This window comes from Miscanthus floridulus, chromosome 5 (genome assembly GCF_019320115.1).
Source record: "Miscanthus floridulus cultivar M001 chromosome 5, ASM1932011v1, whole genome shotgun sequence".
Classification (NCBI taxonomy): domain Eukaryota; kingdom Viridiplantae; phylum Streptophyta; class Magnoliopsida; order Poales; family Poaceae; genus Miscanthus; species Miscanthus floridulus.
The window spans coordinates 24,311,367-24,383,455 of NC_089584.1; the positions used below are offsets into that span (position 1 = coordinate 24,311,367).

Consider the following 72,089-nt stretch of genomic DNA (forward strand, 5'->3'; position numbering starts at 1 on the left):
ATGATAGTAAACAAAAAAGAGAAGGTAGTAGTGCACCCTCGTGGAGCACCCGAGCGACCCGGGCTAAAAAGTGTTTGGGTTGGGATGCTCCTATAGGAGCAAACGCTAAGTAAACAATGGTAAGACTAAATTTTAGGGGAAGAAAAATGACATAGTTGTTCCAAGCATTTGGTGAGAATGTCATTGTTGTCGTCCTTCAGTCAGTAGACGTCCGGTCAGATCATTTCAACCTTCAGTCGTCCGAATCCTTGTCCACTACACCCCCTTTCTTGGCCGCTGCTTCTTTGCCTTCTTCTTCCTTTGGCCCACCGGCCTATCGTAGAAGGCGCTTGAGGAGCTCACAGTCCTTATAGAGGTGTTTGATGGGATAGACGTGGTTGGTGCATGGGCTCTCCATGAGCTCATGGAAGTGTCCCGGAAGGTCCTGTTGGGGCTGCTTGCCTATGTGATTAGCCATGGCGACCAATGCGGAGTTGGCCAGTTAGCGGCGATCTTTTTTGTTCTTTTTCCCCCTCTATGTGGAGGGGCCCTCGTCCTGATCCTGGCGCTTGGCCTTGCCTTTGCCTCGGCCTCCATTGGAGCGCTATGGGAGTGGTGCTCGCTGGATGCATTGGTCAAAGGCCTGTGGTCCTGGGCCAACCAGGCTAGAACTTCGGTCGCTGCTGCAAGCATCTCGGTTCGGCATGAGCCGCTTGTGTACACGCGGTCGATGCGGAGCGGTCATCAAGTCAAGATGAGGCGTCGATGTGGCCTCTTGTGCCGTGCTTGGTGGTTGTAGTGGTCAGCGGGTGGAGCGACTCGTCTGCTGCATCCCTATTCCCCTGGTGGGGAGTGAGGCCACGAGTCGATGTCATGATACAGAGCTCTCCGCTTGCTGAACGATGGCGGTCTCCACTAGCGCCCGGAGGTTCTGGTGGATCACTTGTTCTTGAGGGTTGTTTGGCTTGGGAAAGTCACGCAGAAGCATTGCCGCAGCGGCGATGTTCTGATTGGCCCAAGCAAACTGTGGGGGATTGTTCCCCCTATCCATGGTGCTACGCTAGACCCGACGGGCGTGACCCCGGGCGTCGCTCGCTGGTTAATGCGCACAGGGCGTAGTGTGGTGCGCCGAGCGTGCTAGCGCAATAGATGACTGGTACAACCACTGTTGTCGTAGTTCCTTGCCATGATCCTGTGAGAGCACAAGGGTCTCCATGCGAGGTTCCAGAGGGGTGTGAGTCTACAAGGACTCCGCTACCACCGGTGGCTGTCCTGGAGCGTCCACCATGGCGCACTCCTGGGACGAACGGTGGCTAGGCACCACATCACCGATGCTAGAGCCGTCACTCTCAACATCATCATCCATGAGGTCAAGGAAATAGGTGGGAGCATGGCTCGTCATCCCCATGAATTTGGATGTGAGAAGGGATGACGCCGACATCCTTCGGAGCCCCTAGGCGTACGCGTCCATGGGAGATGCGATGCCATAGGGGAACCGGTTGTGTGGCGGTCGTGGCGGGGACAACGGGGACCCTCCAGATAATCGACGGAAGATAGAGAATAGTAAGTAAATAACAGCATGTGCATTACTTACAGCGATGTTTGAGCAGAGAGTTTGCTTAGAATGAAGAGCAGGTGCCTCATCGTTGAAGTCGTCGTGCGTCCCAGAGCCGATGGACGGAGCCCCCCGGTGGGCACCGGAATGAGTGCCTCCTCGCGGAGGTGTAGTACGCCGAGCCGGTCAGTGATGAAGTCCAGGCTCCAAAGATGAAGGCCTGAGATGGCTTGGAGATGGGTGGGACCCACATCCTAATAGGTGGGAGTGTGGGAAACTCCAGTGAGCTGAAGCGAGTCATATCGCCTGAGTCCGCCATGGCGAAGGTGGTGGAAAAGTGGGCCATCCGATGACCTAAAAGTGTTGAACGTACAGCGTCTTCCCCACAGACGGTGTCAACTGTCGGTGCAGAAAGTGACCAACAAGTAAATATATGTAGTTTTGCCGTATGTTGTGATCGGAGGAGGCCTAGCACTCAATGACACAGGGTTTATACTGTTTAGACAACATGCCCTACGTCCAGTTTAAGTCGATCGGTGACTTTATTCCTGAGCCTAGGTGCTCGAAGTTTGCAGTGACAAATGAGAAGGAGAAAGATGGGGGTACAAGAGGTCCGATCGGACTCCGATTAGAAGGGCCAAGAGTGACAGGAGCCCTGCTATAGACTAAGTGTTCAAGCGTGTGCTTGAGGTTTGAACCTAGCGGTTCTGTGGTTGTGAACTAGTGAACTTGATCGATCTAATGAATCTAGAATCATGTGAATGTTGGGTGAGAGCGCATCCCCTTTTATAGATGAAGGGGATGGCCTTACAAGTGAGAGGGAGAGAGTACGTATGCTTCTAAGCCTTGTTGCCCACGCCGACGGGTACAGGATGATGGTAGGCGCCCACAACACTATTGGATGTCGGATGCATATGGGAGGTTGCATTGTTTTACAAGTCATTTACTTTTTCGGCTCCGGCCACCCCTTAGGAGTAAGAGTAGAGTAAATCTCGGTGAGTTCTTTAGCAAGTACGGCTACATCGATCCGGTCAACCTCCACTGCTTGTTGTAAGTACCATCATGGCTTATACCTCTGTTTGTACGACTACATCGATCCGGTCGACCTCCACTGCGACTCTGATATAAGTTAGTTACCGATTATTGCCTAGTTCAAGTATGGCTGCATCGATCTGGTTGACCCCCACTACATGAACTAGATCAAGGACAAGTTATCGGCTCTACCTTAGAATGGCAGTCTTTGATAGATTCATTAAGTTACTGATATTGCTTATTGCTTTCATTATTTATCTAAATTACAGCAATATCACTCTGCCCGATTGGGATTGATCTAGATCGGTCTTATATCCTATTTAGCCCACTGTTTGTTAATCTAAAACTGATCTAATTTGTACATTAAATGATGAGTTGCATTTTATCGGTTGTTTTACATCAATCTTGATCGTGCGTAGCGTGCGGTTAAAGCATGTTGCGTCTTGAGTAGATTTATTGGCTAGCGAAAACTATTCCATGACCCATTATCACGGCCTATGTGATTCTGCCTCACACCCCACTATTAGCACCGTGGAGTGGGGGTCGTTATTCGGTAGGTCTAATCCTAATAAGGCATGACTTTAACTGTGCGCTATGCCTGAATCGGCTATTTTAGCCGATATCGAGTGCTTTCACGAACAGTTCGCATCACGAGACCATTGAAGTAAAGATAGGTTGAAAGATGTGTTAGCCCCATGATCTTATTATTGTATTACGGCCTACTTGATTCTGCCTCATGCCCCACTGATATTAGTAATGAGTTAGGGTCTTCGAGTCTATTATTATTTTTATGGCCTGCATGATTCTGCCTCATGCCCCACTGGTCATAGCGATAGATGAGATCTAACATGTTCATTAGATTTATCTTTATTAAATGGTTAAATAGTATTGAATTGTTTCTTTATATAAAAAGGGGTTCAGTTGCTTGTAATCATTGGCTCAGCATAAACCAATCATTGTTGACATCTTATTGCCATTGATTAATATTTGCTCAAATAACGGCATTTATCTTGAATGATAATAGATTCTTCTTATACAACCCAATGAGCTTTAACCGATTTATTCTCATGAATATGCTGGAATCGACTGTTTAGTCGATCTCCTTTCATATCGGCTCTCAGAGCCACACATTTAGAATTGTCTGGCAACACCGGCAACTTTCGCCCTTAATTACAGATAAGCTTTCTCTCCTTATCAATTACAGGGTCAAATTGACTAGCACGTCTCGAGAGAAGTGCGTAGGATCAACCATCCCTGTGCTGAAGCTAGGTGGATCTACAGCTCCATCGAGCGGACCCTTCCAACTTGATGCGTGTGTCCTCGGCATGGGACAAAAATTCTATGTCGACACATGTTTCTGGCACGCCCGGTGGGACCCCACAATCGTCATGGCAGTTCACAACAACAACGACATGCTTATGCTGCATAATGAAGATCTATCTGATGGGGATAAGGGTATCATCAGCAAAGGTGCAGAAGAGTTTTAGAACAAATATTTGTTGTCCTACACCAAAACACGTGACAACACAATTGTTTAGAAATTTTTGCTACCAAGAGTTCTACTACATGGGTAGACAGATACGACTGAAGATGAAGACAGGCGTTTTTAAGAAAGTTATAGACAAATCTGTTCGTGATGCCATATCAAGCCATAACGAAGCTTTCGTGGACATATTCCACAACGCCATAAGAGAGGCGATTCATGGATTTCCAGTTGGTCAAGGTGGACCAGCTTATTACAATATTCTAGATCCATCGACCCAAGGGACTAATCAAGTCGGTACCAGCCATCAAGAAGTAGCTCCAGCTAGTAATGGTGATGTCCAGATAGTTTAGGGTTCATCTGAATAGGCTGAAGGAACTACTACGAATTAGATACAGTACAATTCTGGACCGTCAGTACTGCATGTGCAACAGCTGGTGGGGCAAAGTCAGAACCAAATGATCAATTTTGGCACATCAGGCCACATATCGTCGTCGACTTAAAAAATAGCACCATCAATTCAAAAGATCCATAGGGATATAAATCCTTATGTCTACAATCAGAGACTTCAAGCAGCAAGCCAGCAAAGGACCCAGCTGATCGAGATTCCATAAGGGTATCACTATGGCACAGATGATAACACCCTTCACATGATGCCAAATCTAGTATACCAAGGCACACAGGATTTCAATCCACAGATGGGTCAGTAGGTGCAAAGACATCCAAATCCATAAGCTGATGAATTACTGCTGAGGGTGAGCGAGATGATGAAGAATAAGTTCGATCTAAAGCCAAAAAGGTTAACCTTTTCGTACAAACGCCCATATCTAGAATGGTATGATTCGGTCGCTCTTCCAACAAATATAGGCTCCTAGAATTCTCTAAGTTCACTGGCCAAGACAGTACAAGCACGATAGAACATATCAGTTGGTATCTTATACAATTGGGCGAAGCATCAGTTGAGGATGCCCATCGAGTTTGTTTCTTCTCTCTGTCCTTATCAGGGATAGCCTTCACTTAGTTTTCATCATTGCCAGTCAATTCTATTGCCAATTGGGCTGATCTGGAGAAGAAATTTCATACATATTTTTATGCTGGGACTAGAGAAAAGATCACTGATCTGACAACTATAAGACAAAAGACTAATGAATCGAGCACTGAATTTCTTCAGAGGTTTTGAGAAACTAGGAACTTGTGCTTCTCCTTAAACTTGGCCGATGATCAACTAGCTACTTTAGTTGTTCAAGGAATGTTGCTGATGTGAAAAGAAAAGCTACTGGGACAAAAATTTGACAACTTGGGTCAATTGGCTCAATGAGTAGCAACGCTCAATAGCCAATTCTAGAGTATGCGCAAATATACTCGGTTTTAGAAGAGTATCGTGGTAGCCGAAGCTTATGATCCATACTTAGTCGATGATGGCTATGAAGATGAAGAAGAAGAGGTTATTGTAGCTGAATGGAATTAGGGTAAGAAGACTGTAATGGTGCTAAATCCTTGGGGAAGAGGAGTTGAGGAGAGATATGACTTTAATGTCACCAAATTAGACAAGCTCTTCGATTTCTTGAGAAAGGGCAGACTAAGTTGCCCGATGATCATGTCACATTGCCCCCTGATCAATTAAAGAATAAGAAGTTCCACAAATTCCATAATGCTACTTCTCATTCCACCAACGAATGCAGAATTTTCCAGCGGCATATACAGAGGGCTATTCAGCAGGGGAGGCTCAAATTTGATACGCCTTAGAAAATGAAAGTTGATGATAATCCTTTCCCAGGAGATCAAAACATGGTTGATGTTGGGCTATTCAAAGGAAAAACTAAGGTCCTAACATCAACCAAATCAAAAGAAGCTAGAACAGTCGATCCCAAGATGCAAATATCGACTGACAAGTACAGAGAGATTAGAAGACATCGTGCCTAGCAAAAGAGCCGATACGAGCAGTGGAAGACGTCAAAAGCAGAGACAACAAAGCCACGGGTTACATATTGGATTCTATTGAATAAGTGGCAGTGGCAGAAAGAAAAGGATTATTAACGTTGTTTAAAGGATCAAGCGTACCAGCATTAACTGAAAGAAGAGAGGTATGAAAGGAAACAAGTCGAATTACATTGGAATTTTCCATTCTTCAGACATTGCTGGAATAAGGTTTGAAGTTGCCTACCAGACATGACTGTCTAGAATGTAGCAATCAGTATCGAGAGTATAGGCAATCTCAAACCAGTCACCGGTCTATCCATGCTTAAGATGCATATCATCATAATAACATGGATCGGCATTTAAAAAATAAAAGCGTTCATGATCGGCTTGAAAAAAGAGTTGTTGACCAGGACTGGGTTGATCATGAAGAGAAAAACAATGAAAGAAAATATGTTTAGCAGGAGGGCCAATGGTGTCCAGGAGGTTTAACAAGAAGCCAAAAGAGAAGGGTGCAATGCCTAAGGAATAAATAGATGGAATAGGCCCAGGCATCCGATAAACCTCAAGTATGGCATACCAAGCAGACAGCCGATAGAAAGCAACCATTGGCTAATATCCAAATAGCTTTTCTGTTGCTATCAGAATTCAGAGCTCCGTCAGATCAAGAAGTTTATTCTAATTTCGATGAATCGGAGTATGAGGAGATAATTGCCAAGTTAACGGTTATACAACAAGCAGTATTTGACAAATCGGTCAAACATCGGCACTTAAAAGCTTTATATATGAAAGGTCTTGTTGATGGGAAGCCGATGAACAAGATGGTGGATGGAGGTGCTTCTATCAATCTTATGCCTTACACTACTTTTCGTAAACTTGGCAAAGGACCAGAAGATTTGATGGAGACTAACATGATGCTTAAAGACTTCGGAGGTAATATGTCTAAGACCCGGGGGGCAATAAATGTCGAACTAACAATTGGAAGTAAGAATCTGCTCACAACATTCTTCGTCATCGATGGAAAAGGGTCATACAGTTTGCTCCTTGGTTGTGATTGGATTCATGCGAACTGTTGTATTCCATCGACCATGCATCAGTGTTTGATTCAATGGCATGGAGATGATATCGAACTGGTTCGTGCTGATGAGTCTGTGAGCATCACAATAGCCGATCCAGTCTTTTGGGAAATAGGAGACGTCGAATGTTTTTTTGGTAAGTCATGGGAAGGAGGCTTCATTAAGATCAGCAATGAAAGCCAACAGCCGATGCAAGCGATCGGCTCATAGAGTTTGTTTTAGTAGAAAAGTCATGGCTTCACGTCGGCCGTTGGATTAAAGGAAAAATAAACATTGAGTCTTGGAGATGGATTTAGGCCGACGTATATGAATGTTAAGTCAAAGTGCAAGCATGATTCAGAGTTAATGGATTTCTTAAATAAGTTCTATTTCGTTTAATAGGATGCTTGACTTGGGTTGATTAATCGTTTGACCTTTGATATGAAAAGTTCTGTGGCGTGTTATCCTAACATTTGATCGACACTTGATAGCCGATTCGTTCTTGGCTCTAATACTGATACCAGGAGGGTATCGCCTCTAGTTCAAAAAATGAAAATCTTCAAAGACAATGAAAGCCGATACGATATGAATCACCTATAGAGCAAAAACAAAAAGCAAAAAATAGTCATACACAAGGGCATTGCACTGAGGCGCATTCATGAAAGAACAGGAGTCTTTGTTCATCAGATTACCCTAAGTACAGACTAATCAAAGACCTTGTTCACCACATCCTGAGCGGATGTCATGTCTACTATGGCCTTCGCTGCCATGATGAATTCTTCGAGCAGGTCCTCATGCTCCTTAGGGCCATCGCCCATTAGGAAACTAGTCTCCATGGCATGGAGGTCATACCTAGTTTGGACTTGTGCCATGGTCAACGCCACCACCGCACCATGACGAACGCCGTGGAGGGCAATCTCTCGAACATGAACCGGGACATCTTGGACATGAGCATCGATAGGCTAACCCCGTGCATTGATGGTGTCTGTGGCCACGTTCACCGCCAGTTGGAGAGACTTTAACTGCACCGTCAGGGCTAATAGTCACGGGAACAAAAGATTATCAAGATAAAGATAATGCAAGTCGAAGTGAGGCATTCTTGGAATTTATCTTACCCGCCACCATGGCATTAGACTCAGACAGCCACGCTCGAATGGCATTGGCCTCCTCCTTAGCCGTGTGAAGGGTGACCTGAGAGACCCCGAGGCGAATCTCTAGTTGGTCATTCTCCCAAGTCACCTTGGAATAACAATTTTGAGTCATCCTCCACTCATGAAGGTAGCGCCAGGCGTCGTCGCCATTGTAGGAGTTAGAAGAATCCAACGATGAGGCCAGCACTGAAGATGCGGCGTCAGAAGGCCCGCTAGCCCTGGGAAGAGGATGGAGACTATCATTCATAACAAACTTGTAGGCGAGTCAGAACTGTTCATCATCATAAACAAAAAATGTCAATCTCACCTCATGCGTCGAAGACGCTGGTTCATCGGCATGTTCTCCTCTAGGATTTCCTCCACCACGTGCTTGCCTCGGTTGTCTTTGTCGACCATGAGGGATGATTGGATCTATGAAAGGGAGAAGGAAAACCGCTATAGGGTTTCGGCAGGCGAAGAAGAGCAAAGGAACAGTTGCGAGAGGAGATGTGTTCGAGGCCGAAGCCACCGGCTAGTAATTGAAGACCTGAAGCGAAGAGGCGGCCGCCCTAGGACACGCAAAAGGCAACCACAATTAATGGAAGGCAAAGCGCCACTTCACTAATGCCGATGGGAATATGACGTTGAGCAACTGAAGGTAGAAAATCAAAGGGTTCTCTTAATAAAAGCCATGTTTTCAGACTTGATTGGATTAGAAGTCTAGGATCGGCTGTATCAAATTGGCTCTTTAGCCGAAAAAAGAAGTGTAATTAAATAACAGAGAGTATGATCGATTCTACACAAGATACACGTTGACATGTAGATTTCAAGTCTAGAACGTCATGGGTCGCTCTCAAAATTTCTAAGCCGAATAGCATTAGCTCCCACGATCTATTTGACTTCTTCGGCTGATCTAGGGATGCTCTCGAAGATGTACTTATGACGGTCAATGGCAATGAGACTCCAAAGAAAGCTAGGGATGGATTACCCTTGACAGCCAAAAGTGAAATAGCCGGTATGGTTGCCTAATCAGGAGAAACCTTATTGGATCAAACGTTGTGCGCCTGGTAATATTTACATTTTTGGAAACACTGAGAGGAGAAGAGGAATTCGGCAAAGCAATTGAATGGGGAATATTTAAAGGAATATTACCCTAACGTTTGGAGTAATACTTGATAGCCAATTTGCTTAGCTGTTAGTTCTAATAACCGATACCAGAAAGGTATTGCTTCTAGTGCGAAGATAAACCCAGAAGGGTAAAAGTCAATACGATACGTGTCGCTCGTAGGAGCGAGGCAAACACGGACAAAGTGGTGCATGAAGTAAAAGGAAAATCATTGGAGACAATGGAATTGTTTGCTTGATGTCACTTATTACAAGCTATAGACCAAAAAACGCTTTGTTCACTATATCATCGGCCTGGGAGGTCCAGACTAAAGAGTTGGTGGTGTCGAAGAAATCCTTGACCAAGCGCTCATAATCTTTAGGGTATCCAATGGCTGGAGCTCCATGGGGAAGAAGCCAAAGATCATAGCCGGAGTGAACTTGTGCAGTAGCTAGCACCATGGCAGCGCCATGACGAACGCCATGAGGAGCAGCTTCTCAGACGTGGTTTGGGATGTCGTACAAGCGAACTACTAGAACGGCGCCCCTGGCATTGACGAATCCAGCCGCATGGTCCGTAGCTAAACGAAGGCTTTCTAGCTGAGCCGATAGATCTAAAGGATTTAAGGAAGAGGTGATTAGGGTATTGGAGGCAAAAGTTAAGAAGAAATAGAAAATTATGGTAAATGTCTTACCAGCGATTCTAGCTTCAGCCTTGGCTAGCCTCTCCCACATCGGGTTAGCCTCAGGGGGTGATCGGCCCTAAACTATGGCCAGAGCTAACTCTACAATAGCAAGGCAGTCGGCAAGTTTCTCACCGATCCGGTCAATGGAAGCGATTAAGTCATTGTTATCTCTAGACCTCCTTAAATAACGGGGAAGCTGGTGATAAATTGGTGCTAAGGATGACCCCAAAGGCTAAGCAGAGTCAGCCCTCTACTCTGAAACGATAGGAGCATCACGAGGTGCACCCTCTTGGCGATGGATGCACTGGCGCGATGATGCAGATCCATCAAGAGCCTCCTCAGCAGATCTATTGTTGTTCTTCATGATCTCAAGCCTATGGAAAAAGCAGAAACTATACTAAGGATGCAGGAGGTTTTTCGATCCAGAGCCATGACCCATATATATAGCCCAGGAAGGCAAGAAGATAGACTTCGTCGGGGGTGTAAAACTAAAATCAGGAACGGAAATGAATCGACACTCCAAAAATTCAGGGGATAGATAACGAAGAAATAACAAATTCGAACTTATTACTTCCTCGAATTACAAAATATCGTGGGTGGATACAAAGAATTTACATTGACTAGAGACCGACCCACCAAGACTTCTTTGGATTGAAGAGAGTCCAGATCCCCATAAGGCCGAAGGTCATCGTGAACCGAGTCATGTCGGCCCGTTGATAGAATTATGCTAAGAAAAGGGAAAAGGCCACCCAACAAATGCCCAGCTGATTCTCGGTGGCTGAGAAACTGTGGGAAAGAAGCCTATGGCTTTCCTAGTGGGCATTTGGTGGAACGAACAAGGGGAAGGTGTCCACTCATTTTAGCCCTTCCAAACACTAGAACAGCTCTGCGAGCATGGTGATAAGATAGGTGATATCACAAGGCTTCTTCTAGCCGCAGTAGCTGATCCGCTTGCTCGACAAGGCGCTAGAATGAGCGACACAATCACCCTATGCACAAGGATTCTTCTAACCACTCAAGATCTTCGTAGTAAAAGAATGGACCATGGAGGGTCCGATGATGCTATAAGCACTCGAGGGAGCAGATGGAAGAAAAACATGGCTAGATTGTTGAGTTGCTCTCACTAGGGTTGGATAAACATTTTATAGCCGGCCCGGAAAGATGAATCCAAGTGCCTATGAAGCAGTGACGCTCTTGTAAAAGTTTTGAGGCATAGGCTCATGAGCTGTGGACGGCGACAAATAGTAGACCCCAGATTAAGATTCTCTGTCCGTAACTGCGGACGAATCAGGGATACAAACATGATAATTTTGGAATAAAATTACTATTATCCCAAAATTAGGGGGCATGTGTTTACACCAAAATTTGGAAGGAGTCTCACGGAGACTTAAAAGCTCCTAAGATCATGTCATCAAGGAAGCAATTGCGTGCAGATCAGAATTAGCTGATTCAAATGCAGCACCGGAATCGGCTTTCTTCAGGCAGCGCTGGCAGATAATGACAAAGGCTATGATCGGCGCCAAGATGAAACATGATGGACTCTACAAAAGGGGAAAGATTAGAGTCCAAGTTATCTTAAATTAGGAATGTTTTCCTTTATACGGAAGATTGTAATAAATCATGATCAAGTAGGATTCATGTTTAGACTCTGTATATAAATATCAAACTCAAGCTATTGTAAAGACAATAATCAATCCAATATACAAGTCATTTACTTTTTTAGCTCCGGCCACCCTTTAGAAGTAGGAGTAGAGTAAATCTCGGCGAGTTCTTCAGCAAGTGTGGCTGCATCGATCCGATCGACCTCCACAGCTTGTTGTAAGTACCATCATGGCTTATACCTCTGTTTGTATGACTACATCGATCCGGTCGACCTCCACTGCGACTCTGGTATAAGTTAGTTACCGATTATTGCCTAGTTCAAGTATGGCTGCATCGATCTGGTTGACCCCCACTACATGAACTAGATCAAGGACAAGTTATCGGCTCTACCTTAGAATGGCAGTCTTTGATAGATTCATTAAGTTACTGATATTGCTTATTGCTTTCATTATTTATCTAAATTACAGCAATATCACTCTGCCCGATTGGGATTGATCTAGATCGGTCTTATATCCTATTTAGCCCACTGTTTGTTAATCTAAAACTGATCTAATTTGTACATTAAATGATGAGTTGCATTTTATCGGTTGTTTTACATCAATCTTAATTGTGCGTAGCGTGCGGTTAAAGCATGTTGCGTCTTGAGTAGATTTATTGGCTAGCGAAAACTATTCCATGACCCATTATCACGGCCTATGTGATTCTGCCTCACACCCCACTATTAGCACCGTGGAGTGGGGATCGTTATTCGGTAGGTCTATTCCTAATAAGGCATGACTTTAACTGTGCGCTATGCCTGAATCGGCTATTTTAGCCGATATCGAGTGCTTTCACGAACAGTTCGCATCACGAGACCATTGAAGTAAAGATAGGTTGAAAGATGTGTTAGCCCCATGATCTTATTATTGTATTACGGCCTACTTGATTCTGCCTCATGCCCCACTGATATTAGTAATGAGTTAGGGTCTTCGAGTCTATTATTATTTTTATGGCCTGCATGATTCTGCCTCATGCCCCACTGGTCATAGCAATAGATGAGATCTAACATGTTCATTAGATTTATCTTTATTAAATGGTTAAATAGTATTGAATTGTTTCTTTATATAAAAAGGGGTTCAGTTGCTTGTAATCATTGGCTCAGCATAAACCAATCATTGTTGACATCTTATTGCCATTGATTAATATTTGCTCAAATAACGACATTTATCTTGAATGATAATAGATTCTTCTTATACAACCCAATGAGCTTTAACCGATTTATTCTCATGAATATGCTGGAATTGACTGTTTAGTCGATCTCCTTTCATATCGGCTCTCAGAGCCACACATTTAGAAGTGTCTGGCAACACCGGCAACTTTCGCCCTTAATTACAGATAAGCTTTCTCTCCTTATCAATTACAGGGTCAAATTGACTAGCACGTCTCGAGAGAAGTGCGTAGGATCAACCATCCCTGTGCTAAAGCTAGGCGGATCTACAGCTCCATCGAGCGGGCCCTTCCAACTTGATGCGTGTGTCCTCGGCATGGGACGGAAATTCTGTGTCGACAAACTGTGAACTTAAAACTGGTAAAACCTGAATTAAACCCCAATAGGGGGCGAGTAGGGGTAATTTATGGAGGTAAATTACCTTGGCAGGATCGCTTGGTGAGGTTTCTTTTGGGCGATACTCGCCTCGGTCATATAAGGACCGGTTCGTAGTCCCTCTCGTCTAGTGAGATATTACGTACAACCACATGTCTATATGGGTAGACTTGATCTCACACCCTATTAGATAGAAGTATAATTTCTACTAGGAGGCTGGTGTTGGTAGTAGAATATCATGAGCAGGCACAGATGCAATGTGATCTTCTATGGCCCGATTGGCGTGGTTGCTATGTGATCCTCCACGTTAGGCCCTTTGATTTTTGGCCGCGTTCGAGCCCATGTTATTGTATGTTTGGCCTTGTTCAAACCCATATTATTGATGATTTGGTATCATCGGCACTATTGTGTTGGGATGATTTGGTATCGTCCGAGATTATATGATGGGATGATGTGCTATCATCTAAGATTATGAGATGGGACGATTTGGTATATCCTCCCGAGTTTAGTGTGTTTTCCAACCCCTGAGAAGCCACGGTAGAGTTGTATGGACATCTAAGGTCGTGTACATTCGGGTACAGGATCTTGTTAGACCTGTCTAAGCCATAACGATGCGTCGAAATATGTCTATCTTATGGGAAAATTTGTACACCTCTGTAGAGTTTATTCAATCTATTTGAATAGCCACGTCCTTGGAATGGGCATATGCTGGGATGAGATACTATGATTAGACTTCTACAACTGTGATAATCTGGTAAGACATATTTTACTACTTTGATAAACTATAAGTAACCCGAAAACTAGTGAGAATGGTAATACTCTATTAGGGTCCAACCTATAATTATAACTACTTTACCCTACCACTTTGACCTCAACCACCTTATACCTTCCCCTTTCACCTCCCCTCCACCCAAAGTTTAGGGCTTGCTGAGTATTTTATGTACTTAACCCCATTCATTCTATGTTTTTAAGAGTAAGGCTATAGGAGCACATACCTGGATGGAACTATTGGAGTTACGCGATGATAGGACAATAGGAGAACGTACGAGTATGGAGCTATCGAGGACTACGCAAGGATTGGACAACCAGAGGATACTTGAAGATGGAACCGTGTGACTACACGAAGAAGCTACGCTAGGACTACGACGATGGGATATAGGAATACGCTTAAGGAATAGTCTAGGGTTACGTCCGCACTCTAAGTTGCCTGTAGGAATGGAGCCACGATGATATAGGACCGCTGTCTTAGAACTCTGATATATGATATAAGGCCTATGGCCCAAGCTATGTAAACCCGAACTATGTAATGTGTTTCCCCGTTAGCAATAAAAGTATGGTTTCTTATATCAATCTTGTTCGAATTATGCGTATCAGCTACTAATCCAGGGACTGATACATAATGCACAGAGGACCCTAAATTAGGGGCCCGACACATAGGTAGAGGATGGGGGCGGCAGAGGAGGAGGCCTAGCGCCGGCAAAAGGATCGATGGGAATCGGCGGAGGAGGACGCCCGATGCCAATGGAGGAGGGCTGGCGCCCCGACACAAGGATGGGGAGAGGCGGCATGGGCAAGAGAGGGAGATACGAGCGGTGGTGAGAGAGAGGAGTAAAAGGATGTAAAAATATTTTAAAAAATAGATTAATGACAAAGTGGGTTTATGTGCCAAGTAGATCCATATGAGTCAAAATGAGGAGTTATTTTATGAAACATTGCAGAGCTAAATAAAACCGTTCCACCAAAAAAACTGAAGCATGGACTATTTTTGCTAAAGCCGAAACACTCTACCAGAAAAAAAAAACTCGAGCAAGAACTATTTTAGCTAGAGCCAAAAACTCTACCAAACATGCCTTAGCTCGCGTGTATATGTGCTCCAGCCAGCTGCCTGATTGCTGCTCCCTGTCCTCCTACCATGGCTCACCAAGAAAAATGATAAAGGAAACTTATATTAAATTCTCAAAGCATTATATCAAAGGTTATACAAGGCCTTAAAACATATTTTTGATCTCTGCTTAGAAAACACACACAGTCACAAGATTAAAAGTATTAAAAAGGATTTAGTGACAACCAAATCCATAGACTAGATGGATATTAGAAAATTTTCATACCAATAAAAGTTCACATGGTCCGCCGGCAGCGCTTAATAAATGAAGCAGGGGCACGACAGAGGACAAAGAGAGTAAGGCCCTGTGTTGCTTCCTGCGGTGCCTTCTAAAATTTCTGTCACATCAAATATTTAGATATATTCATAGAGTATTAAATATAGACTAATTACAAAACTAATTGCATAACTTACGACTAATTTATGAGACGGATCTTTTAAGCCTAATTAGTCCATGATTTGACAACGTGGTTCTACAGTAAATATGTGCTAATGACATATTAATTAGGCTTAAAAAATGTCTTGCAAATTAGCCTCCATCTATGTAATTGGTTTTGTAATTAATCTATATTTAATGCTCCTTATTAGTATCTAAACATTCGATGTGACATAAATTTTAGGAGCGACTAAAGAAACAAACACCCCCTAACTATTTTCAAGCCAAAACGCTATAATAAACGACTTACCCAGGCCACGGGCCCTAGGAGCGAAGCTATGTCGCGGACAGTGGGTGCAAATGCACCCCCAAAATGTGTAAAAACTATTGATTTGTTTAAAATTTCACCATATATGTACCTATAGGACAAATGTCTATGCACCCACAAGGCAAGTGCATCTTTCCTCGAATTTACTCTAGCTTCGCCACTAACGGGCCCTGTTGTAGGAAAAGCTCTGCCACCTGTGGATCTCTACTCCTTTGCCACCTAGCTCCTCTAATTTCGTGTTGTGCTACTCTCTCCCTCAAAAAATATGAGACCATGTTCATCTTAGGTAGGGAGTCTGCAAAGCAGTTTGTAGATAGGAAATTATAGAAAGCTAGATTATTGTCGAAGCTAAGGGGTCAAAGGCTATAATGGCACCCTCAATAGTAAGAGTCAGGTAACAACTCTTAGATACTATCTTATCATATATGCCCACATGTAAGGTGTTCTTTATCATGTATTCTCTATCTTATCAAGAGAAAGATACTCTCATGCAATATGCATAAGTACGTGCAAGCGCAAAGAGCTTAGCTCTTGTTTTCGTGCTAGCTCAAAGGATTTTGTCCTCTCTCGTTCACATGGCATAAATACGTATAAAAACTATGTATCTAAAAAAACAAAAACACCTTATAATTTAGAACGGAGGAAGTATTAGCTAAGAGAAACTTTTAATTAGATGTAGTTTTTTATCGCTTGAAACAATGTTTTACTAGCAGTCTACTATAGTATAATGTACTCCGTATATGAGTTATATGTACTCTTTTGATTCCCAAAAAAATATCACTATGAGGTCCGTGCTAATCATTTTTTATTTGATTAAGTCTTTAGAAAATATTACTAACATTTATATCTTTAATAAGTTTATTATAAAAATATATGAAGCGGTTAGTCTAATAATACTAATTACACACCATAAAATATTTAATTTTTATATATAATTAGTTAAAGTTAAACATGTTTGACTTCTTAAATTAGAATGTCACTTCTCTAAGATATATGAAGTAGCTTTTTTAAGAAAAAATAAACTAGTTACGTATAGCCTTGATCTATACTCCCTCGTCAAATTGGTGTTGTTTTCACTTCTCGAGTCAAACACTTTTCACTCTGACCAAATAGGCCTCGCTCGTTTCGCTGAAAGAACAAGTCGAAACACTATTCCGGCTGATTTGTTGTGAGAGAAAAACACTGTTCCGTCTGAAAAAAATAAGCTGAAAAAGACGGATTATAAGAGAATCGAACATGGCCAAAAAAATATTAATCACTCGCTTGATCGTTTCTGTGGCTTATAAGCCGGTTGATGCTACTTTGTTGTGAGAGAAAAATAATATATCATGACTGATACGATCAAACGAACATGGTAAATATTTGTAATACATAATTAGTATCATTAGATATATTATTAAATATATTTTCATAATAAACTTATTAAAAAATATAAATATTGTTGATATTTTCTATAACCTAATTAAACTTAAAAAAAGTTTGACCCCGTACCAATACTTATTTTTGGGACGGAGTGTCGCGAGTAGATCTTTGCATTGAGAGCAGGGAGGCGTTTATGGCATTGACAGGCGGCTGGTATGGACCACCAATCGAGTGCGTGTGGCGTCGTCGGTGGAAACGTACTACGCGTCGCCCGTCCGCACGTTTATAACACGCCCGTACGAGGCGCCCTGCGCTTGCAGCTGCCTTATCTACAGTATGCCCCCACACCCCCTAGCCTCTGACGCAAGCCGGCGTGACGTACGGTCCGCCTCGTCTGCCCTGCGTCTGCGTGCGCGGCAGAACCACAAAAGGCTTTGGCTCGGCTGCCCTCTCGCGCGCCCGTCGGCCTCGCTGCATGCATGCCAGCTTAGCTGGCGCTCATCAGCAGGACAGCAGCTATCTTCTCGAAACGATCGGATAAAAAGCGTGGGATGCACTGTTTAAACCATATACTCCCACCGTCCTAAAAACAAGTGCTCATCTCTCACTTCAAAAGTCAACCGATCTTATAATTAATTAAATTTATAGAAAATAGTATTAACATTTGCATATCTAAATAGAAATGAGACGGACAAGAGAAACGAGATAAATGTTATTTTATTTCTTATGTATAGACCTTAAGCTTAAGGTAGATTTTTTTGTAGATTCTTATGGGGTGTGTGCACAGTGCTTACATTCGATCACCGTAGCAACATTGAATGCTCAATGCCATCTTTTTGATACTTTGTGGATGCCCTGGAAGACTATAAGTAGACTTTATGCTGAGATGGAGCCGAGAAACGAGAGAGAAGCAGGTTGTAAAAATTTAGAGCTAGCTAATGCACAAGTTTAAAAAAAAAACATCATGGAGAAAAAATGTGACATATATTAATGATAAAGTATGTCTGAGTAGCCAACTGCTACAGTGCACAAGACTAAGGACAGTTCTATCTGTGTTCAAGTAGATAGCTCATAGAATATTTTATTTAATAAAAAGAAGAGAGTGACAAGGGCACCTGCAGCGGTGAACCGACTCATCCAGGAGAGAGACAGCCACATCGGGTCCCAGATAAAGTCGATTTCTGCTCTCATCTGAGCTGTGTGGGTCCCATTATAAATAAACAAGTCTATGGTCCGTTTCTTTGGAGGAATTTTAGAGAAATATGAAGGAATCCGGATGAATCTGAAGGAATTTGTGAGAGAAAATACTGTTTCGGATGAAAAAAGAAGCGGATTAAGCCAAGTTTAAGAGCATACAATCCGTTCGTGTGCTCTTAAACTTGGCTTAATCCGCTTCTTTTTTCATCCGAAAAGTGTTTTCTCTCACAAATTTCTCCAGATTCCTCCATATTTCTCTAAAATAGGGTGTTTAGTTCTTTAGCCGCTCCTAAAATTTATGTCACCTCGAATGTTTAGATACTAATAAGGAGCATTAAATATAAATTAATTATAAAACCAATTACATGGATGGAGGCTAATTTACGAGACGTTTTTTAAGGCTAATTAATCTATCATTAGCACATGTTTACGGTAACACCACGTTATTAAATCATAGACTAATTAGGGTTAAAAGATTCGTCTCGTAAATTAGTCGCAAGTTATATAATTAATTTTATAATTAATCTATATTTAATCCTCTCTAAATATTGAATGCGACATAAATTTTAGCAGCCACGGTAGGAACAGGGCCTATGGCTGGGTGTCCGCAGCTGGCCCGTACCATTGCCAAATAAAAAAATCATTCATTTGCTGTTAGTCATCTCACAAGCAGAGGCAAGTGGTCCTGCCTTCATTTTTTTAATCAGCATGAGTCGACTCTGGCAGGCGAGTCGATTTATTCTCTCTCCTCAGATGAGTCGCCTGCGCTTTTTATAAAAAGCTAAGCTCACATTTTTTTTTACACATATGTTCACATATTTTTTTTTCTATACTAGCATGTTAATTTTAGGTTGCTTTATTTTTATTTTTCAAAATTTGTGTAAGCTACTCCCCCGTCCCAATTTAAATGCACGTTTAGGATTCAAATGGGCAAAATACTGTAGCTGGCAAATTATAATTCTACCCCTAAAAAGTGCAGTTGTTGTCACTGGAACAATGTTGATTGACGCAGCAAGAGAATAAAGCCAACAACAGTATACAGTAGAAATGTGTGGCCACAATTTCACTGGGACATCAACAGACAAAAAAGCAACAGTGGATGGACTGAGGCCTCATTCGGATGATGCTAAAAAAAGCATGGTTCACGGATGGTTTCTACTGTTCATGGATGGTTCTCTCTTATAAATTCCTTCAGATTTCTCCAGATTCCTCCAAGCGAACAGGGCCTGAATGTGTGGAGGAGACTATGCTGCACTTCCTGCATTTCTTTTTTTTTAATCGGACTTTTATTTCCTCAGACGAAGTGCAGGTTACATATACCAGTACACTGCTTACGCTTCAGATGCATTGTGTCCATTTATTTTGGGAAATTTTTTTGAACTGTAAACGTGCGGTTATTACGGGACGGAGGGAAGCAGTAAGATTTAACTGATGGTGTACCGAAGGAGACAACTGCATTGGAATGGACCTACCATTTTCTTCGGCTCGAGTGGACCCTCGCCATTTGGCTTTATTTCTCCGTCGTCAATCTATTCTTTCCCTTGACAATATGGTTTCCATCTCTATCAATCCAGGTCCTTGTTTAGTTCCATCAACTTTGCACCTTTAAATTATGCACAGTGCAAGATTTTCCATCACATCACATCACATTAAATCTTTGAACATATGCATGGAGTATTCAATATAGGTAAAAAAATAACTAATTACATGATTTGGTTGTATTTTAGGAGACGAACATTTTGAGCCTAATTAGTCAACGGTTGAACAATTATTATCAAATACAAACGAAATACTACAGTACTACTACAGTATTGTGTACTTTTTGGATGTCCAAAGTTTGGGCAACTAAACACACCCCAGCTTTCTTCCCCGACAGAAAAGACTGTTGGGCTTCAAAATAAAATTGTACTACACTCGATCGCTAGATAGCTTTCTTGTTCTTGAGCGTTTTTGTCGCTTCCACTGCTGCTCGTCTACCCTGATTTGGAGGCCTTTACTCTCTGACCGGTCTTTTGGTATACTCCTACTCCAGTATGTAGTACTGCCTACTGCTCTCTTCCTGATGGATCAGGTTTTAAGTGTAAACATGTGGCAGCCACCAATGATACAGCAGCATGCACAGCACAGGCAGAGACAGACAGGTCTGAAAATTCATGTGAACCGTCACGCACCTTTGTTAATTACAGTACGTTCGTCATCTTTCATATGTAGAATGCTGCGACCAGCCGAGGACTTTAGTACATCAACGTGGCTCTCCTCCGTGAAGCTTCTTCAGTCTTCACGCTTTCCATGTCTATGTCCAAGTCCAATGCCTGCAAACAGTTGGAATAATTAGAGAAGCAAGCATCATCTCCCTCATCAGTGTGATGACCGATGTTGACGGACTTACCTCCGTCCACTAACGAATGCAATTCATGTTCTAACCTTAGTCAAATTAGCTAAACTTTAACTAAATTTATAGGAAAAAAGTAACAGTATTTATGACACCAGATAAATGTATTATAAGAATAATATTTCATAATGAATACAATGGCATCTTTTTAGTATCATAGGCATTGATATTTTTTTATAAGTTGGATCAAGTTTAAATAATTTGACTCGGTAATCTTAGAATTATATTTTCACGGAGGTAGCATGTCTTTTCAGCATGACAAGTAAACACGAAACACTTGGCTTTCTGTTCTAACCTTACTATTCGTCAAATGACTTCACATTCTGTGCTCAACAGACACTTGGCTTCCCGTTCGTTCTAACCTTACAATTCGTCAAATGACTTCATATTATGTGCTCAACAGTCATTATACTGTGCGCTTATGTCTCGGAAAGTCGGAAGGGAACGCGCCACAAAGTGACACACACCGTTCGTGCCAAAAAATGTGAAAGAAACTGGGACAGACATGACTCACCAGCCGTATAACATACGCAGACAAGAGAGACTGAACAGCACCGCACGCACCAAAAGATTCTGAACAGTGCACATACCTATTTGATTTTTTTTTTTTGGAACTCACATACCTATTTGATTTGTACGTACATATGTAAGGCCGGTCCATTCTGGCGTAATCAGTGTCATGTCAGGAACCAATTCGCAGACCTGGACCGCTCGTCCGCTCCCATATTCGGTAAAGGACCCATCCTCACAAATTTACAGATCCTTATTACTCGGGCGTGAACCGGGACCTCACCTCCACGCTGCCAATTTTACAGAGCATCTTCACAAAGATACGCTAATCCCTCCAGCCGCAGCCCGCCGGTGGAGCACCAGCCAGGCAGGCACCACCCACCAGGCCACCGCGGTGCACTCCTCTTGACAGATCAATCAAATTCTAAAGAGCGTCGTCAGGGGCCGTCCAGTTCTTTTTCGCCCAATTACATTTGAACTATATAATTTTTATTCTCGTGTGCCCTGGAAGCCAAACGCACAGCTGCACTCGTAATGGTAGAACTCTAGCTCTTCTGCGGGGGCAGGAATATATTAACATGTGTAATTGGTATTATGGTTAGTTTACAACAAAATCGTTTAGAATTTTTACAATGAATAAAACACCACTTATGCACCACGCCAATCAACCAAAATGCTACATACATTAGAAGAAGCATAGAAACAAGTATTATCTAGCTGAAACTACTTGAAGAAAAGACCCTTCTTTCTTCCTCTTCTCCTCTCAAGAGCCTGCGAAAGATAGACATCTAATGTCAGTGTTGAAACAGTAGGAAGATATAAATGCACACATGATGCACCAGTTTAATATCAGCATCAGCTCGCCATGTTTTTTCCACATCTCTTTAAAGAGTGGATGACACAAGGGGGTGACACTGAGAGAACAAATTCTCTGAAAACAAGTACGTTCAGGAACAACATGCAGTGGCATTTTGATCAGATGATGGAGCTTTCTAGACACCATCTGTGATGATTAAAAGAACAATTTATTTGATAAATAACAGATGAGGCACTCTTTTGGGTGTCTTTCTCCAAAAAAAAGGTTCATCTATTTAAATAGTATACTTGCCGGTATTAACCAAGATACAACATAACCTCTTATGTTATGGCATTCAAAATGACATAAGAGGCAACACAACAATGGATTTTGGTGACCAAACTTAAAAGGTATTCAGAACTTCAGAAATGGTAACATCATACAAGTCAACCAGCACAGCCAATCATACAGAACACACTAACAGCAACTTAGTAAGTCAATAGTTTTATAGTTGACTGCTAGTAGTGTTTTAGAGAAGAGGTGAATGTTGTGCGTTGCCATCAAACATGCTAATAATTTTAGGACAAGTACCACTACTGTTCAACCTGAGCTCTGGCACCAGTTAGTTTTTCAACTGTGAACTCTAGAACTAGAACTGTCCCATTTGCAATCTTGAACTATAAAGTCCGTCCACCTCACACACACAACTGTGAACTCTAGAACTAGAAACTGTCCCATTTGCAATCTTGAACTATCAAGTCCGTCCACCTCACACACAGACAGACAGGCACACAGAAGGTAGTTGTTTTCTGACTAAGTGCCCACGAGCACCAAAATGGGTGATTGCTGGCGTGCTGGCTAACTCGGACACCATGTGAATGAGTTTAGAAGATAGCTGTGTGTTACCCGAGTTGAGGCATTTGTAAGCACTCATGCCATAATGGTCTAGACCGAACTGAGTTTCTTCTTAATGCGAATACATGCAGTTCTCCTTCATGTTCTTTAAAAAAAATGAGATTTTTTAGGTTGTAAAGTGTAAAGTTTTATAGTTCAGTGTTCAAATCAAATGGAGGCCAAAGTTCAAGGATAATAATGAACTTTTTTCATCATGAAATATTACTCAAGAAGTCACAAGCTCTTGATACCCACTTATTGTTGTTGATGAGGATTAGCAATAAAGGGGGTCACTAATATGCTATGTCTTGTACAAGAAAATCATCGTACCATATTTTTGAACAACCTTAATACTAGAACAATGGTATCCCGCAACCTGCAAAGTTAGAACATGAAACAAGATAAGTTGTAAATGATTTATGTTCAGCATAGTATCAAAATTCCTCTAATATAAAGATCATAGCAATACAGTCACTTAAAGCATAAAGGGATTATCGAGTAGAGTACTCTGAGGGCCCAGGGCACAGTACTTGGTTCTGAATGAAATTTGGGATATCTTGATTAAAAAAAACCATTATTTTAATGGTATAACAAAATAGAATAAGAATAAATGTTTTCCTAATCTGGGGGTATAGGGTCCCAGACCGCCATACTTTCAATAGTACAAAATACATAACATAGAAAGGCGAATTTCAACAGTGCCAATTTAAAGAAGTGATGGCGCATGTTGTTATTTTTAAGACAATAGCAGAGATCGCTGCTGCTAATATATTTAACGAAGTAGGAATGTACAAAAACTGTGCTGCTAATAAAAGAAGCAAACAGAGGCCTCATTTGGTACTCACAGTGTATTTTCTACTGGCTTCAGATTATAACTGGCACCATCAGCAGATGTAATCGAGAACTCTGTTGGACGCCCATATGGAATATGAATCTGGATAGGGTATTACAAGATTTGTTATAAGGTGCGCGCTTCATAAACATACAATATGCATGAACATGTTAGATCAATTATGTGAAATGGAAGCAGTTTCAAAGACATAGTTGAAAGGCAAACAAGGTGTCAGACTAGAAACTTCAAGGGCAAAATATGACAAATTTCAGGTGCATATGCACTAGATGGCAAATGTCACCTAGTGCACATGCACCCGAAGTTTGTCATTTTTGTATGAATTTTTCAATAAAACAATTTTGCATCTCTTTGCGACATATATCGTCTATGGCTTTTCCAAGTTTCATTTTTTTCCAAGCGACCAAAATATGTTTTTTAATGAGTTTTCAAGTTTGCAACACTTGTCCAGTTTTCATGGGATACGCAGCCTTATGAAGATAGTGCCAACGTGGATGCCTCTCTGTACAACACTGGTTAAAAACTAAACTAAATTATTATTGCAAAGTTAAAAAACAAGAATATACAGCATTCCAGTTTCTGAAATAAAGTATGCTGAAAAGTAGTGACGTACAGCAGTTCCTTGCTGAAACTTCTCTGTGATAACAACACCACGCTGCCCATTACATTTAATGCTGTAACCTTCCCTCTTTATTGCCAACACAGCTGGTTCCCATATGTCTAAAAATCTGACCTGCTGTTGGAGAATTCAATAGTTCAGATAGTTGTGTGACATCAGAAGAAAGCAATAAGAATTGATGAGTAAATGTGTAATGCAAAATGACAGAGCATACAGGCAGTTGGACTTGGACTTCGTAGGTCACATGCCCAATTTCAAGGGTTCTCTTAATAAGCTCCTTTGTTTCAGGATCTGCATCAAAGATGGTTACTCAAATTCTTATGCAATGCAGCTACTATATAACTTATTATCTAGCATATAGGTATTAGGTACTCCCTCGATCCAAAATTATAAGGCATGCATACGTTTCAAAATTCAAACTTAGTAACTTCTGATCAACAATTATTCTAACTATACAAAAGTTTGCTGACAAAAGTGGTACCACTTGATTCATATTTGAATGTGCATTCCTATGTTTAAGATTTTGTAACTAGCAGTGATACTACTAGAGAAAAGTATGGTCAAAATCCAGCTTAGAAGCAATGCCAAGTTAAGTCGCACCTTATAAAAAAGGACAGAAGGAGCATTACATAGTTGCACATATGGTTTACTAAAACAAAAAAACAAAAAAAACAGAAATACCACTGTTCTTGGGAATTAAGGAAATACAAGGAGATCAAATTGTCCCTTTAGCCACTCTTCAAACATAATAATGGTGAGGTCTTCAAGTTTTTGCCCAATGGCCACTACACCACTAGTTCTCATAGTTTAAGACAGATCAACTGGATCAGCACATTGGATTAATATACATGAACTCAGCCAGTGTTAGATAGCACACCAAAATGTCTTCTAATAGAGCTGGTCCTAAAAAAAGTTCTAAGGAAACACCACATTATCTCAGGTGTTTAAGTTCCTCAATTTGCACTTTCTATGAGAAAAACTAAAATGGAAATGGAAATAACATAATCACAGTTCACTGTTACCAAAAACTCACCACATGAAATTTTTCTCTGGTCGTTGGCATAAACCTTGATAAAGTCTCCCTGCAACAGAAGGTTTCTAGAAGTATTAACAGCAGAATTTATAGTAGGGAATCAGTTTTCTAAAAGCATTTTAACTTGCAGCATATATTAACTCATTTGACATAGTATATTGGTGATGGTAAAGAAAGAAATTGTAACAGAACAATCACTTCTGCAGAAATTCACTGTGGCTTTTTTTTTTGAGAGGAAACTCCGCCTATGGTGGGGCGCCTTTGGTGTCCCAGCATAGCAGGTCCCAAGCCCTGGTAAAAGAGGAGGGTTGTGTTAGGCGCGGCGAGCCAATGTAAAAACTTAGCCACTTTTTGTGGAGATGAAACCCAAAAGAATCCCGTTGGGGCATAACCCTCTTAGCGACGCGCCATGTCGAAACCCGGGTATGATGTTAAATGAGCAAGGGCCGGGTCGTCACCCCCGTAACGCGCCGTGTCGCGATCTGGGCACGGTGTCAAGTGAACAAGGATCGGGTCGTCGCATCCTTAGTGACGCGCCACATCGGCGCCCGGATGTGGTGCAAAATAAGCAAGGGTCTTTACACCTACCTCGGCAGATGCGAAGGGTAAGGAAGCTAGTTGAGCCAACTAGGATCCGTTTAGGTAGCTGGAATGTAGGGTCCCTTATGGGTAAGTTAAGAGAGTTAGTGGACACAGCGGTTAGGAGGTGTAAATATCTTATGCGTCCAAGAGACTAAATGGAAGGGGCAGAAGGCGAAGGAGGTGGACAATACCGGCTTCAAGCTCTGGTACACAGGGACAATTTCAAATAAAAATGGAGTAGGAGTTTTGATTGATAAGAGCCTCAAGGATGGTGTGGTGGATGTGAGAAGGCAAGAGGGTAGGATCATATTAGTTAAACTTGTCATTAGTGATATGGTCTTAAACTTAATTAGTGCATATGCCCCCAAAGTAGGCCTCGATGAGAGTGCTAAGCGGCTTTTTTGGGAAGACTTAGATCGCTTGGTTAGAGCTGTCCCTAGTAGCGAGAAGCTCTTTATAGGAGGTGATCTTAATGGCCATGTAGGTACATCAAGTGCAGGTTTCGAGATGGTTCATGGGGGGCTTCGGATATGGTAGTAAGAACCAGGAGGGAGAGGAAGTCTTAAACTTTACTATAGCTTTTGATCTGATGATAGCTAACACTTTCTTTCGTAAGAGACAGTCCCATTTAGTGACCTTTAGTAGCGGCGAATACTTTGGTCAAATCGACTTTGTCCTTACAAGAAGGGATAAACGAACATGCGTGGACTGTAAGGTGATACCTGGAGAATGTGTGGTCGCTCAACACAAGCTGGTGGTGGCTGACTTCCGCTTTCTAGTGCAAGCTCGTGGGAACAAACAAGCTAGGGTTGCTAGAACGAAATGGTGGAAATTAGAAGGGGAGGCATCAAAGGTCTTTAAGAAAAATGTCATTGAAGATGGCCCTTGGAAGGATGAAGACGATGCAAACAGCATGTGAGAGAAGATGACAACATGCATTCGAAAGGTTGCTTCAGAGGTGCTTGGAGTGACCAAAGAGAGCGGATGCGACTCGAAAGACACTTGGTGGTGGAATGAAGATGTGCAAAAGGCTATTAAGGAAAAGGAGTGCTATAAGCGCTTATATCATGACAGGTGTGTGGACAACATAGAGAAGTACAAGGTGACAAAGAAGATTGCAAAACGAACGGTAAGTGAGGCAAAGGGGCGGGCCTATGAGGACCTTTACCAACGTTTGAGTACGAAGAAAGGAGAGAAGGACATTTATAAGATGGCTAGAGCTCGCGATAGGAAGACAAGGGACTTCAATCACGTCAAGTGCATAAATGATGAGAGGGAGCAGCTCTTGCTGAAGGAGGATGAGATCAGACATAGATGGCAAGAGTATTTTAATAAATTGTTCAATGGTGCGAACAAGAACACCACCGTTCGGTTGGACTGATGGATAAGTCTGGCTGGTCTGGTCTTTGTGGGGCTGCTGGCTGTTGCTGCCACAAGGACAGCATCTTAGCATCTATGACAGCATCTTAGAGGACAGCATATTAGCATCTTAGAATAGCATCTTAGCATCTTAGACTAGCATCTTGGCATATGCTTGTCTGGCTAGCAGCCTATAAATATGTATCTCCAACCCCTCAAGTTGGTATGGCATTTTATGAGAAATAAACCATAAAATTACCCCAACTCCTAGTGTCATCCTCTCTCGATGAGAGTAAGAATTCTGCTACTACCATGAGTAAGAATTCAGCGACTAACATTGACGACTAACATGGACGACTCGTTTGATGACACTAGTAGACGCTTTGTGCGGAGGATTCAAGAATCGAAGGTCAGAGAAGCCTTGAAAAGGATGAAAGGGGGCAAAGCGATGGGCCCTGATGGTATCCCAATTAAGGTGTGGAGATGTCTCGGGGATATAACTATAGTGTAGCTAACCAAGATGTTCAACAATATCTTTCGATCGAACAAGATGTCTGAGGAGTGGAGAACAAGCATATTGATACCAATCTACAAGAATAAGGGAGATATCCAAAGTTGTACTAATTATCGGAGAATTAAGTTGATGAGCCACACTATGAAGCTATGGGAGAGAGTCATCGAGCAGCGCCTGTGAGGAACGACGCAGATATCAACAAACCAATTTGGTTTCATGCCCAGAAGGTCAACCACAGAAGCAACCTTCTTAATAAGACAAGTTATGGAGCGGTTTAGAGAGCAGAAGAAGGACCTCCACATGGTTTTCATTGACTTGGAGAAGGCTTATGACAAGATACCAAGAAATATTATGTGGTGGGCTTTAGACAAACATAAAGTCCCATCAAAGTACTTGACTCTCATCAAGGACATGTACAACAATGTTGTGACTAGTGTTCGAACAAACGATGGTAACACAGATTACTTCCCGATTAAAATTAGACTTCATCAAGGGTCAGCCTTAAGCCCGTATCTCTTTGCCTTGGTAATTGATGAGATTACCAGAAATATACAAGAGGATATCTCTTGGTGTATGTTGTTCACCGATGATGTAGTGCTAGTGGACGAATGCCAGGTGGGAGTAAATAAGAAACTAGAGTTATGGCGGCAGACCCTTGAGTCTAAAGATTTTAGATTGAGCAGAACTAAAACCGAATACATGAGATGCGACTTTGGCGGAGCTGCACAGGAGAAGGGAGATGTGAGGTTGGAAGATCAAGTAGTGCGTAAGAAGGATACCTTTCGGTATCTGGCATCGATGTTAGTCGCTGAATTCTCACTCTTGGTAGTAGGAGAATTCTTACTCTCATCGAGAGAGGATGACACTAGAAGTTGGGGCAATTTTCTTGTCTATTTCTCACACAAGCTCACACAAATGCCATACCAACCTGAGGGGTTGGAGTTACATATTTATAGGCTGCTAGCCAGCCAAGCATATGCCAAGATGCTAGTCTAAGATGCTAGTCTAAGATGCTAATATGCTGTCCTAGCTAAGATGCTGTCCTCTAGTCTAAGATGCTGTCCTCTAAGATGTTGTCCTCTAGTCTAAGATGTTGTCCTAAAAACAGAAAAAACAGCCACAAGGACCATGACCATGTGAGCATCATAGCCCCACAAAGACCAGCCACACATGAAACTTATCCATCATTCTCCCCCTAAGTCTTGTGCGTCGTCTTGTGGGAGAGTTGAACCATCCTAGTCCTGGAGCAGAGCTCAAGGAACTTGATCCTCCCAAAGGGCTTGGTAAGCAGGTCCGCAAGCTGGTCCTTGGTGTTGATGTAGCTCGCCTTGATGCTCCCTTCCTCCAAACAGCCTCGGATGAAGTGGTACCTCACCCGGATGTGCTTGCTGCGTTCGTGGAACACGGGGTTCTTTGCCAGGGCCAGAGCGGACTTGCTGTCCACCCTGAGCTCCACCGCTCTAGTGTCTCTGCCGAGGAGATCACCAAGCAGTCGAGCGAGCCAGAGCGCCTGAGTTGAAGCGATGGAGGCCGCTATGTACTCGGCCTCGCAGCTGGACAGGGCCACCACCTGCTGCTTGACCGACTGCCAGCTAACGAGGCACTTGCCGAGGAAGAAGAGGATCCCGCTCGTGCTCTTGCTGGTGTCGATGTCGCCGGCGTGGTCGCTGTCGCTGTACCCAACGAAGTGTGCCGCCCCAGGGCACCTCGGGTAGTAGAGGCCGTGGTCGAGAGTCCCCGCAACGTAGCGGATGATCCTCTTCACAGCCTGTTGGTGCTCCGTCGTCGGTCGCTGCATGAACCGACTAACGTAGCCGACGGAGAATGCCAAGTCCGACCGTGTGTGGGCGAGGTAGCGAAGGCTCCCCACAAGACGCCGGTACTGTGTAGCGTCCACCTCCTCCGTCGTGCTGTCGCGGCTCAGCTTCAGCCTCTCCTCCATCGGAGTAAGAGCTGGGTTGCAGTCGGTGAGCCCAGCTAGCTCAACGACGCGCTTGGCGTAGGCGGTCTGTCGAAGCGTGATCCCAGAGTCATCCTGGTGTACCTCGATTCCCAGGTAGAAGGAGAGAGGCCCCAGGTCACTCATCTGGAAGGTGGCCTTCATCTCTTCCTTGAATGCCGCCACCTCCGCATCCTTGGTGCCGGTGATCACCAAGTCGTCGACGTAGACACCCACCAGCAGGGCATTACCTCCATTGCCCCGTCGGTAGATGGCCGCCTCGTGCGGGCTTTGCTCGAAGCCCATCCCCTTTAGCGTGGAATCCAGCTTGGCATTCCACGCCCTCGGTGCCTGCCGCAAGCCATAGAGGGCCTTGCGCAGGCGGAGCACCTTGCCCTCCTTGCCAGGGATCGCAAATCCCGGCGGCTGGTGCACGTAGACCTCCTCCTTCAAGTCGCCGTTAAGGAACGCCGACTTGACGTCCATGTGATGAACACGCCAGCCCTCCTGGGCAGCTAGCGCAAGGAGGAGTCGCACGGACTCCATCCGTGCCACGGGAGCAAAGGCGTCGTCGAAGTCGACCCCCTCCTACTGCACGAAACCTCGTGCCACCAAGCGAGCCTTGTACTTGACAATGGCGCCGGCTTCATCCCTCTTCAACTTGTACACCCACTTAAGGGTGATCGCGCGGTGACCACGAGGAAGGTCAGCAAGCTCCCAGGTGCGGTTCTTCTCAACCGCATCCATCTCCAACTGCATCGCGGCGCGCCATGCCGCGTCTCTCGGCCTCTGCAAACGACCGAGGCTCGCCGTCGTCACACGCAAGGTGCAACTGCGCCTCCAGGTCGTGAGGCACCGGTCCCGGCACCGGCTGGTCGCCGAGAAGGTTCTCCACTGTACGGTACCGCAACGGCTCGCCGTCGTGGTACGCATCGACGCGCTCCTCGTCGTGAGAGAGCGGAGTAGCGAGCTCAACCGGGCCGTGCTCGACACGAGCTAGTGGTGGAGTAGACGTGCCCGGAGTGGTGCCTGTCGGTGCTGGAGTGCGTGGCGTTGCCGGCTGTGGTGGAGCCGGCGAAGAGCTCATCGCAGCCGAGGTCCTGGCTAGAGAGCGTGGTGCTGTCGGAGTAGCAGGTGCCGGGGTCGGTGGAGGCTCGGAGACTGGGGTAGACGCGCTCGCCGAAGAAGAACTGTCTACTCCCCCAGCTCCCTCGAAGTGGACGTACTCGACAGTGAAGTCGTCGTACGTCGGAGCCGAGCCGTCGTCCACTGCCTTGTCCCACGCCCATCCTCGCCCTTCGTCGAACACAACGTCTCGCGCCGTGCGCACACGCTGTGTCTTCGGGTCGAGGATGCGGTAGGCCTTTGAGCCCTCCGCGTAGCCAATGAACACTCCCGGAGTGCTCCTGTCGTCAAGCTTGCTGATGTGGCCAAGCTCCTTGGCGAACGCGAGGCAGCCGAAGACCCGCAAGTGGGAGAACACCGGCTTGCGCCCATGCCAAGTCTCGTACGGCGTCCTGCCGTCGAGCGCCTTGGTAGGCGAGCGGTTGAGGATGTAGACGGCCGTCACCACCGCCTCTCCCCAGAAGACAGCCGGCATCCCCCGCTGCTTGAGGAGGGCCCGAGCCATCCCCACAACCGTCTGGTTGCGCCGCTCGACGACGCCGTTCTGCTGCGGGCTGTACGGCGCGGAGTAGTGGCGCTGAATGCCCTCGTCAGCGCAGTACGACGCGAATTCAGCCGCCATGAATTCGCCGCCATTGTCGGTGCGCAGCACGCGCAGCTTGCGGCCGCACTCCGCCTCCGCAGTAGCCTGCGCGCGTCTGATGGCGTCCGCAGCCTCTCCCTTGCTGCCGAGGACCATCACCCACATGTAGCGGGAGAGGTCGTCGACGAGCAGCAGGAAGTAGCGTCGTCCTCCCGGTGTGGCCGGTGTCACCGGGCCACACAAGTCCCCGTGCACGAGCTCGAGCCTCTCCTTGGCTCGAAAGCTCGCCCGATGGGGAAAAGGGAGTCGCCTCTGCTTCGTCAACACGCAGACGTCGCAGAGCTGCTCCACATGGTCGAGGCACGGCAGGCCTCGCACCATCTCCGTGGCACTGAGCCGCTTCAGGGCCTCAAAGTGAAGGTGCCCGAAACGCTCGTGCCATTGCCATGCCTCGTCGTCCCGACGAGCAGCGAGACAGAGGGGTTGTGCCACCTGCACGTTAAGGACGTAGAGTCGATTTGCGCTTCTGGATACCTTGGCAAGAAGGCAACGACGACGATCCCAAATCCTCATGACTCCGTCCTCAACCACCACGCGCGAACCGTTCTCATCCAGCTGTCCCAAGCTGATGATGGAGTTCCTCAACGCGGAGATGTAGTAGACTCCGGTGAGCAGCCTGTGCTCACCAGACACGGCGGTGAAGATGATGGAGCCGACGCCCTTGATCTCCACGCCGGAGGCATCCCCAAACGTGACGGAGCCTCGGACGCTAGAGTCAAGCTCGGTGAAGAACTCCCGTCGACCGGTCATGTGATGGGTGGCGCCGGTGTCGAGGCACCACCCGTTAGTCTTGTCGTTGCCGGAGCTGTCGCCGAGGAGGGCGTGTGCTTTTGGCTCGTCAAGGTGGAGAGCCGCTGCGGCCGGTGCCGCTGGAGGTAGCTCGATGCTGGCATGTGCCATGAACAGAGCCGGCTCCTCCTCCGCCTGTGCGACGTGGGCCTGGCCGCGTCGTGGCTGTCGACAGTCCTTGGCCCAATGGCCAAGCTGGCCGCAGTTGCGGCAGGCGTCGTCTCGTGCCGGCTTGTGCCTGCCGGCGGCGCCGCCCTGGGCGCCTCCGCGAGCATCACCCTCGGCACGTCCTCGCGCCCCGGCCTGGGCGTCTCTGCGCGCCTTGCGTGGCTTGCCACGCTTGCGGCCGCCTGTCGCGGAAGAAGGCTCCCCCTTCCTCCGGTCACCTTGGCTGGCAAGCCACTGCTCCCGAGTGAGAAGGAGCTTCCCGCCAGTGGTGATGGGCCCCGAGAGGGACTGTGGCTCATCGCTGTCGACGACCTTGAGGCGACCTATCGCCTCCTCGATCGACATCGTGGAGAGATCCAGCAGAGACTCGATCGAACGAGCCATCTGCTTGTACTTCTCGGGGACGCAGCGGAAGAGCTTTTCGACAGCTCTCTCCTCGCTGTAAGTGTCGTCACCGAACTGCACCATCTTCTGCAACAGAGTGTTGAGACGAAGAGCAAAGTCATCAACGTCCTCACCTGGCTTGAAGGCCAGGTTCTCCCACTCCTTGCGAAGTGCCTGCAGTGTGGACTTGCGGGCGCGGTCGCTGCCGATGCGTGCCGCAGCGATGGCGTCCCAAGCCTCCTTGGTAGTTCGCTTGCTGATAAGCGAGAACTGCATCTCGGGCGGGACTGCAGCGATGAGAGCATCCAGCGCCCGTCGATCTAGGTCGTAGTCGACGTCGCCGTACCGGACTGCCTCCCACATGTGCCGCACCTGGAGTTTTACCCTCATCACCGCAGCCCACTCGACGTAGTTGGTCTTGGTGAGGGTAGGCCACCCACCGCCGGGACCGACGTCCCTGACAACAGCCTGGAGCCCGTGGTAACCACGGTACCGATCCGGGGAGAGAGAGTCATGCTGCCTGTGAAGGCCGCGCTCTCCATCGACCCGTCGGTACCGATCCGGGGAGAGAGAGCCACGCTGCCTGTGAAGGCCGCGCTCTCCATCGACCCGTCCGCCACCGTTGCCGTGCGCGCCTCCTCCAGGAGCGCCACCGGCGCGTCCGCGCCTGTCTGGGCTGCCGCCGCGCTCGTGGGCGTGCGCGGCTGCCCCAGGAGCGCCACCGCCGTGCGCGCCTCCTCCAGGAGCGCCGCCAGCGCGTCCACGCCTGTCTGGGCTGCCGCCACGCTCGTGGACGTGCGCGGCTGTCCACTGCGCCTCCCGCGCTCGCGCTGCCTCCCTCTCTAGCAGCTCGAGGTCCGCGTCGGCAGTGTCGTCAGCGGAAATGGAGCTGCCGATGCTGCCGCGCAGAGCCTCGACCTCCGCCGCCGCCGCACGCGCTGCATTCGCCGCCGCCGCTGCTTCCGCCTCCGCTCTGGCTGCTGCCAGCTCCGCCGCTGCTAGCCTCGACGCCCTTGCCGCCGCCGCAGCGGTCTCTGCCGCCGCTCGCTCGCGTTCCTCTGCCGCGGCAAGTTCGGCCTCCTGCCGACGCCGCGTGCTCGAGGCGACCGAGCGCTGAGACTGCGCTGCGGACATGACGCGCTACCGGGGGGCTGCTGCGTGGGGAGAGGGCTGCTTCAGACGAGCTGAGAGAGGAGTGAACAGGAGCGGCCGGAGGAGCTGCTGCTGCCAACAGCTGGGGCTGTTGTGGGGCTGGGAGAGAAGATGAGCAAGAGATGCTCAGGCTACAGGATAATACGGCTCTGATACCAGTTGTTAGTCGCTGAATTCTCACTCTTGATAGTAGGAGAATTCTTACTCTCATCGAGAGAGTATGACACTAGGAGTTGGGGCAATTTTCTTGTCTATTTCTCACACAAGCTCACACAAATGCCATACCAACCTGAGGGGTTGGGGTTACATATTTATAGGCTGCTAGCCAGCCAAGCATATGCCAAGATGCTAGTCTAAGATGCTAATATGCTGTCCTAGCTAAGATGCTGTCCTCTAGTCTAAGATGCTGTCCTCTAAGATGCTGTCCTCTAGTCTAAGATGCTGTCCTAAAAACAGAAAAAAAACAGCCACAAGGACCATGACCATGTGAGCATCATAGCCCCACAAAGACCAGCCACACATGAGACTTATCCATCAATCGATGCTACAGAGGGATGGAGATATTGATGCGGACGTTAGCCATAGAGTAGGGTGGATCAAGTGGCGACAAACTTCTAGCATTCTCTGTGACAAGAGGATACCACAAAAGTTAAAATACAAGTTTTATAGAACGGCGATTAGACCGACTATGTTGTATGGAGCAGAATGTTGGCCTACAAAGATTCAACATGTTCAACAACTGAGTGTTGCAGAAATGTGTATGTTGCGATGGATTTGTGGTCACACAAGAATGGGCCGAGTTCGGAACGATGATATACGTGATCGCCTAGAGGTAGCACCAATTGAAGAAAAGCTTGTCCAACATCGGTTGAGGTGGTTTGGCCATGTCCAAAGAAGACCTTCAGATGCACCAGTGCATTGTGGAGTCCTAAGCCAAGCTAATAATATGAGAAAAGGTAGAGGAAGACCGAAATTGATATGGGAGAGGCAATAAAAAGAGATTTGAAAGCGTGAGATATACCTAGAGATTTATGTTTGAATAGGAGTGCTTGGAAAGCAGCTATTGAAGTGCCTGAACCGTGACTTGGGGCTCTTGGTGGATTTCAACTCTAGCCTACCCCAACTTGCTTAGGACTGAAAGGCTATGTTGTTGTTGTTGTTGTTTTGGAGAGGAAGAAAAGAGGCAAATGGGGGACAATGTTTGATTACATGGCGTAAAGTTTGTCATCTCAAAGAGCTTGGAGGACATGGTATTCATTATCTTAAATCCTTTGCATGGGCCTTGAGGATGCAATGGCTTTGGTTAGCCAAAACCCAACCTGACATGTCATGGCCCTCCTTCCCTATACAAGTTCACGCTTCAGTCAGGGACTTCTTCCCAATCACCATGGTTTCTGTTGTTGGTGATCGCAACTCCATTTTAATTGGCTGGAAGGGACGACCATTGCTGGTTTGGCTCCTTGTGTCTTTTTCTCCATTCCAAAAGAAGAGAGAATAGACGTACTGTGAGAGAGGCCTTGACAGATAACAGGTCAGGACATTAGCGGTGGTCTCACTGTTGCAGTCCTCTCTAAATTTCTTGATATTTGGGACCTCCTAACCGAAGTGCAGTTACATCTGGATAGACAGGATGAGCAATTGGGCACCATTGGAGGTTCACGGAGAATGGACAGTATTCCACTAAGTCGATATGTAAGGACCTCTTTAATGGTGCTATACAATCTGCGCCATGCAACTTATTTGGAAATCTTGGGCACCTAAGAAGTGCCAATTTTTTCTTTGGTTGGCAGCACATAATAGATGTTGGACGGCTGACAGACACAGACTTGCCCACAGGGGGGCTTGCCTCATCTGGCTCACTGTAGATTGTACACTGTGTGATCAAGAGCAAGAAACGATATAAAATCTTCTGACAAACTGTATATTCTCCAGGCAGGTTTTGTACTATCTTTTTCGTCATTTTGGACTGCCAGACCTCTCCACAGGTTGAGGATGAGAATTTCTGTGATTGGTGGCTGAGGATCAATGCTTTGGTCCAGGTTTTTGGAAGCGAGGATTGAAATCACTGAGCACTTTGGGTGCTTGGATGATTTGGAAGCATAGAAATGATTGTGTTCAATGGTTCTGCACCCAGTGTCCAGGCAGTTTTGAGGAATGTTTTTGAAGAGGGACACCTTTAGTGTTTGGCTGTGTCAAGAGGGTTGGTGCAGCTTCACCTAGAGGTCGCTACTGGTAGTTTTGGTCAGGTTGGTTGATGTAATGGACGTGTTGGTTATCTAAGCGTTTAGTGTGATATGTGTGTGTTCTTGTAAATATTTCTCTATCCTTCTTAATGCAATGATATGCAGACACGCAGTTCTCCTGCAGATTTGAGAAAAAAAATCCAATAACCCAGATATCAAATGTCAGGATGATTCTGTAACATTGACTGCAACTTTCACTACACCCCTAGAGTTATGACGAACATAAAATTCATATGCTAACAAACTCAATTTAGTTTCTAAGTAATATTTTTTTCCAGAAAGAGTCCCAGATGAAAACAAAATTACTCCCATGAAAATCTTTTTCACACCACCAAATGTGAAAAGCATGTCTCTTGGCAAGACATGTGGACCATTGACTATGCTAAATAAGTAAATAACCTAAAATAAAGGATAATCAAATGATTCCACACTTTCGAAGTAAAAAACACAGGTCCATTCCAGCAGAAAGAAATTGCAGACACGATTTTGGCCCAAATCATATTTGCATTCTGCTCTGAAGTGAATGGGAAAACGAAAACAATGGTATTTGTTGTAAATAATTCTGTCAGCAAGACCTCTGAGCAAGAAACGGGTGTTCGTAAAAATTCACAGTGCCGTGAGCGCACATGGCCAGGGCACCCCAAGTTTATCATTTGCTTTGAGTTAGTTTGGGTTGGTTTGATTTGTGGATGTTAGCTATGTGGATCGGTTTACAATTGTTGAGTGATTAGCTTGGTTTGCTAGAGCCACCTCTATGTTAAGAGCACAGCAGAATAGTAGACGATAAAAAAAGGAATTGTATCTGGTTGTTCAGAAGCACTAAAGAAGGCGAACACACCATCTCGTCCCTGACTATTTTTTTTCTTGAATATGCAGGAGATATCATTGCATTAAGAATTTATAGAAATACAACGCACCCAAGACATATGGCTAGTTTGGTGGGTTGCAAAGGCAAGGACGCTGTATTGACTTACAATGGCAAAAGTGATCAGGGTAATTATTTTTTTATATTTTCTCATTTATGCCTTTTACTCATATTGATGGGATTAAGAGCTGAAATTGCAGTAAGGTCCCTTTTTCTGAGACCTACTTCCTATGTTAGAGCATTTCTCGTGATACTATTGCATTCTATTGCAACAATTATGTTTGGAAAGAAGTACAGCATCGTAGAACAAAGATTGATCATATGACAAGATAAGTACCTTTCTTTTCCTATCATCTAGGGGCTGGACTTCAATGGCTAGTAAAGTGTCCACATCATCGGCAGTAACGACATAGCTAGGCTGCTTTGCTCCTACATCAACAAAAATATAATTACAAACTTTATGAGGCATCATGACATCCTAGTTTTAGGTAACTCGGTCACAGAACATAAGCTCTGGGTTAATGTATCAGCACACAAAAAAGAAGAGAAAGGGTACCTTCTATGAAATTTACGGAGCCATCTTCTAAATGGCGCACCCACTGCAGGCACAAATCATTTGCAAGAAGTGAAACCATATTGAAAGTTTGGAACTCACAATTTTAAGTGATGAGTTTGAAAAATCATTTCACTACTCGGAGTGTGGATTGACAAGAAGTCAAGAAGTCAAGCACACCTCAAAATTACAAGTTGTGGTACCATTGGTGGGGTATCCACTTGCTTGAAGTTCTCGTCCAGGAAAAGGTTCACCTGTGATTCGAAGCCCTTCTATGCCTGGCAATGGATCATCCTCTGCAGCTGTATGTTCATAATAGGCATCTATTAATATTATCAGATGAATGTAGTGTTAAACAATACAAACTTAATTCAATAGTAATTACCTTCAGAGAAAGAAGAACCAGGCTCCTCAAGAACTGTAGGAAGATAAGGATATGAAGGGTTTGCATCCTCAAGGCCAGATACCAAATTAGATGAGTCCCCTGGACCCCATCGAGCCGAAGGTTCTTGTGTGTTTTGGGCTTCAGCACTCTCTGAACCATCCAGTACATCATTTCTGCTAAGACCCTTGAATGGTGGGTTTTGACTCTGAGTCTCAAAGTCAAAATGAACAGCATGGGAATCACCTTGAGATACTTGAGTAGGAACATCAGTCCTATATTGGTTTCTGAAAATCATAAAAAAAATCATATTGTATTAGCATTTTAGTCATGACTCAAAATTAACTACGCAAAATGGTTTCCTAAATCTTTCATAAGAAAAGTTAATGTTATCGAAAATAGTGAAACAACAATATGAAGGGGGAAAGGGAAATTTGCTAAAAATAATGTCAGCTACTCAAGAAGTATTCATAGCTGTAGGTCTGTAGCATGCTCAAGAAACTACAACACTGATCCAGAAGTTAGTAAGGTACATTATTGTAGACTCCTACAAGAGATGCTACCTGCTTGAAAGAGAGGTCCCTCCCATGTCATCATGTCCAGCATTTCTTGTAGGAACCTCATTTGAAATATCTTGATGGTTTTTGTTACCGAATGCACCCCAATCACCTCTAGCTTGAACAGGGGAAGACATTGGGGATTGTACGTGAGGATACACTGTCTGGGGGACAACACCAAAGCTGCTTTTGCTCTGAGAAAGCAAAGAAGTTGTAGGAAGCACATGACCATGTGTTAAAACTTGACAGAGTAATGGAAGAATGTGTATATATACTGAAGAGTCATATCATACTGTAGCCACCAATGCTTTTCCAGCAGGAGGATCAGTAGATACAGGATTGCTGGTATTATTCGACAATTCAGTATGCCATGGAGTAATCTGGTATCGAGACTCCCTTAATCTGTCCTGCACCATCCAAGTTTGCATACAAGGCAACTTCAAAAACATGACAAGCTCACTACTGGTACGGTATGCTATTTTGTATAAATGCATATTTTTGGTAGTTTAGTGTGGCTCACCTCGGTAACAATAAGTCGCTCCTGCAAATGCTTAAACAAAACCTACAGGGAAAGGTAAAAACGTCAGAAAATGGATGCTCAGATACTGGTTTCAATTGAATTATATTAGATACAATGTAGAAAAAATTTGGTCGCAGGTAATAAAATTTTAATTGATCTCAGATTGCTTTGTATATGATTAACGCATGGCATGCTATGTTTGTTGAATACTTCGTACAGGGAATAGAAAATGTATAGCACTTAAAATCATTTCGTCTTTTAACCTTATTCTCCCTTGAAATCCAATAATAAAGTAGTAACAATTCTGATGCATGCTAAATGACAGTACTCTTGCCACAGCACATACAAGAAAACAGAGCATACCTTTAAATTACTAACAATTGACTGAGCATCGAGAACTGAAGGCTGGAGGTCATCATATTCAGACAGAAGAGGAAGCAAAGAAGATATGAAAATTGATCTTTCTTGATGGGCTGCCTGGACAGTAACATAAGTAACACTTAGGATTGTTTCCATTTTTTTATTAGTAAATCCATACAATGAACATACCATGAGATAAACTGATATTATTACTGTCCAGGAAAGACAAACTTACATCAGCATTAAGGCTGTGTTTAGTTGGGCGAAATTTGGAAAATAGGCTACTGTAGCACTTTCATTTTTATTTGGCAATTAGTGTTCAATAATGGACTAATTAGGCTCAAAACGTTCGTCTCGCGATTTCCAACCAAACTGTGCAATTAGTTTTTTTTTCGTCTACATTTAATGCTCCATACACGTATCGCAAGATTCGATGTGATGGATACTGTAGCACTTTTTTGGGAATTTGGCTGGGAACTAAACGTGGCCTAATAACAAACAACCCAAGCATGTGTATGGAAAGCACCTTATCTTACACTTTCATCCTAGTTTCATGTAAAAGTGTTCACTAGGGGGTGCTATGTTTGGAATGTGAGGGCTTATAAGGTGGTCACTAACATTTCTTAACTTTTCATACCAAACTAAACCCGTCACACTAAGGCCTAGGAATACATGGGCCAACATTAATATTCACGGGCTGGGGTATTGGAAAATAGTTTCCATAAGAAACGACTGAACCACACAGCATAAGTGTACAAGCCAAATCTAGCTCTAGAACCTAGTACATGATATGGTGATATCTCAATGTATAATGTATACATAATTCAGGCACAACCATGGCAATGAATTATCCTACCTGGTGGTTACGATGAAATAGTAAAATACGGTTGTTCGATAGAAATCATTTGGAATTCAGTCTACCTTCAGTACTAAGGAAAGACAACACAAAGAATCCCTATGCCAAACACTTGTGTCAAGGAGCTACAAGCAATCACGTGTTCATAACTATCTTCAGCTACTGCAATAAAGATTTGGCTATACAAATAAAGAATGCGTTGCATTCCGACTTGAGCTTGTACCATAGAATCGGCTCAAATTTTAAGTAAGCACTGAAATTGAACATTCAGACTTTTGGCAACAGAACAATTTTTTCATGCTACAACAGAAGTCATGCTATGTGATGGATAAGTCTCTGTGTTGTGTTGGCTGGTCCAGTCTTTGTGGGGCTGGTCTTGCTGCCCAGCATCTTGACTGGACAGCAGCATGGGACTAGACAGCAGCACTGCCCAACATCTTGACTGGACAGCAGCACTGCCCAGTATCTTGACTGGACAGCAGCTTAGACAGCATCTTAGGACAGCATCTTAGAGGCATCTTAGGACAGCATATTAGCATCTTAGACTAGCATCTTGGCATATGCTTGGCTGGCTAGCGGCCTATAAATATGTATCCCCAATCCCTCAGGTTGGTATGGCATTTGTGTGAGCTTGTGTGAGAAATAGACAAGAAAATTGCCCCAACTCCTAGTGTCATCCTCTCTTGATGAGAGTAAGAATTCTCCTACTACCAAGAGTGAGAATTCAGCGACTAACAACTGGTATCAGAGCCGTATTATCCTGTAGCCTGAGCATCTCCTGCCCATCTCCCCTCCCAGCCACACAACAGCCCCAGCTGCGAGCAGTAGCTCCGGCCGCTCCTGCTCACTCCTCCCCCGCGCAGACGAGCAGCAGCCCTCTCCCCACGCAGCAGCCCCCCGGTAGCGCGTCATGTCCGCAGGGCAGTCTCAGCGCTCGGTCGCCTCGAGCACGCGGCGTCGGCAGGAGGCCGAACTTGCCGTGGCAGAGGAACGCGAGCGAGCGGCGGCAGAGACCGCTGCGGCAGCGGCAAGGGCGTCGAGGCTGGCAGCGGCGGAGCTGACAGCAGCCAGAGCGGAGGCGGAAGCAGCGGCGGCGGCGAATGCAGTGCGTGCGGCGACAGCGGAGGTCGAGGCTCTGCGCGGCAGCATCGGCAGCTCCATTTCCGCTGACGACACCGCCGACGCGGACCTCGAGCTGCTAGAGAAGGAGGCAGCGCGAGCGCGGGCGGCGCAGTGGGCAGCCGCGCACGCCCACGAGCGTGGCGGCAGCCCAGACAGGCGCGGACGCGCTGGCGGCGCTCCTGGAGGAGGCGCGCACGGCGGTGGCGCTTCTGGGGCAGCCGCGCACGCCCACGAGCGCGGCGGCAGCCCAGACAGGCGCGGACGCGCCGGTGGCGCTCCTGGAGGAGGCGCGCACGGCGGCGGCGCTCCTGGAGGAGGCGCGCACAGCAACGGTGGCAGACGGGTCGATGGAGAGCGCGGCCTTCACAGGCAGCGTGGCTCTCTCTCCCCGGATCGATACCGACGGGTCGATGGAGAGCGCGGCCTTCACAGGCAGCGTGGCTCTCTCTCCCCGGATCGGTACCGTGGTTACCACGGGCTCCAGGCTGTTGTCAGGGACGTCGGTCCCGGCGGTGGGTGGCCTACCCTCACCAAGACCAAATACGTCGAGTGGGCTGCGGTGATGAGGTTAAAGCTCCAGGTGCGGCACATGTGGGAGGCAGTCCGATACGGCGACGTCGACTACGACCTAGATCGACGGGCGTTGGATGCCCTCATCGCTGCAGTCCCGCCCGAGATGCAGTTCTCGCTTACCAACAAGCGGACTGCCAAGGAGGCTTGGGACGCCATCGCTGCGGCACGCATCGGCAGCGACCGCGCCCGCAAGTCCACACTGCAGGCATTTCGCAAGGAGTGGGAGAACCTGGCCTTCAAGCCAGGTGAGGACGTTGATGACTTTGTTCTCCGTCTCAACACTCTGTTGCAGAAGATGGTGCAGTTCGACGATGACACCTACGGCGAGGAGAGAGCTGTCGAAAAGCTCTTTCGCTGCGTCCCCGAGAAGTACAAGCAGATGGCTCGCTCGATCGAGTCCCTGCTGGATCTCTTCACGATGTCGATCGAGGAGGCGATAGGTCGCCTCAAGGTCGTCGACAGCGATGAGCCACAGTCTCTCTCGGGGCCCATCACCACTGGCGGGAAGCTCCTTCTCACTCGGGAGCAGTGGCTTGCCAGCCAAGGTGACCGGAGGAAGGGGGAGCCTTCTTCCGCGATAGGCGGCCGCAGGCGTGGCAAGCCGCGCAAGGCGCGCAGAGACGCCCAGGCCGAGGCGCGAGGACGTGCCGAGGGTGATGTCCGCGGAGGCACCGCCGGCAGGCACAAGCCGGCACGAGACGACGCCTGCCGCAACTGCGGCCAGCTCGGCCATTGGGCCAAGGACTGCCGACAGCCACGACGCGGTAAGGCCCACGTCGCACAGGCGAAGGAGCCGGCTTTGTTCATGGCACATGCAAGCATTGAGCTACCTCCAGCGGCACCGGCCGCAGCGGCTCTCCTCCACCTCGACGAGCCAAAAGCACACGCCCTCCTCGGCGACAGCTCCGGCAACGACAAGACTGACGGGTGGTGCCTCGACACCGGCGCCACCCATCACATGACCGGTCGACGGGAGTTCTTCACCGAGCTTGACTCTAGCGTCCGAGGCTCCATCAAGTTTGGGGATGCCTCCGGCGTGGAGATCAAGGGCGTCGGCTCAGTCATCTTCACCACCGTGTCTGGTGAGCACAGGCTGCTCACCGGAGTCTACTACATCCCCGCGTTGAAGAACTCCATCATCAGCTTAGGACAGTTGGATAAGAACGGTTCGCGCGTGGTGGTTGAGGACGGAGTCATGAGGATTTGGGATCGTCGTCGTCGCCTTCTTGCCAAGGTATCCAGAAGCGCAAATCGACTCTACGTCCTTAACGTGCAGGTGGCACAACCTCTCTGTCTCGCTGCTCGTCGGGACGACGAGGCGTGGCAGTGGCACGAGCGTTTCGGGCACCTTCACTTTGAGGCCCTGAAGCGGCTCAGTGCGACGGAGATGGTGCGAGGCCTGCCGTGCCTCGACCATGTGGAGCAGCTCTGCGACGTCTGCGTGTTGACGAAGCAGAGGCGACTCCCCTTTCCACAGCGGGCTAGCTTTCGAGCCAAGGAGAAGCTCGAGCTTGTGCGCGGGGACTTGTGTGGCCCGGTGACACCGGCCACACCGGGAGGACGACGCTACTTCCTGCTGCTCGTCGACGACCTCTCCCGCTACATGTGGGTGATGGTCCTCGGCAGCAAGGGAGAGGCTGCGGACGCCATCAGGCGCGCGCAGGCTGCTGCGGAGGCGGAGTGCGGCCGCAAGCTGCGCATGCTGCGCACCGACAACGGCGGCGAATTCACGGCGGCTGAATTCGCGTCGTACTGCGCTGACGAGGGCATTCAGCGCCACTACTCCGAGCCGTACAGCCCGCAGCAGAACGGCGTCGTCGAGCGGCGCAACCAGACGGTTGTGGGGATGGCTCGGGCCCTCCTCAAGCAGAGGAGGATGCCGGCTGTCTTCTGGGGAGAGGCGGTGGTGACGGCCGTCTACATCCTCAACCGCTCGCCTACCAAGGCGCTCGACGGCAGGACGTCGTACGAGGCTTGGCATGGGCGCAAGCCGGCGGTCTCCCACTTGCGGGTCTTCGGCTGCCTCGCGTATCAGCAAGCTCGACGACAGGAGCACTCCGGGAGTGTTCATCGGCTACGCGGAGGGCTCGAAGGCCTACCGCATCCTCGACCCGAAGACACAGCGTGTGCGCACGGCGCACGACATTGTGTTCGACGAAGGGCGAGGATGGGCGTGGGACAAGGCGGTGGACGACGGCTTGGCTCCGACGTACGACGACTTCTCTGTCGAGTACGTCCACTTCGAGGGAGCTGGGGGAGTAGGCGGCTCTTCTTCGGCGAGCGCGTCTACCCCAGTCCCCCAGCCTCCACCGACCCCGGCGCCTGCTACTCCGACAGCACCACGCTCTCCAGCCAGGACCTCGGCTGCGATGAGTTCTTCGTCGGCTCCACCACAGCCGGCAACGCCACGCACTCCAGCACCGACAGGCACCACTCCGGGCACGTCTACTCCACCACCAGCTCGTGTCGAGCACGGCCCGGTTGAGCTCGCTACTCCGCTCTCACGACGAGGAGCGAGTCGACGCGTACCACGACGGCGAGCCGTTGCGGTACCGTACGATGGAGAACCTTCTCGGCGACCAGCCGGTGCCAGGACCGGTGCCTCACGACCTGGAGGCGCAGTTGCACCTTGCGTGTGACGACGGCGAGCCTCGGTCGTTTGCAGAGGCCGAGAGACACGCGGCATGGCGCGCCGCGATGCAGTTGGAGATGGATGCGGTTGAGAAGAACCGCACCTGGGAGCTTGCTGACCTTCCTCGTGGTCATCGCGCGATCACCCTTAAGTGGGTGTACAAGTTGAAGAGGGATGAAGCCGGTGCCATCGTCAAGCACAAGGCTCGCTTGGTGGCACGAGGTTTCGTGCAGCAGGAGGGGGTCGACTTCGACGACGCCTTTGCTCCCGTGGCACGAATGGAGTCCGTGCGACTCCTCCTTGCGCTAGCTGCCCAGGAGGGCTGGCGTGTTCATCACATGGACGTCAAGTCGGCGTTCCTTAACGGCGACTTGAAGGAGGAGGTCTACGTGCACCAGCCGCCGGGATTTGCGATCCCCGGCAAGGAGGGCAAAGTGCTCCGCCTGCGCAAGGCCCTCTATGGCTTGCGGCAGGCACCGAGGGCGTGGAATGCCAAGCTGGATTCCACGCTAAAGGGGATGGGCTTCGAGCAAAGCCCGCACGAGGCGGCCATCTACCGACAGGGCAATGGAGGTAATGCCCTACTGGTGGGTGTCTACGTCGACGACTTGGTGATCACCGGCACCAAGGATGCGGAGGTGACGGCATTCAAGGAAGAGATGAAGGCCACCTTCCAGATGAGTGACCTGGGGCCTCTCTCCTTCTACCTGGAAATCGAGGTGCACCAGGATGACTCTAGGATCACGCTTCGACAGACCGCCTATGCCAAGCGCGTCGTTGAGCTAGCTGGGCTCACCGACTGCAACCCAGCTCTCACTCCGATGGAGGAGAGGCTGAAGCTGAGCCGCGACAGCACGACGGAGGAGGTGGACGCTACGCAGTACCGGCGTCTTGTGGGGAGCCTTCGCTGCCTCGCCCACACACGGCCGGACTTGGCATTCTCCGTCGGCTACGTTAGTCGGTTCATGCAGCGACCGACGACGGAGCACCAGCAGGCTGTGAAGAGGATCATCCGCTACGTTGCGGGGACTCTCGACCACGGCCTCTACTACCCGAGGTGCCCTAGGGCGGTACACTTCGTCGGGTACAGCGACAGCGACCACGCCGGCGACATCGACACCAGCAAGAGCACGAGCGGGATCCTCTTCTTCCTCGGCAAGTGGCTCGTTAGCTGGCAGTCGGTCAAGCAGCAGGTGGTGGCCCTGTCCAGCTGCGAGGCCGAGTACATAGCGGCCTCCACCGCTTCGACCCAGGCGCTCTGGCTCGCTCGACTGCTTGGTAATCTCCTCGGCAGAGACACTAGTGCGGTGGAGCTCAGGGTGGACAGCAAGTCCGCTCTGGCCTTGGCAAAGAACCCCGTGTTCCACGAACGCAGCAAGCACATCCGGGTGAGGTACCACTTCATCCGAGACTGTTTGGAGGAAGGGAGCATCAAGGCGACCTACATCAACACCAAGGACCAGCTTGCGGACCTGCTCACCAAGCCCCTTGGGAGGATCAAGTTCCTTGAGCTCTGCTCCAGGACCGGGATGGTTCAACTTCCCCACAAAACGACACACAAGACTTAGGGGGAGAATGATGGATAAGTCTCTGTGTTGTGTTGGCTGGTCCAGTCTTTGTGGGGCTGGTCTTGCTGCCCAGCATCTTGACTAGACAGCAGCATGGGACTAGACAGCAGCACTGCCCAGCATCTTGACTGGACAGCAGCACTGCCCAGTATCATGACTGGACAGCATCTTAGGACAGCATCTTAGAGGCATCTTAGGACAGCATATTAGCATCTTAGACTAGCATCTTGACATATGCTTGGCTGGCTAGCAGCCTATAAATATGTATCCCCAACCCCTCAGGTTGGTATGGCATTTGTGTGAGCTTGTGTGAGAAATAGACAAGAAAATTGCCCCAACTCCTAGTGTCATCCTCTCTCGATGAGAGTAAGAATTCTCCTACTACCAAGAGTGAGAATTCAACGACTAACACTATGATCGTACACATTTAAGGATATTTTACATAAGCGGGATGTTTAATTAAGATGGAAAACATGCATAAAAAGCATCAAGCTTGTGCATATTTGATATTCCAACTGTGAGCTGAGAGTCAAACGAAGATACAATTATACAATCCATCATATAGCACATGAAAGCTACCTGCAACGCATACGTGAGACGGATGTTTTCCTCAATAATGTCTTGCCTGAATGACAAAGCTTTTGATGCTGCATCAATTAAATCATGCTGCTGCTGGTCAAATGCCTGAAAACAACTATTAAGATGAGATGATAAACACACTCCAAGGAACTATTCACTTCCGATAGAATGAACATCTTACCATACGCATATAAGCAATCCGTTTTTCCAACTTGTATTTATCATTGAGTATCTGCGCTTCCTGTCAGGAGTTGTTTGTGGTCAATAGAAGCTCAAGAAGGAAGATACAGTAAAGTGGCCTTCACGTGTGAAAAATGTTTTACCTTCACAGAGTAATCAGCAAGATGCTTTCTTAATTGTGCAATCTCTTCTTCCCCTTCTTTGACCTTAACAGTAAGGTCCTGTGTAGGACCTATCACTGTTAGGAACAGCATATCATAGGTATGCAGAATTGCGGGTGGCGCTGAATGAGAACTAATTTACCTGCTTCCAGGATATGTTTGAGTTCATCTCTGAAACTGGTAATAACCTAGAATCATAATCTCCATCTTTTCTATGCCTGTAATGAACCTTTTATATCATTATAAGGCAACTAAAATACCATCCCAAGACAGAAACATAGACATGTGCTACTTTACCTATTTGGAGAAAGGGACCGAGATGAGGGAGTAGAGAATTGTGATGGGCCACCACTATCAACAGCAGTCTGTTCTCCTAATGATCTTTTAAATGCTCCATTTGCCTGGGGACTGTCAAGGTATTTTTGTTTCAAGCTTTCCTGAGTCAGAGGCTCTCTACTTTCAAAACTTCCATTCTGACGAAGGATCAAGGTACTCTGAGGATTTACTGAAGAGCTGGAGCCATCCATTTTATTAGAAACAGAATTGTGCTCTTGACCTAATCCAATGAAAGAACTTTGGGATGTAGCATCTTCGCTCTGAAAAATAAGGAAGCACATTCCAAAACAACCACTTGATGCCCACGAATATGCCATAGAAGTACAATTCTAGATGTTATATGTCAAGCAAGAGTTGTGGTTTTTCATTATGACGCAATGAGACAAGCTGCCAAAGCTGATTACAGCACAGGCTACAGAGACATTATTTTCAAATAAAACAAATCTATTGGTATGTTTGACACAGAAATATAAACATATCGAAAGCTCTAGTCAATGCAAGTACCATATCCAAAAAAGATTGTGGTAAAAAATGCTCGACTGTGTTGCTCTGTTGCTCCTTTACACCAATTTTTCTTTTTAGAGAAAAGGTCTCCGAGCTTTATTTCAAGGAAATAAAGCGCAAATGTGCAGGTTCTTACAACGTATTCTAGGCGCATCCGCCAAAAGTATCTAGGTCTTTTACACCAATTTCGTGGAGTAGACGGTGGGAAAGACAGCCCCAGTACCAGTGCCCCTATGGTGTTGCACTAAGAAGAAACTCTCAGTCAAACCGACCGAGAAGACTGTTTTGGTAAAAGAGAACATAGTAAAACCAGTCACCTCGAACGGAACTTAACAGATTTCATCCTAAGCTTTGCCACTAACAATTTTCTGTGGGCATAAATCCCCAAAAGAAAACGTAGGTAGCAGGGAAGGTACATGACATCCTTGAACTTCAATAGGATGGAAATGGTAGAACGAGATCATGTGTGAAGAATATTATGCCTCTGGTAATACTAAAAAGATTTAAATTCTGCATGGAACAGAAACAGACTTACCATCCTCTGTAACTGTTGTGTTTTCCTCATCAACTCTTCCTTGAGCCGGTTATTCTCTTCCAGCTGAAATGGAATAAAACCACACGAAAAAAAATCAAAATAAGCTGGTATTTTTTTATTACATTTTGGTTGTTGCGACCAGAAACTGGTCTGGGTTAGAGGTGAAGCGATGGAATTCGAAGAGACGGAAGGAAGGGAAGCGGGGGATGGAGCAGTTACCTGGCTGCGCATGGTGGCCTCGGCGCCCTCGATGGCGCGCATGACGCTGAGGAGGTAATCGGCGCTTGGCACACCGGCGGCGGCTGCGGCTCTCTGGTCCTCCGTGTCGGAGAGGGATGCCGCGGCGAGGCCGTCGGCGAGGCGGTCCATGGGCGGGCGGGCGCGACGTGAGAGCTTCCCGCAGCGTAGCGTAGGGTTCGGCACTTCGGGGTGCGGCGGGTCCGAGACTCGTCTCTAGTCGGTACTCCACACTGCTTTTGCCGGTGGAATTTCGCGGAAGGAGCCGAAGCCCAGCGGTGGTGGACTGGACGCGACCCGCGGGAGAGCGGTGCTGCTGCGTGAGCGTGAGGACGGAATCGATTCGAAATATGGAATCGGAGTAGTTATTTCGAAAAGAAACGTGGAGCCGAATGGTGGAATTGGTCAGCCGCCGTTCACGGGTGCCGCGCGGAGGATGGAACCTTGGTGAAAAAGGACGGGGAGGGGAGGGGAGGGGAGGGGAGGGGCCGGGTGGGTTGGTACGCGCGGGCGCGGAGGAGATGACGGCGTGACTGCGCCATGGATTTCATGATGACGAACGCAATGAGTGTGAACAGCTTTCATTCGATGCGCCCCGTGGCAGTGTAGGGATGACAAGGGAATGATGGTCGACCCTCTCTCGGCGTGCTTTGCTCGTCTTGGTCTTGCATTTCCCCGGGAGCACGCTCGCTTCATCGTCCCGTCTTGAATCGGCACGTCCATTTTTGTCGTAATCTTCGAGACAGAGCTCCAAAGCTCTCTCCGTATGAAATCTCCTTTGCGATTGTTGGCTACACTACAAGACATATTTTAAGTTTAGATAGAGCTACAGACAAAATATTCAATATATATTTTTATTTTTCTTCGACCACAAGACTCAAAAGAGAATCCTTCCTGTAAATAGGTCTTGAGGAAAGAGTACTCAGATTTGGGTTATACCTCTCCTGACACCCAAAATTGGTCTCCATATAGATACTCTGTTGGAGCCTATAGGTATTCTGCTCATAATGGATCTTCTATTAGAGACAGCCTAAAGAAAAGCTATTAGCTCACTCATATTGAATGGTTGATAGAATGGTATATATGTGTTTTGCAGTGACAGAATGGTAAACGTGTAGAAAGCGTAGCTAGCAGTGTGTAATATAGTTTTGTTTCTATGTCCTATAGAGAAATGTTATTACGCAACCGCCACGCTATATAACAACGGCGCGACCCTGCGCCTTCTTTTTCCCTCTCTTCTTCCTAACTCCGGCAGGCTTAGAAGGAGCTCGGGGGGAGACAGGCCGGCTAGGTGGGGGGCGGCGAGGGTGGCGGTTAGGGTTCCAGGCTTCCGACGACGTAGGAGATGGCCTGGCCAGGCTAGGGCGGGGCGCCCATGGCCATGGCGGCGGGAGGAGGGGAAGAAGGAGGGCGCTGCGGGCGCGGTAGGGTCTCGTCGGAGCTCCGCGGCGACAGAGGGCGATGGACGGCGGCAACAGGGTCACGCGCTCGCCCGACAGCGCGACGGGTCACGCATTAACTTCCCCCTTGCCATATATATAGCAGCAAGAAATTCCAAATAGCTAGGCTAGTTTGTACTATGGCTAGTATATATAACGGCTATTTGCTTATTCAATTGGAAAAACTTTTCCACAATCCATAGCAAAATTTAGACATTCATCTATTGTGCATTTATATGTTTTTTACTTTATATGTTACATTACAATTATACCTTTTTCATTCCTGCGTTTTCTATTCGCATGTTCCAAATACCGCCTCGGTTCTTGCATCTACCATGCTAAAGTTAAAACAAGTTCAACCATTGAAGACTACTATAGAATTAAATATAATACCATCTCATACAAAATGCAGGCATTTCAACTGCCAGTATAGCATTTTAAATTGAGTAAAATTCACTAGTGATTTTCAGACTTATCCTGAGTTCTCGTCGAAATTTCAACACTCTCAAATTGCTTTTTAGCTAATCTTAGTTTACTACACCAAAAGCTGATCCAACTGCATCTACATGTGTTCGGTTGTTGACTTAGCATGATACCATGGCTAGGGTAGGAATTTTGTAGCCGTTCAAAACAATGATAAATGCAAGCATTGCACACATACTACACACAACACAGCTGCCAAAAGCCTCTAAGTAAGACACAAATCTCTTTTTGCAATTGGTGCTGCCGTTGACACCTACTCGCTCATCTTGATTCATTGCTCCTCCAATCCCATGAATTGGCCTTTCATAATTTATGCAACTTCTTCTGATATCAACCCTAGCCCAAACTTGTGCCTCACATACTTTACATAGTATTCATTTGGCTTTATTGCTCTACAAAATTGAAAATTAGAAGCCACCACCAAAGATCATAGCAACTCCATATATAGAAAAAGGAAAGGAATAGAAGCAAACCTACGTTTAATTTGTTGGGCAAGTGAAGACGATATTGTTTGGATTTCTAGGGGTACGCGATGTGAGCTCCATCACCTTCCTCCATCCACAGAAAATAAAGGTTAAAGGAACATGTGGCCTCCTCGGCATCCTCATTGAAGAACTCAACGAACTTGAAACAAAAAACAAAATAACGGAAGAGGTGTGTGGAATGTCATCTACAAAGAGATAGACAGTGAGGAGTTCTGCATGTCACACCCCAAAAATATGACGGCGACGGCGTATGTGTATGAAAATTTAAAATCCTCATACACACACAAGGCAAAAAGAGGCATCAAAATTCGTACAGTAAGCACACTTTATTAATACTTTGTGTCACGATTACAACTTATTGAAGTCTACATTCACAAGGCAGCTATCCTTGTTATTTTATTTAGCGCAGCAAAACTACTCCCCTAGTAGATGTCACGGCTATGCCCCACCCTATGCATGCATGTCTTTGTTAGTCCACCCAGCAGTACTACTCTCCCCTCCTTCTACGTGTCAACAAGAAGAGCTAGATGAGTATGTTAGCAAGAATAATAAGGAGAATAACATGTGCAAAAAATAAATATAAGATGAATCATCAGCGATAATAACTAGTGCCAGGTCTTAACGTCACCATCTTCCTCCTATAATTATTTTGGAAAAAGTCCATTTTTGGCCCTCCAACTATGGCTGCAGTTTGTTTCTAGCACTCTAACTCGAAAACCAGACACGCGCAGTCTCTTAACTCTCTAAACCAGTTAAAATTGGCCCTCGCATTGGCGCGACGGTGGTTTCCGCCCAGTCAACTCGCCACGACTTCGATTTCGGCCCATTCTCATTGTCTCGTGGCCCAAGTACTCCCGCACTCTCCTCTCACTCTCGTTCCTTCCCCAACCCCGAACCCTAACTCCCGACACGACGGCGATGGCGACGACGGAGGGTGCGGGTGCGGGTGCGGGTGCGGGTGCGGGTGCGGCGTAGGTGCTCCAACATTGAGGGTGCTAGGGGGTGCAGATTGACATCAGATGCGGGGCTAGGTGGTCCCCGTGTTGCACCAAGGGCCAGGTTGTTGTTCTTTAGTTTGAATCGAAGCCTTTTTTATAGAATGGAAGTTCCTTTTTAGGGATCAGGTGGTTGAAGTCATTTTACCATTAGCCGGCGTGGTATATGATTAGTTTAGGAATTTTGTTTGTTTAAGAAGACTTCGTGTGTTGTGTAACTGTGTAATTGTTTATGCGTTTGCAAGTGTGATGTTAATTATCTTCCTGTTGCATGTAATGTAGGACATTTTATGCGCCATGTACCCTCTGGATACTCTTCCTATTCGGTTTCATCATGGAGGAGAATTCTTGAGAAGAGGAAATAATGTGTATTACTTGGGAGGACAAGTGGATGTGTCATACATTGACCGTGATAAAGTCTCTCTCCCTGAGGTTATGGGGCACCTTAATGATCATTGCACTATTGAAGAAGGAGCATTGTTGCACTGGCTTGTTCCTAGAAGGCACAGAAAATAAAGGTTAAAGGAACATGTGGCCTCCTCGGCATCCTCATTGAAGAACTCAACGAACTTGAAACAAAAAACAAAATAACAGAAGAGGTGCGTGGAATGGCATCTACAAAGAGATAGACAGTGAGGAGTAGACAACTAGGGTTGTGAATGGTTGTTAATGTGATTTCTGCATGTCACGCCCCAAAAATAAGACGGTGACAGTGTCGTATGTGTATGAAAATTTAAAATTATCATACACACACAAGGCAAAAAGAGGCATCAAAATTCATACAGTAAGCACACTTTATTAATACTTTGTGTCACGATTACAACTTATTGAAGTCTACGTTCACAAGGCAGCTATCCTTGTTCTTTTATTTAGCGCAGCAAAACTACTCCCCTAGTAGATGTCACAGCTATGCCCACCCTATGCATGCATGTCTTTGTCAGTCCACCCAGTAGTACTACTCTCCCCTCCTTCTGCGTGTCAACAAGAAGAGCTAGATTAGTATGTTTACACATACTCAACAAGAATAATAAGGAGAATAACATGTGCGAGAAATAAATATAAGATGAATCATCAGCGATAATAACTAGTGCCAGGTCTTAACGTCACCATCTTCCTCCTATAATTATTTTGAAAAAAGTCCATTTTTGGGCCTCCAACTATGGCTGCAATTTGTTTCTAGCCCTCTAACTCGAAAACCAGACATGCGCAGTCTCTTAACTCTCTAAACCAGTTAAAATTGGCCCTCGCGCCGGCGCGACGGTGATTTCCGCCTAGTCAACCCGCCACGACCGTGATTTCAGCCCATTCTCGTTGTCTCATGGCCCAAGTACTCCTACACTCTCCTCTCACTCTCGTTCCTTCCCCAACCCTGAACCCTAACTCCCGACGACGGCGACGGCGACGGTAGAGGGTGCGGGTGCGGGTGCGGGTGCGGCGTAGGTGCTCCAACATTGAGGGTGCCAGGGGTGTAGATCGACATCAGATGCGAGGCTAGGTGGTCCCCGTACTACGCCAAGGTCTAGGTTGTTGTTCTTTAGTTTGAATCGAAGCCTTTTTTATGGAATGGAAGTTCCTTTTTAGGGATCAGGTGGTTGAAGTCATTTTTACCATTAGCCGGCGTGGTATATGATTAGTTTAGGAATTCTGTTTGTTTAAGAAGACTTCGTGTGTTGTGTAATTGTTTATGTGTTTGCAAGTGTGATGTTAATTATCTTCCTGTTGCATGTAATATAGTACATTTTATGCACCATGGACCCTCTGGATACTCTTCCTATTCGGTTTCATCATGGAGGAGAATTCTTGAGAAGATGAAATAATGTGTGTTACTTAGGAGGACAAGTGGAGGTGTCATACATTGACCGTGATAAAGTCTCTCTCCCTAAGGTTATGGGGCACCTCCCTAAGGTTATGGGGCACCTTAATGATCATTGTACTATTGAAGAAGGATCATTGTTGCACTGGCTTGTTCCTGGAAGGCAGCTTTCTAATGGCCTACGTGTTCTGATGGATGATCAGGCTTGCATTGAAATGGCAAACAACACTGAGGAAGGAGATGTAGCAGAGATATATGTTGAAGGACATGCAGTTGATGATGAAGAGGAAGAGGATGATGAGGACAACAACTTTGAAGATGAGATTGAAGGTGAGCAAGAAGAACATGATGACAGTGAGTTTACAGGTGGATATGAGGAACTAACAGATCCAGATGAAGATGTCTTGGTTGCTCATAATAAGAATAAAAGTAAGGAAGATGTAGAGAAACAGATCAAATTTGTAAGGGAGTGGTATGGCCCTAGCAAGATGGACAAGGGGAAGCAGGTGGTTGATGACCAAGGGAGTCAGCCAGTTGCTAGTCAGCAAAATATTTCAAGTGTTTTGAATGACAGAGAAAATTTAGAGGACAACAGTGATAGTGAGTTTTTGCCTGGAGATGATAATTCATCTGAGGAAGATGAAGAAGTTGTATAGATTCAAAAGAAGTTTAAGGAATTTAAGAAGAGCATGAAGAGTGAACAAGTAGCAAATCTAGATGATGTCATCTTGGATAGGCCAAATTCTGGGCCAACCACGTTTGAGCTTGATGATGATGCAAATGACACCCCATATGCTAACAACAGTGCAGATGTTGAGTCAGAGGAGGAAGCAAGTGAGGGGCACTTAGAGACCAAGCAAAACTATTACCCAAGGTTCAACAAGAATGTACCTAGTCCTAGGTTTGTGATTGGCATGAAGTTCACTGGGAAAAAGCAGTTCAAGAAAGCAGTTATCAGGCAAAGTTTGCTAGAGAGGAGGGTGATCAGGTTTAGGAGGAATGAGTCACACAGGATGTTAGCTCTATGTGATTGGGCCACATGTACCTAGAGATGTTTGTTGTCAACCAATTCAAGGACAAACAGCTAGCAGGTGGCTACTTTAAATGATTTGCACACATGCCCCCTAAGGAGGGACAACAAGTTAGTAGCTGCTAGTAGGATTGCAGAGAAGTATGAAAAGTTCATAATGGCCAACCCAACATCGAGTTTGGAAAGAATAAGAACCACAATTCAAGAGGAGATGTTTGTTATGGTAAGCATATCAAAACTAAAAAGAGCAAAGGCAATTGTCATGTAGAAAGCACTAGATGCAACCAAAGGCCAGTACCAACTTCTGTACAGATATCAACTTGAATTATTGAGAAGTAATCCTGGTAGCATAGTCATTGTCAAAAAAGAGCTTCAGTTGGAACCACCAGTATTCCAGAGAATGTATATTTTCCTGGATGCATGTAAAAAAGGATTCATAGCAGGGTGTAGAAAAGTGTTAGGTCTAGATGGCTACTTCTTTAAGGGTGCAACGAATGGGGAGCTTCTGTGTGCAATAGGAAGGGATGCCAATAGCCAGATGTATCCTATAGCATAGGCAGTAGTAGAGAAGGAAAACAATGAATCATGGGACTGGTTTTGTGACATTTTGTTCAGAGATGTTGGAGTGGGAGATGGGGAGGGTTGGGTTATCATATCTTATCAACAGAAGGGTATCCTCAACGTAGTACAGAAATGGGCTCCCAATGCTGAACACAAAAACTATGCTAGGAATATATATGCCAACTATAGAAAGAAATTCAAGAACAAGGAGTGGCAAAAGAAATTCTAGCATTGTACAAAGGCACCCTGTCCATCATTGCTCGATCTTGCAAGGGCTAGACTAGCAAAGTATACACCAGGTGGTGCACAAGCCTTGATGAACACTGATCTAGCTCATTAGAGCAGGGCCTGGTTTAAGATAGGATCAAATTGTGATTATGTTGATAACAACATGTGTGAAACATTTAACAAATGGATTGTGGAAGCTAGGTTCTTTCCTATTGTAACTATGCTGGAGACAATTAGAAGGAAGGTGATGGTGAGGATCCAACAGAATAGGTCTAAGTCACAAACATAGATAGGAACAGTGTGTCCCAACATCCTTAAAAAGCTAAATGCAAGTATCACCCTTTTAGGGGTATGCCATGCTATTAGCAATGGAGCTGACAGATTTGAAGTCAATCATTGGGACAATAGGTTCATAGTTGACCTATAGGCTAGAGAGTGTTCTTGTAGGTATTAGCAGTTGTCTGGGTTACCATGCTGTCATGCTATTTCATGCATCTTTTACAGCACAAATGTGCTAGATGATTACATTGCATCTTGTTATCATATTACTGAGTTCAACAATACTTACTCTCACTGCCTAAACCCATTATGTAGAATTGGCCAGAGTCTGATCTCTCACCCTTGAAGGCACCTGGATATGTGAGAATGTTAGGCAGACCTAAAAAAGAAAGGAAGAGGGAGCCACAAGAACAACCAAAGGCAAAGAGACTTTCTAAGGTAGGGACAGTCATCAGATGTAGGAAATGTAAGGGAATAGGCCACAATAGGTCCACTTGTGACAAGAGACATGGGGTTCCATCTAGCGGTGAAACTCTAGGATGCACAGGTCATGCTGCTCCACAGCCAAGTAATCTATCAGCTGATGCTTCTACACATGGTAGCTTTGTACCCACTACTACCTCTAATAAAAGTAGTAGAGGAAGAGGGAAAAGAAGAGCATCTCAGCGAAGCCAAGTAACTGTATGTGCTACTTCGTATGATATTTCCTTTTTTAAATTTTGCCTCCAATTTCTTATATTTTAACTCACATGCAGAAAAAGATCAAGTGCACTGCCACAGCTAGAGTGTAAATGCCTGGGCAACCTAACATGCATTCACAAGCCACTGTTCCATTGTCCCGGGCAAGTTCTTTTGTGAACTTGAGTTTTAAAGGTGGAAAAGCATGTGTTACAGTCACTGCTGAGGAACCTCCAAGGAAGAAGCAATCAGTGAAGAAGTGCACACAACCAAGCCAATTGCTGCTTCTCAAAGACCTTGCTGATCCCTAAAAGCATGTATTGCCATATTGTGATGTTAACTTGCATTGTACTATCGGACTTTTAAGGCTTCTAGGTTGTTGAACTTGTAATGTAATGCCAGACTTTTAAGGCATTTGTGATGTTCTTCACCTATAAATGTAATGTTGAAAGGACCTAGGATGCCGCCTAGAGGGGGTGAATAGGCGTTTCTAAAAATTAACACCTTTAAATACGGAAACGATTAGTAAAAGGAAACTCCAAATAAGAGTAATACCACCCCTCATAAGTTAGCCACAAAGTATGTAAAAGATACTAAATAAATCTAGGAGCCTAGAACCTGCAACACAAGAGTTAAACACATGGATCAAACAAATTCAGCACTGAACTCTAATATCGGAAGTGTCCGATAGGTATACTGGACATGTCCGGTACACATGTGTTCTGCAGAACCACCTGGCATAGGAACCAATACCGAACGTGCCCGGTATGTATACCGGACATGTCTGGTACATATACATGATTTTAGTGGACAACCCCAAACTTGCTCCTTTCAATTTCTATCTTCCAACCAAACTGTAGGTACCTACTAGAGATGACAAGATACACAGAGAACATGCATAAGAGCTAGAGCAACACAAATATCAAATGAAATACGAATTAATACACGATATTTGTTTTACCAAAGTTCGGACTCGTTCGAGTCCTACTCTCTGTTGAGGGGGCTGCAGGCGACCCAGCGAAGGTCAGCCCTAGAGGGTACCACGAAGGTCACTCTAGTCGAAGTCTTTTCCAACTCCTTTTCCTCCTTCCACTAGTTGATTCCGAGGTGGCGGAATCGACCGTTACAAACTTTTCGAGGCACGACACAATCTCTCGAGTGCTCTTCGATAACACCTAGCTATCTTGGACCGAAGAGTCCAAGAGTAACAAATGTGAATCACGAGATTGACAATATGCATAAGTGCTCAAGTGGTGGCTTGCTCTCAATTTTGAATTTCTCCCAACCCACTACTTGATTTGGCCATTTGGATCACACACTCACTAAGAGAGGGTTTGAGAGAGTTGGTAAGGCTCAAAAACATGTATTGCAACCGACAGAATCAGCAGCTTCCAAAGGTGGACGCTTGGGGGTATTTATAGCCCCCTTGGAAAAACTAGCTATTTTTATAGCCGTTGTCATGCATACCGGACACGTCCCGTATGACTTACACTGTGCCAACAGTAACTGAGTTACAGTGACGTTGTGAGGCGTCAGAACTCCCGATCATTGGAACTCTCGACTCAAGTCAGAACTTTTGACCCTCAGCACATTTGAAAACTATGGAAACATAGTTAAAGTATGTGAGGTGTCGAAACTCATGATGCATGCCGGAATTCCCAACCCTTAGCACATTTGAAAACTACGGTAACTAAGTTAAAGTATGTGAGGTCTCAAAACTCCCGACGCATGCCGGAACTCTTGACTCACGTCGAAAACTAGCCGTTGGCCTCTGGCCGTCTATACCGGACACGTCTGGTATGACCAGGACAGTGAACTCACTAAGTCAGTTAAGCGTGAGATGTTGGAACTCCCGACCATTGCCGAAACTCCCGACTCACATCGAAACTCCCGACGAACCAAACCGAGAACAACAACTTTACCATTGCTAGGCAAATATCAAACACGTCCTGCCAGACCAGCAAAAATAGGTTAGCTCTTTTGTCTCTCAAACACTCAAAATTCACATGGGTTGGCATGAGCACTTATGAATGATTATCTATCAATATGATGCATCCCTCTTAATAGTACGACATACCTATTAAACTCAAGATCAAAGGAAAAACGAATTTATACCACTTGAGTTGATCTCTTTTGAATTGATGCCGTCTCTTTCAATCTTCATCAAGTGAGGGTGCCAACATGTTGATATTGGTCTTTTTACTTGAGCATAGCCATCTTGAGCACGTGACTTGATTCCATTCATCAAATATGAATAATTCCAAATATATCAAGTCACTCTCATCAAACACTCCAATAGTGATTTGATCATCTACATCAACATGACCATCATAGCTTGATTAGTACCTCAACTAAATGCAAGTACTTCCTTCTTCACCCTAGCTAGGTTCTTTAGTCGCCAAGCCATCGCTTGCCCTTCACCCTTGCTTAGTACCTCGAAGCCTTTCCTTGCTATCTTCACCATCTCAAGCCATTAAGTCACATCTTGTGTTGAATCATCTATTCATTTGTATTACTATCTTTTTTATTTCAATTTAGCAAGCTTCAAATATGAGACCATGCAATCCCTTATGTCTCATTAATTAATTCTTATCGAGCTTGCTTTCACATAGTACATGAAAATTCCACAAATAAATAAGCCTTTACATGAATTCCATTTGCATTGTTGTCTTATGCTTGAACTAGATTATTTATACAACAACATATCATTTTGGCTTTCATTAAGTATCTATGAGATAACCTATTACATGTCCACACTTAACAAACGGGTTAGACCTTTAATCACGTTGTCATTCAATCATCCAAAATTCACTAAAGGGCTAGATGCACTTTCAATCTCCCTATTTTTAGTGATTGATGACAACTTGATTAAAGCTTAAAAAAGGATATAAACATTTAAGCTTTTGAGTTCAATGATTTATGAGAGGCTCCCCCTTAATATGTGATTATGACTAGAATTCATAAAATGACCTCAAATATCAATTGCACATACTAAAACATATAGGTGACTCCCCCTAAATCATTGCCTCTGTTGGGTGCAAGTGTGTGTGACAAAGTAAAACCATGATGCATATGACACGATATATCACACAAGAATAAATATAAAAGCATCACATGATACATTTTCAACCTAAAACATGTGTGATCCTTATGAAAGGAAATACATCATATATATCACACACATAGCAATCATCACAAAGATTTCTCAAGTCCACAAGCCACTAATATAAATAAAGATCATGTCTCAAGAGATACATAGATAACACATAAGTATAAGTCTCATCTCTCACATGATACAATCTATATCAAACTCAAGATACATTAATAAAGTTCAAAAACTAAAATAAAGCTAAAAAACTATGGCCTGCAGTACATATCTTTAGGTACAAAGATAAGCAAATAAAACAAATATCCTGAAGCTTTAATCAGTCTCCCCCTTTGTCATCTATCACCACAAAGGTCCAACAACAACATACTAAGGACAAAGGGGCTGCAAGCTATCTCTGAAAGTTGTGATCACTCATCACCATCTTCATCTCCACCAACATCCTCATCATCTGAGCATGGAGCACCAACTGGACGAGAACCACCCGCACCAGATGGGTCAAAGCCATCAGACCCATAGCAGCCGAAACCACCTGTGAGGTCACTCCACCAGTCTGAAGCATACTCGTCTATAGCACTAGGACGTGGTTGAGAGTGAGTAGGCACCCAAGCCTATAGTGGTAAAGTATCAGGATGCTTTGGTGCCTGCTACTATTGCTGCTCCTATTATTGAAGAAACTCAGCAAACTCTATGTTGTACCTGGCCTGCTCCTCCTCCTCAGTCTCAGGCTCACTGGCTGCCTCATCTGATAGTGGAGACCTATGAGGATCAAGCTCAGGTCTAGCAAAAATCTGCTTCAAAGTCCGAGTGTCCTTCCTCCTAGCCTCCCTCTCCATCTATTGCCTGACCTGTATGTCCTTACACATCCCAAAGATAGCACTGAACATCTTACAAATAGGAGAAAGAGGACTATGGTGACATGAAGAAGAACATGAAGGAGCATATGGTAGAGGGGAAGCTCCTCCTACTGCTGCACCACCTATAGGTGCATCTGCCTCTGCTACTACTGCTCCTCCTGGTCCTACTGGAGGTACCCCAATCCTAGGCAAGTCTGCAACAATCTTTAGGGCCTTATGTACCTTGTCACACTCAAAGGTATGCCCTGTGACCTACTCAATCATGTGCATAATATAGGGAGCAAAACCATAGCCCTTGAGGGGCCTCTCTCCGACACTCCTGATCTCACACCATATGAAGTCAAAGATGTTGAAAGGTCGTGCATCATGTGTCATCCTGTGAAGCAGGTTCCTAGAGTAATCTGCAATGTTTTCCTTATCTTCACCCTTGCAATCAATGGTCTTCCTGAACATCCTATCCATATATCTATAAGTAGGGTGAAGACCTAGAACCTTCCCCACTGCTCTTCTCTTACCCCCTAGTGGGTACATGTAGGCTAGCTGCTCTAGAGGGAGTACCTGCTCTATATGGATCCTGTCTCTCTGAAGATCCTCCTCTGAAAAACCAAGCAAGGCGACGAAAGCATCATAGTCAACACTGTACCACTGTCTCTCAAGCATCCAGTGCATGCACTTCGCATCCTCCTCAACATTCAGGGTGGTGTAGAACTAAGCTACCACCTCTGTGTTCCAGTCATGCTAGAACTCCATGATCTCATATACCCATGTATGCTAGCAAAGGGTAATAGCATGATCAATGGAAACCTTCTGCAACTCTCTGACATACTTCCAATCTATCCACTAAGATCTGACTACCATAGGGTTCTTGGTGAGAATAACATTAGAGTAGAAGTCCAAGTGAAAGGCTGTCTAGAAGCGGCGATCAAACTAAATCTTAGGTAAGCCTCTTGGATCTACTCTTCTTTCATCTCTGGCTCCCCTGGTCATGCCCTTTCCATAGTAGTCAACTCTAGAAACATAAGAGAGTACATTAGGCAGACGTGTCTCAAGAAGTTCATAATGCATACCCTGACCAGGCTAGTGCTGAAATGGAGGTACTGGCTGCTCCTCCTTAATCTTTTGCTCATCATCTGAGCTACCACCATCTGAACCTCTATCAGTGCTCTTCCTCTTTCTTGTACTAGGCTCCACTCTATACTTCTCTATATCTATGTTAGAGGAAGAACTGTTATCTCCCTCTCTATACTGTGGAGCACCCCTAGTAGCTCTAGAGAGTCCCCTGCTACTAGCCTACTCCTACTGACTGTATCTGGGATGCATGTACTGCTTGCCTTCTTGTATTTCTCTGGTGTTGGATCATGCCTATGCTTGGACCTAGGCTCATGTCTTCCACTCATGGCTGTTGTCCAGTATCCAAAGATTTGCAAGGAATTTTAGATACATGTCCAAATGATAGCTTATTTTAGTTGAAATATAGAAATAAGAATAATTATCCTATGCTTTGCAATCATCTCAACCAAACTAGGTCACAAGGTTCACAAAACACAATAGACAATTAAACTTAGTCCTAAGAATCAACCACTGAGAAGATTAAAATAAGGTAGCAAAACATGCTCTGCTGTTGGACATGTCCGGTATGAGCGGACAGCAACTCTAACCGGGGTCCTTTGCTCAATCTTCAACCAATCCAATCCAAACTCTGGGCATTGCTTCTAGATAGGTAATGTAGCATCTCTACCGAAGGGATTTCAAAAATCATACCCTAACCGCTTAGATTGGATGAGGTCAGGGATTAGGGTACCTTGAGAGAGTGAATGAAGATGAGATTGGAAATCCAAGTCCCAGAGCCTTCAATCTTGATGCAAAACTCCTCTGATCCAATCTCCCTCTCTTTTTTTCTTGATGGAATCACTCGATCGCCAATATGGTGGAACAGCATGGCGACGTTGGCTTGGAGGAGAGAAATGGGAGATAGAGAACCAGGGCCGAAGGGGTACGGGTCTTTTATTGACCCACGCATACCGAACACGTCCGGTATTTGTGGGTTGGCTGTTTTATTCCAAAAATTCATTCTCTTGATTCCAATCCCCTTCTCTATCATTTCTTGATCCAAAACATGTTTGTCCTTGATCCAAATAAGGTGTAACTACTTTTCTTATCCAAATGCCATGAATTACTTTTCTCTTTTCTACAATATTTGGCATATTTTTTATTTTGCTTACTTGAGAGAGATATAGTGAGACATAGTAGAATGTGGACAGCGCCAATGTGGACTTAAGAAAGCCATGTCATGTGTGATTAGCCAATCAAATAATCAAGGAGAGCTATAATCATCTCATGACAAGGCTAGGTCACAAAGACCAAGATTCAAATAGTTTTTCAAATTCACACCACCTACACATGCTAGTTATAGGTTTTGAAAAACATCTCTCCTATGTCACACAAATGCACATTCTAACATATAAAGGGCCTTAGATGCACTTACAATGCATGTATGTAAATACATACCTTTGCCTTGAGCCCATAAGAATTTTACTAAGAAGATACATAGGATGATAATCTTAATATTGACCTCATTTGCCAAGTAGTCATGCCATATATGAAATCGGTTTTCATCCAAAGGACTATAAAGAATGCTAGATAAATTTGTTAGTCCACAATGGTGCAAAATAGAAACTGAGCTCCCCCTAAATAAGCACTTTAAGTAATTTGAATGACTTTTATCTAACACTTAATTCTATTAAGAATTTTGGGAATCAATTTTCTATTTTGACCAACACAAAGTAATAATGCCATACTTAGATTTGAGTTCAAGAGATGCTCACAATCCACTTAGATTGGGTAAATCACAAGCTTCTGAGTAAATTAAGAATATATGAAAATATATGGATCAAAGACACAGTTGCAATCCAATCAGTGTTCTGGTTCCTGCAATACCAAACACGTTCGGTAGGTATACCGGACACGTCAAGCATACATAGAATAGAAACATTTCCTTTCTGTCCCTAGCCACACCGGACACGTTCGATAGTAATACCGGACACGTCTGATAGGTGCAGGACAGAAACAAATAACTCACTGCTTGTGATTCTTTGTTTTAGCTCTAGTATTTATTTTATGCCCTGCATCTCAACAAATAAATTGCTCTACTAGAGAGCTATTAAAAGCACCATATGGCAAACATGATAATTATCAAGTGAAACTCATTAGCCACTTTCAATATTTCACAAATAGACCTATTTGTGAGCCATTGAGCACAAAATATACAAAGTGGCTATCCTATACAGTTTAGGCACTTGTTACCAATGGTGAGGATGAAGTAGATGATTTCTTCAATAATTTATCTTTGGGTCAACCATATAAGAGATTATAATAAGAATTGGTTGATAGATTGAGTGAATATTTTTAATTTGCTTGCTCAACCACCTTGAAGGCTTCATCTCATCACCAAGTACCTACATGATTAACCTAAGCGCACTTTGGTACCCAACTCTTGTTGGGTCCTTTTGAGTTAGTCAACAAGTGCTTAGGCACCCAAATGGCTTTAGTACTAGTTTGTGGTGAACACATCATCTTGCTAGTGCTAACTCCATTTGTGGTCTTCCTAAGCATATCATTATAAACAAATGTGTTCGGCTTAGGAGTGATACCATTTGGGCATTCATAGCTTAAATGCCTCTTTCTTCTACAATCATAGCATATGCGGCCTTTGTTTGCTCTATGCTTGCTTTGCTTGTATGGACATCTATCAACCTTGTGGCCCATCTTATTGCATCCATAGCATCTTCTTGTTGCAACTTGGGCTTCCTTTTTTGTCTCTTTGTACATTGGGCATTTCTTGATAGGATGCCCTAATTTCTTGCTCATGAGACAAGCACTTTGTCCATCACTTGTCTTTTGGTTGGCCAACTTGTTTGAGGTCTTTTGTTCTGCCACTTTACACTTGTCGTCCCAACTCTTGTGTGGACACATAGCCCACTCATGTCCATATAATCCATAACCATAGCACATCCTTTTTCCATGTTTCTTGCTCTTGGTTGTGTTGGCCTTGCTTGAAATATGATTCTTTTGTTGGGCTTTGGAGGAAGCAAGGTTTGAACCCTTCTCAAGCTTCTTCACCATGTTATCACGGTTATCTTGAGAAGGTTGTTCTTTCTCCTTACCCTTCAACTAAATCACATCTTTCTTTAATCTTTCCACTTCTTCTTTGAGCTCTATGTTTTCTATGAGATTTAGCTCAATCGAAGATTGGCTTGCTTGAGAAGCACACTCATTAGTACAAGAAATATTTAATTGAGATGGTGTACTAGTGAGTGAATGTGTGAGAGGTTAAGAAAATTTTACCAAGGTGATCACAACCTCATGAGCTACCTCAAGCATGATGCTTGATTCTACTACTTCCTCATGAGAGCACTTTAGATGAACATAGTTTGCTTGTAGCATATTATACTTGCTTGATATTTCATCTAGCCTTGCCTTGAGCTCAAAGTTTTCCTTCTCTAGTTGTAAAACACTAGAAGAGGAGTTAGTAACTAAAGCATGCTCAATTGAAAATTTTTCATACCTCTCATTGATTTCCTTTAGTTCTTCTAACTTGGAGATGAGAAATATTTCTTGCCGTTGAAGTGATTGCTCTTGCTTCTCATTCTCTTCTTCAAGCTCATCATTCTTTTCAACTATCTTCATGATGATGAACTTGTCTTTGCTGTTGAGATGATCAAGGTTGTAGTTGTCTTCAACTTCAACATCACTCTTATCTTGATCATCCACTTGTGCTTTCTCCTTTTCTTGATCTTTCTTGTTACTCTTCTTCTTCCTTTTCTTGGCCATCAGACACAAGTGATGAGTATCATGAGATACTAAGGTTGACTTATCACTTGGTCGCCACCGGTCTTGAGCTTCCTTACAAATAGTTGTTTGTTGCTTTGCTATCTTGGCCATATCGGACACGTCCGGTAGGCATCTGGTATGTGCAGACAGACAACAGGTCATGCGCTGCTTGCACTTTGTGCTCCAGCTCGGCACTCTTAAGGTCTCGTGAGTCTTCTTTGCTGCATGAAGACACAATGGACAAATTTTCCATTGACTAGATCTTAAGTGCATCATCACATCTGGATTTTCCATATAACTCAACAAGCCTAGTCCAAATGAGATGGGCACTCTTCGGAGGTGGTTGTCCATTGAAGATTGCCTCAATTTGAACCTCTGCACTCAATGTACTCAAAATGATATTAATCAACTATAGGAAGAGGTATGCTTACATCCATAATATGCTCAACAAGAGAATTAATATCTCTACAAGCATTGAGTACACGAATTGACCAAAGTAGAAAGTTTGAACTATCATTTTGGAGAAGCACCAGCTCCAACTCGATATGCGTTGACATCCTTTTCTCACGGTGGTGAAGCTTTAGGTGAGAACCTCGCTCTGATACCGATTGAAAGGACCTAGGATGCTACATATAGGGGGGGTGAATAGGTGTTTCTAAAAATTAACACCTTTAAATGCGAAAACAATTAGTAACTCCAAATAAGAGTAATACCACCCCTCACAAGTTAGCCACATAGTATGTAAAAGATACTAAATAAATCTAGGAGCCTAGAACTTATAATACAAGAGTTAGAACACGGACATGTCCGATAGGTATACCGGACGTGTCCGGTACACAAGTGTTCTGCAGAACTACCTGGCACAGGAACCAATACCGAACGTGTCCGGTATATATGGTTTCAGTGGAACAGCCTCAAACTTATTCCTTTCAATTTCTATCTTCCAACCAAACTGTAAGTACCTACTAGAGATGACAAGATACATAGAGAACCTATACAAGAGCTAGAGCAACACAAATATCAAATAAAATACGAATTGAGACACGATATTTGTGTTACCGAAGTTCGGACTCGTTCGAGTCCTACTCTCTGTTGAGAGGGCTGTGGGCGACCCAGTGAAGGTCAGCCCTAGAGGGTACCATGAATGTCACTCTAGCCAGAGTCTTTTCCAACTCCTTTTCCTTCTTCCACTAGTTGATTCTAAGGCGGTGGAATCGACCATTACAAACTTTTTGAGGCACACCACAATCTCTCGAGTGCTCTTCGGTGACGCCTAGCTATTTAGGACTGAAGAGTCCAAGAGTAACAAATGCGAATCACGAGATTGACAATATACACAAGTGCACAAGTGGTGGCTTGCTCTCAATTTTGAATTTCTCTCAACCCACTACTTTATTTGGCAATTTGAATCATACACTCACTAAGAGAGGGTTTGGGAGAGTTGGCAAGGCTCAAAAACGTGTATTGCAACCAGCAGAATCAGCAGCCTCTAAAGGTAGAGGCTTGGGGGTATTTATAGCCCCCTTGGAAAAACTAGTCATTTTATAGCCGTTGCCATACCGGACACGCATACCGGACACGTTCGGTATGACTTACATTACGCCAACGGTAACTGAGTTACAGTGATGTTGTGAGGCGTCGGAACTCCCGATGAATGCCGGAACTCTCGACTCACGTTGGAACTCCTGACCCTCAGCACATTTGAAAACTATGGTAACTGAGTTAAAGTATGTGAGATGTCGGAACTCCCGACACATGCCGAAACTCTCGACCCTCGGCACATTTGAAAACTACAGTAACTGAGTTAAAGTATGTGAGGTGTCGGAACTCCCGACGCATGCCGAAACTTCCGACCGTTGAAACTCCCGACTCACGCCGAAACTCTCGACCCTCAAGACATTTGAAAACTAGTCGTTGGCCTCTGGCCGTCCATACCAGACATGTCCGGTATGACTAGGATAGTGAACTCTCCAAGTCAGTTAAGCATGAGATGTCAGAACTCCTGACCATTGCCGAAACTTCTAACCATTGAAACTCTTGACTCACGTCGGAACTCCCGACGAATCAAACCGAGAACAACAACTTTAGCATTGCTGGGCAAATACCGGACATATCCAGTATTGCTAGACCATCAAAAAACATGTTAGCTCTTTTGTCTCTTAAACACTCAAAACTCACATGGGTTGGCATGAGCATTTATGAATGATTATCTATCAACATGATGCATCCCTCTTAATAGCACGGCATACCTATTAAATTCAAGATCAAAGAAAAAACGAATTTATACCACTTGAGTTGATCTCTTTTGAATTGATGCTGTCTCTTTCAATCTTCATCAAGTGAGGGTGCCAACATGTCGATATTGGTCTTTTTACTTGAGCATAGCCATCTTGAGCACGTGACTTGATTCCATTCATCAAATATGAATAATTCCAAATATATCAAGTCACTTTCATCAAACACTCAAATAGTGATTTGATCCTCCACATCAACATGACCATTATAGCTTGATTAGTACCTCAACTAAATGCAAGTACTTTCTTCTTCACCCTAGCTAGGTTCTTCAGTCGCCAAGCCATCGCTTGCCCTTCACCCTTGCTTAGTACCTTGAAGCCTTTCCTTTCTATCTTCACCATCTCAAGCCATCAAGTCACATCTTGTGTTGAATCATCCATTCATTTGTATTGTTATCTTTTTCATTTCAATTTAGCAAGCTTCAAATATGAGACCATTCCATATGTAATCTCTCATGTCTCATTAATTAATTTTTACCGAGTTTGCTTTCACATAGTACATGGAAATCCCACAATAAATAAGCCTTTGCATGAATTCCATTTGTATTGTTGTCTTATGCTTGAACTAGATTGTTTATACAACAACACATCATTTTTGCTTTTATTAAGTATCTGTGAGATAACCTATTACCTGTCCACACTTAACAAACGGGTTAGACCTTTAATCACGTTGTCATTCAATCATCCAAAACCCACTAAAGGGCTAGATGCACTTTCAAATATAATGCCATACTTTTAAGGTTGTAATATTCAGTCGTTTCTATCACTCCTTGGTTGCCTTTGAGGCTATAAGTTCTTCTGTAGTTCAACAAGCATTGGCAATTCAAAGCTGTGTGAAGTTGAATTGAATTGAAAAGGACAAGCATGCAGAGGCATGACAGCAGGGAGATAATGAGCAACCAAAACCTGAAAGCCTTATCTTGGAATTCATAATCGATTCAAAGATAGTAAAATACATCTTCAATTCAATACATCTTCATACTTCTACACCACAAACTAACAAAGCATCCAACTACTACCATTGTCTTCCATCACAACTAAAAAAGCAAGAAACATCTACTTCCTAAAAAGTACAGCAAGCACTAGAATCACACAGGCTGCCAATACAAACTTCAATAAACCTAGTTCCTTCTCTACCATCCTGCATTTCAACTGAACATCTTTTGTTCTAGCTGTTTGCACCATTGCTGCCACATCATCTGTGCCTACAAATCATGTTTCTACCATGACTCTTTCTTGCTGCCTTGATGCTTTTGCATCAACGAATGCTGCATCAACTAATGCTAGATCCATGTGGCCATTTCCCTGTCTGTTAGCCGTCCTCATTGCTCGCACTTGGTCATGGAGCTCAATAAGAACGGGTGCAAGGTGCTTCAGGGTTGGTGGATCAATCCAGCGATAAAAACCGGCATGGCCGCTTATTGCCCTACAACCGTGATTACAACCAAAATCAAGACAACTTCAATCATGACATCCAACAAAGAACCAAACCCTAAATAAGTCATCGATCGAACTCACCTGAGATCTGAAGCAATTATAGAACCTATGGCCCAGATTATCATTGGTCCACGATGTCCACTTTGTCGCCTTCGCTCTGCAATCGCAAATCATGGCCAACCAATAATCAAGAGGGCCTCGACGACACTGCAAGGGGGACGACCGAAAGCCACCACAGTCAGACCTTCCTCCTCCCCTCCAGCTACTGGCGCTGCTCGAGCTCGCCATGCTGTCGATCCGCACCCGCACCAGCACCCTCCACCGTCGCCGTCGCCGTCTCCGCCGTCGGGAGTTAGGGTTCAGGGTTGGGGAAGAAACGAGAGTGAGAGGAGAGTGCGGGAGTACTTGGGCCGCGAGACAAGGAGAATGGGCCAAAACCGCGGTCATGGCGGGTTGACTGGGAGGAAACCGCCGTTGTGCCGGCGCGAGGGCCAATTTTAACTGGTTTAGAGAGTTAAGAGACTGTGCGTGTCTGATTTTCGAGTTAGAGGACTAGAAACAACTGCAGCCATAGTTGAAGGGCCAAAAATGAACTTTTTCCAATTTTTTTATACAGTGTTACCCTTCATCGGAGAACCATTCCATCTTCTTCCTATAATTATTTTATACAGTGTTACCCTTCATCTGAGAACCATTTTATCAGACACCCTATTTGTATGAATCGTCCTTCACACGGACCACAGCCTGCCTGTGCATCACTATTTCAGGGTTGGTTGTCTCAGTCTGAGTGCACCTATTACCTACCTAGATGGCGACGGCATCGTTTTATGTGTCATACCAGTCAGTGGCACAGCTTATATAAAGCATAAAATATAGATCAGTTGCTCAGTTAAGAAGGTTAGTTGGCAAATCCTTTACTCTTTAATTTATCTTGTAACTCCTCGCCGTAGGTGTTCCAGCTCCTACCTCAGTCGTCCGGCTTTCACTTCAGCAAGCCCCAAGAACAAGTACACTATTGCTCGATGTGTGTGTTGCAGGGTTTGATCAATATAATGTGTGTCTGGTGCTGGTTTGGAGGGACGGAGTAGGGCATTTTATACTAGCATGGGAGTGTTCTACACGACGCTAGCAGTAAATGAGAAAGGATGAGATCGCAGTAAATGATCAAAAGACCAGACCTACCGTGGAAAAAATCAGCCCAGAGTTATCCTTACCGTGTGTGTTCCTATCCGGTAGAAATATTAGTCGGAGTTTATCTCTTCTCCTCTATTTTTCTTATTTCCATTCATTCCTATCTAGTGGAAATATCTAGCCGCTCGTGTGGTAGTGATACAAGCATGATGTTGTAGTTTGCCTACTCGCTTATTTATTTATTTATTTATTTTTAGGATTTTACCTATCATTTTTTTTGAGATTTTACACTGCATTTGTAAAGGGCTAAAGTGCGAACATTTTTGTGAATGGATGATGGTGGAAATGGTGCCAAAACCCCAACTCTAGCCATGATTTCACACTACATTAGTAGCTAAGCACACGCAAAACCATGTTGGACGACTATGGTATAGTAAACCAAAATTAGGGTGCCTAATATGCAATTTAAGAGCATTGAGATCTAGATGTGAGCTTGATATATTGTGCAATTTACGTGCAATATATTTCTAACAAAAGTTCATATTATTTCTACATATTGCGATTTTATGAGAATGTATATAATTTATGCTGTAGAGTTTTATATGTAGAGCAACTTTTGGAACATTTTTGCTCGAGGGAGGTATGCAAATTGCGTCAAACTTTATTAGCCATAATATTAGATCATTTAATTTTTTTAGTATTGGCCATCTTTGATAGACATGTCATTACTGCTAAATTTCAATATCTTCACCTATTTTTTTTTACCAATCACAACATAGATGAGATCATAGATCAGTTGGCTGGGCACGAGTGTTCGCATTACGAGTTAAAACTGAAAAGTCTGTTTCCTACTTTGATCAAATTATAGTTCCTCATTAGAAAAGTTTTTCATATTATTAAATCAGCTGACTCTTGCTAAATGGTATATCGACTTATTGACTATGATCTCAAACTATACTAAATAAAATCAGCAGTAAAGATTCATACCCTACCACTTCAATAAATAAATCAATATATATCCAATCACTGTGAGCTTTCTCTCTCTTAGAAAATATATACTAGAGGGTGGAGCTTGACCTTTTTTCACATTGGAAACGTGAAACCTACGACATCCTGTCCCGAGCTGATCAATACATCGGTGGAGAAAGTGAAAAAAAAAACGCATCATTGTTGTTTCATGCCGTAGCCGCCAAGGAGGAATGATGATTTCGTTATAGCTTGCCAATTAGCGGGTAGTTGCACTTGCCATGCTACGTGTACTTTTTTTTACAGAAATATTATACAACACATATGTATTTTAGCAAAAAAAACACATGAATTTTTCTCTCTTCCTCCCTCTCTCTTTTCAACCGTCTTCGTGGCCTATACGCGTATACGCGTGCACTCCCGCGGCGGCGTGACCAACTCGGCGGAGGACTAGCGCGCCAGCCAGCCGAACGTGTATACGCGTGCGGCCGGAGGACCGTTCGACGTCTGATTTGTCCTTTTGTCGTTGCATAGAAAAAAAATTATTTCTTATGATCTGTGGATCTGTGATCTTGTGATTTGTGATTGTCTGAAGGTAGAAGAAGACTGGAGGTAGAAGGAGGATGGAGGCTATTGGATCTTAATTCTATAGTGAAAAAAATTTATGTGTTAAAACTACATAAAACACATGGTTG

At 45.1% G+C, this 72,089-nt stretch overlaps 1 protein-coding gene across 4 annotated transcripts; it reads right to left on the reverse strand.

Moving 5' to 3' along the window:
* Positions 1 to 21,540: 21,540 nt before the first annotated feature.
* LOC136449698 (uncharacterized) lies at positions 21,541 to 49,358 on the reverse strand. 4 transcript variants are annotated; one of them, XM_066449856.1, is made up of 22 exons: positions 48,765 to 49,341; positions 48,546 to 48,608; positions 47,468 to 47,766; positions 47,313 to 47,388; positions 47,153 to 47,230; positions 47,011 to 47,070; positions 46,830 to 46,934; positions 39,503 to 39,616; positions 39,140 to 39,181; positions 38,913 to 39,026; positions 38,626 to 38,813; positions 38,309 to 38,349; positions 38,066 to 38,215; positions 37,861 to 37,982; positions 37,684 to 37,726; positions 37,465 to 37,556; positions 25,365 to 25,413; positions 24,546 to 24,622; positions 24,326 to 24,448; positions 23,708 to 23,796; positions 23,193 to 23,238; positions 21,542 to 21,943 (listed from the first exon to the last, which is right to left on the reverse strand). In XM_066449856.1, the coding sequence occupies exons 1-22, from the start codon at positions 48,912 to 48,914 to the stop codon at positions 21,896 to 21,898; spliced, it is 2,169 nt and encodes a 722-aa protein (XP_066305953.1). In that variant the 5' UTR covers positions 48,915 to 49,341; the 3' UTR covers positions 21,542 to 21,895. The 4 variants fall into 4 exon arrangements, 3 of the variants coding, with proteins under 3 accessions (XP_066305952.1, XP_066305953.1, XP_066305951.1); XM_066449855.1 differs by having other exon boundaries at positions 21,541 to 21,943; positions 24,326 to 24,445; positions 38,066 to 38,349; positions 48,765 to 49,348; XM_066449854.1 differs by having other exon boundaries at positions 21,544 to 21,943; positions 38,066 to 38,349; positions 48,765 to 49,336.
* Positions 49,359 to 72,089: the final 22,731 nt, after the last annotated feature.

Coding starts and splice junctions, on each gene's coding strand:
- LOC136449698 (XM_066449854.1), bottom strand. CDS start 48,914: ATGGACCGCCTCGCCGACGGCCTCGCCGCGGCATCCCTCTCCGACACG. Junction 37,727..37,860: donor CCACAACTTGTAATTTTGAG/GTGTGCTTGACT, acceptor TTGTGCCTGCAG/TGGGTGCGCCATTTAGAAGA. Junction 24,623..25,364: donor CCAGAGAAAAATTTCATGTG/GTGAGTTTTTGG, acceptor TCTTTGATGCAG/ATCCTGAAACAAAGGAGCTT.